The following is a 71,076-nucleotide window of genomic DNA, read 5'->3' on the forward strand; positions in this document are numbered from 1 at the left end:
AATGAATCATCCTAGAATACAGTGTCGGTATGTATATTCCATCTACACTACAAAAATGGACCAATTGGCCGGAACCAAGAGGAAATCTACAGAATCAGAACGCCGAGAATGTGTGTGATATGTACACCGTCGAAGCTGGTGCCGCACTGTGATCTACGAATGACAATGAGTTAAAGAATTCTGCAGCGTTGAATCAGACACAAATGCGGTGGAAACAAAAGCGCCAGAATCGTAGGTCGCAACATCTGTGTACTACTGCAACGGAGCTGAAGGGTTCTTTATGCCAAATGCGCCGTTTCGGGATTGCGAAGCAGGGATTTTGAGAGTGTGGGATGGTGGGGTTAGATTGGCAAGCGGTGGTTCACGCCCGATGAGACATCTGACGTCGTTCTGCTGAGTGGAAACATTGCACTTCGTATGCTGGATAAGCTCCACCTGTCTGACCAGGACCGTTCCGATGCGACAGTTGAGGTCTCGGCCTTGCTCATGCTCGCTCCTGTAGAGCTCTTTCTGCTGTCGATGTCGGTTGCGGTGGGGTTGCCTTGCGCGTAACGGTTCCTTATGAGTCCTAGATCCATGCTTCTGGGGCGCGGGAACCATGAGGCTGATGGTGCGTGGGACTTGGGCACCGCGGACCTGGTGGCAGTGAGTCGATACGAGGCCGGCGTTTCACTACCCATCAACATGGTGCGCAATGCTATCAGGTCCGTTCCTAGGGATGACGCCCGCCGAATGCCCGTCGTCGACGATGGAGGCAATGGCAGCTTTCGCCTACAGATGGGTATCCCTCCTGGAACTCCCGCCGATTCCGCTCTTTCTAGTGCTACAACTCCCCTCGCCGCCTGTTTGAACGTCTGCGAGTCCCGAGATAGAGTTCCTCGCGCACTGCTACGCTCTTCTTCTCGTGAAATTGTCGCTCCTGGAGCTGCTTCTCGGCGAGCATCTGTAGTTCAATGTCCCAGGAAATTCGTGTCATGCTGCTGGGAGCAATGAAATTGGTTTCTTCACTCTTGCATTGTACGTTGCGAAACGTTATTAGAGAACGAGGTTTAAACACAGTCTCCAAAAGTGAAGATCTCTGTCGCAAGTGCTACTACCCTCACAAATGAGACATAATCAAAACTCAGGACTGCGCAGCCTTTGTGCAATTTTTTTCAAAAATACCCAACTCGAAATTGACGGTCGTTAAACTTTACCTTCTTGAGGCGCATCGCTGATGGGTTGTAATTCGATGTCGCTGTCCCCGTTTTCCACAACCTCAGGAACCGAACCCACCGGCTCTCTCGACGCACCTGGCGCATTGTTAGAATTCTCAGTTCCGACTTGATTCCTCAAGCTGGCGCGGCATAAGGGACATGTAGAATGCGAGTCAAACCACATGTCAATACAATCTTGATGAAAAATGTGCTTGCAAGCCGGCAACAAGCGCAAGCCATCCTCAGGTTCAAAGTTCGTCAAGCAGACGGGGCACTCCTGGTCGTCCTTCTCATCCAAATCACTACAATGTACAATCGGCAGCGCATCTATAGTCGCCTTGTCGAGCCCCCTCGTTTTGGAGTTCCAGCTTCGAGATTGCTCCACAGATCTCACAGAGTTCTCCTCCGTCATACATTTGCGAATGAGGACCGAAATGAAGCCGAGAATGAAACAACCTCCGATGAGGACAATGATAATCACGGCCATGGTGAGTTTAAACCTGGAAGAGTTCATAGGATTGTAGGAATAAGTGAATGGTGACGGATTTCTCCCATAATCACTATATTCACCTGGTGTCGCCATTCTTGGAGCGGACATACTCAATTTCTAGTCCGCAGCCAACTAAAGAATCGTTATGAATATTGTCCACTAACGAATTCAAATCCCCTCGGACAGTCGTAAGAGAAACCCTTTCCAGCTCAATTGCACCTCAAAATCGGTGCAAAACAGGTCTTGTGTTCTTTCGGCGTCACCCAATCTCAGCTGCGGAAAACTACCAGTAGCTCTCGAAGACTGTTCGCACCCTGCAAATCGGATCCCGTAACGACTAGAAGAAAAGCTTCCGCTTTCATAATCCTACTCCTCTGGCTAGTCCCTGGAATCGAATGGATAACACAAGTTCTTTCAGGACCCCGTGTATGCCTGCGGGCCTTAAACACCTGATGTCACACCCACACTGAATCAATCTTCCTCGAACTTCTGCATTATAAACCAGAACCGGAGACTTAATTGTCTGTATCTTGTCGATCACTATCGAAGCCTTTTCCTTGTGCAAGGCTCAACACTCAGAAAGTCGCTAAAATCTTCCGGAACTATTCCCCTCCAGCGCTTGCACAGGCAAAGGACCTTTTCACCTAATCATGGATGGCTCTCTGCTCACCGTGCTCACCGTCTGAAATCGTTGTGAGACTCTGCTCCGTTGACGGTCAAACCTTCAGTACCGAATGGGGGCCAACTCCTGACCACCCAGGGACACCCAGCCCCCAGGCGATAATTACAAACGTCGTCCCGTCGCGAAACAAAAGTGACCAGCACAATTTTGGAAACTTGCGAGCTACTCCGTCGACGCGCCAACCAAGTGGTGGGCAGCGAGTTTTAGAAACTCGATCAGCACTGTCTGCCAAATGGGCAGAAACCTTTTTCGTTGGGTATGTGGACGAGAGGAAGCGCCACGTCAATCAGCACCGATTCCCGAATCGAGACGAAACCAAAAAACTATAAACGGTGGCTCATTGGATGGCGGATAGGGAATTCTCGCAAGCTCTTGCGTCCGCAGCTGCGGCAACCAGTTCCTTTCGTCGCAATTTGTTTGCGCCATGTCCACGAGTCGCACGAGGAAGGATCCGATTCGCCTCCTAGTTGCCTCAGCGGCATCCCCTTGCAGCGAGTCGGAGTCGGAAATGGCAAGCGTGGATCTGCACGCTGGATTCGCAACATTAAACCTTGCCGAAAGTAGCCTCCCAGCTTTTGTCGAGCCCTCTAATTTGGGCACCCTCTGTGTGTTGGTTGAAGTGCCGTGGCGCCGCCTGCACGACAAACAATCAGCTACCTGTACCACTCGACAAAATGACAGTCATGCTCATTACCTCACAAAACAAAACAAACTTCATGACTATTTGTGCACTGCTTTCAATCTCGGAAGTTGCTCACAAATCATGAGGGATGTGTACAGGAATTGAGTCAGTCTATCTATAGAAAGAAGCCTACGACATGGTTTTGTTGTGGTGCAGGATTTGACACTGTCAACATGGATTTTAAAAACACCATCTCACTCAACAAAAATGGTTGCATATCTCTTAGAAAATTACGAGCTTGCCATGGTTACCAGAATTTTTTTTTGGGTATAAAATATGCATGCAATGAGCTTCGGTTACGTGACCAATTTTTTCTTTGCTCATTGGATGCTTAGTTCCCTATGAACAAGCTCAATGTCAAACATTGATCTAAATAACTAGCACTCTCATTCAATGACAATCTTAATGAGAATCACAAAACGTTTTAAACCTTAAATGTTCTCCAAGGATAAAAACGAATAACGATGATGATGATGATAATAATAATAATAATAATATCAATCTGATCTTACGTTTGTCATCAAATTTAATTAGATGGTCATGAACTGCCTGATGGGTGCCTGAAGGGGTGAGTTTATAAACCCTAAAGAAGGCTGACGTAATAGTATCGTCCACGTCATTAGGTGACGTGTGTGACAGAATCTAGTGCATGGTCCTAGCTGGCAGAACCCTTGTGGATAAATTGGTGGAAGTTTCTAAATGTGATTCCTCACGTTCTAGAAGGTTTTTGAGCTCACCGTGAACAGTTATTGCTTGGCCAGAGTGCCAATAGAAGAGCCACTTCTGCTCACAAACTTGGTTCAAGAATGATTTCCTAAACCCCTTTTTTCTTATTTATTACAACATTTTAACGCAGTGGCAGTTGAATGCTAAAACTAGATTTGTATGTGATTCTCGTGCTTTGGGTTAGGTTAAAGTTAGGTTAAGATTAAGATTCAGTTACAATTGAACTCAAAGGGAAAAAAGAATCTGAATTTTCGAATTTATATGATTTTACTTTAGTGAAGAAAAACCAAATATTGTCAAACTATTTTTACAATTCTTGCTTTTCCACTTCTTGTTGCATGTTTATTTCTTTCACTAAGTTTTCAAAGCAATTAATATTACACCTAATAACCCAAATAACTGGGTAACAGTAGTATTTTGTGCATATACATATATATATATATATATATCAAATCATGTTTATTTCATGCATGGAAAAGGAATAGATCATCCAGTACTACAGCTACCTTTGGCGACATGTAAAAAGTAAAAGTATCAATGATTACAAGATTCAACCAAAGTCTTGTTGATGGGTTCATATGTGAACTAAGTTCACTTTATTGTAAATTTTATTTCTATGTAAGGTTTTGTATTAAAATTTCATCAAAAAAATGAAGATATATTTCCATTTCTCATCCTGCTTTATAACTATATTCAAACAATAGATTAAAGATTCAATTCGTTTTAACTATAAAAGATTTTAAAAAATCACATATCATATGTTTATTTGTTACTAATTTTAGTTATTTCATCATAATTGAAGGAATCAACTAATTACCATTCATCATTTATAATAACCCAAGGCTTTGACATTAGCCACACCACTTATAATCATTTTTATTTTTATTTAAAAATAAACCTTTAAATATATATATATATATATATATAACTATTTTGTGTTCTTGCTTCAAGTCTTTAGTACACTTCCTTCTTAATTTTCTTCTATTTTCATCTTTGATGGTTGTGATATTTACTAAAAATAAATCACTGAAACTTCAAGAGTTATTTTGTTCTTCTAATCATGTTATGTAACTGATATTTTGTCAATTAATATTCAATCATCAAATTTTTGATATATATTTAGAGTTTATAAAAACTTGAGGTATAATATATAAAGGTACTAAATTATATACTTAGAAAAGAAACCATGATAGTTTAAGATTTCTATTATAATTTAGCTATGAACCAATTAAGTTTTTATGATAGATAATTATATTTTTTTAAAATATTATTAATTAAAATAATATTTGATTCTTTTTTTATACATTCAAAATTAAAAAATACTCTAAAGTTTTTTAAATTATTTGGTATTTGTTATAAGATTTATAATACACAATAGTATAAATATAAATTAATCTTATATAAAGATAAGAAAAAAAATATGAAATTTATATCAATATTTATAATAATAATCTTATAATTTTGAAACAAATTTATTTAGATTATTAAAATTAATTAAAGTACAACTTATGCAATATAATTCAAAATAATACATTATAGAATACATACAAAGTATAGCTTATGCAACATAATTCAAAATAATATATTATAGAATACATACAAAGTTTATTTTTAAAGATATTTAATTTTACCATAAGAATTTTTTTTGATATTATAATTTCTATTGAAGAAAGAAAAAAAAAAATCAATACTTAGCATCATTTTTAATAAAGGGCTAATGATAGATTTGAAGAAAGTCTAGACTATCATAGATTGGAAGATTTCAAGAATAATAATAGATGTGAAATGCTTTTTGGCCTTCCCAATTACTACCAAATCTTCATCAATTTTTTTTTTTCAAATTATAGCCTAACTTTCATATTTGACTTATAAAAACAAACTTGAATAGAGTAAAGAAGTCAAAGTATCATTTGATGCTTTAAAGAAGGAGTTTATTATTGCACCAATCTTATATCATATTGACTTTTCAAAAGCATTTTTCATAAAAATAGATGCATCAGACTTTGCCTTGAATATAATATTGTCTTAAATGGGAGTAGGTGACAAATTCCATCTAGTAGCTTTTCATTTCAATAAATTTTTAACAATGAAGATTAATTATGAAATCCACAACAAAGAGCTTCTTGCAGTTGTGGATTCATTTCAAGAATGGTGTCATTATCTACAAGGCACCTTGAAACCAATCACCATATATACAGATCACAAGAACCTCAAGTACTTCATATTGACACATGTTTTGAATCATCGCCAAGATCATTAGAGTATGTCTTTATTGAGATTTGATTTCAAGATTACTTATTAATCCAAAAACCATAAGGTTTTTTGGATGCCTTTTTTAGACATTCTTATCTTACACCAAAAGAAAGAGATGCATCTTTTGATCAATAAATAATGATTCTCTTGAAGCCAAAGTATTTTCACCTTTAAGCAATAAAATCAACATTGATTTTTGATTCAACCTTTGTCAAGCAAATTCAATCAAATATGTATTTTAATCTTCTTATCCATGATACCAAGAATAATTCCTTTAAATCTCATGATACTTTCAAGTTCAAATTCAAGAACAACTTACTCTATTTTGAGGGATGATTATACATTCGTAAAGGCAAAGCATAATTATGTGTTCTTTGAGCTTATTATGACTTTTAAGCAACTCAAGATTTTAAATACAATAAGACTTTAGAGCTAATATTGAGAGATTTTTAATGGCTTTAAATATAGAAGGTAGTCAAAGACTTTGTACAATCATATGATATTTATTCAAGATCTAAAACTCCTTGCCATCAATCTTATAAACCTCTTTAGCCATTATCTATTCTAGAACAATCACAGTTTTTTGTTCTTATGGATTTTATTATGGATCTTCTAGTCTCAAGTTTGTATGATTCTGTATTTGTGATAATAGGTCATTTTATCAAGATGACACATTTTGTACCATATACAAAATCAATCACAAGTCAAGAAATGGCTAAGTTTTTTTTGACAATATCTATAGCGATCATGGATTGCTCAAAGGTATTATATTGAATAGTAGAATTCATTTTATATCAAGATTTTAGAAAATCCTTTTTAAGATTCTAAAGGTGGATATAAAGCTCTCTTTGGCTTTCTATGTTCAAATTGATGGACAAATGTTGTCATATTGTAACATGACTATATGGTGAAAGATGATAATATGGATCTTATTATAGAAGAGCGAAGTTAAAAGAAAAGGTAGAAAATATGGATAAAAGATAGGAAGGTAGTAAAACTTTTAGTAGTAATGCTGCCCTTTTAGAAAAAATAGCTTCTACTTACTTTGTAGGACCAAAAATAAGGCAAAATAAGATAGATTGAAAAAATAAATGATATAGATATTTTAAGGAGGAAGTTAAGAATAAATTCTAGTAAAAATTACTAAAAAAAACTAGATGCTGATACTTGAAGAAGGCCGGTTATGAATCAGGATCAAAATCAGATCCTGAGGCACAAAACTGAGTCTCGATGATGACTCTAGGACTCTTTGGTAGATTGAAGAGTAGAATTTGATAGAAGATTGGATAGGGTTTCTATGGGCATTGATTTTGGATGATTTGGAGTTGTTATGACATTGTAAGAGCTTTGCAAAGTCAAGGTTTGTTTCGGATGACTTGGATTTTATGAAATAAAATAGGGTTTACGTTTTGGGTGATTTCAAGAGTTTTGTAATAGATCTATGGGTGAAATTTTGTGGGTTTATTTTTATAGTTGTGTTTAATATGTATTGTAAATTTGAGCTTGATCTAACGGTTTAATTGAGGAATATTGAGGTTTAAGTGGATCAAGGTCTCAGAAAGTAGAATTCTAGGTCTAGTAGGAGTTTTTAAGATTTCTTGCAATCTACTAACTAGATTGGAGTGAAACTTATGTGAGAGGATATTAGACTTGATTTTCTATATGAATGAGAATTTTGAAATCAATCGAACAGTGCAATGGAGAGATATTAGCTCTGGAAGATTGACATGAAGATTGGAGAAAGAGGCCAGCCAATACCCGAGCACATTTTTGAGGTTATCATCAATTTGATAACTCCGATCCTTTTCAAAAATTTTATGCTTATTTTAACTTATTTTTTTAGAAGTGTGAAAAATTTTAGTTAAGATCAACGGTTTATTCATTAGTTATTGAGGTTTAAATCTGTTGTAGGAATTACTAAGGTTTGGTTTAGGGTTCGGTTTAGGATTTAGGATTTGGAATAGGGTTTGATTTAGGATTTAGGGTTTATTTAGGATTTAGTTTAAGATTTAGAATTTTGATTAGGATTTGGTTTAGGATTTAGGATTTGGATTATGGTTTGGTTTAGATTTTTATTTATGGTTTAGGATTTGATTAAGATTTGATTTAGGATTTAAGATTTAGTTAGGATTTGATTTAAGGTTTGTTTAGTTTTTGATTTATGGTTTAGGATTTTATTAGAATTTAATATTCAATTAGTTTTGGCTTAAAATTTGAATGAAGTTCAATAGGATTTTAACTAGTATTAAATTAAGATTGAATTGAGATGTAATTGAGTGATATTTGTGATCCTTCTAATATTTCTTTAAGAATTCTTATTATTTATTTGAATTTTCTTTTAGATTTTCTTTGAATTTGATTAAGCTTGCTTACCATTATTATGGTCTAATTAGAACATTGTTAGTATTCTATTAGAATTAAGATTTTGTTACTGCAATTTCCATTCTTCCTTCCATAGCCAGGTGCCCGGAACATTTTGAAGCAAGACTTATGTCACGGACACAAAATATAGACTTGAAATCTAACAAGAAGTTCAAGAAGAAGTGACAGAACTAGATTAAACAGATGAGTACAAGAACAACACCAGAAAGAGGAGCTAGAACTCCAAGAGATGTGTTGTCGAGACTGAAGAACTCTTCAGCCTCGATCCCTATATATACTCCTACTTAGGAAGCTTCTCGAGCTACTTCTATTAACTAGGAAGCTTCTAGAAGGTTCCAGAGGCTTCCTTTCTAGAAGGTTCTAGAAACTTCTCTCTAAAAAGTTCTAAGGAATATGTCCCTAATATCACCCCCTCCTTTAGCTTCGAGGTCTCTGAGAAGCAATGTTGTTGATCAGTACCAACGCAAGAAAATGAAGATCTGTCGCATAACTTCTGCTATGAACTCCAACTGTTGTTCACGAGGCAAGTGGTTCAAGCATGAACTTCCGTGTCCTCATTGTGAAATTATCCTGCAAACACGCCTTCTGGTTGAACATCGTAAGCAGGCTCGATCTCAAATACAATCACCAGTGATCGGTTACTCGGTATCCTCCGTTGTCGTCGTGGTACATGGAGTTCTTCATCTCGGGGTCGCCTTCGTAAGCTACTCGGTTGCAATACTCTGACTGGCATAGTATCTATCTCTTGGCTATCCATATCTAAAGACCAAACTACGATCTATCTTGAAGAAAATAACTACATCAACTATGAATTTTGCTGGTACTCTCCCCTTTTCTTATATTGTTGGGAGAACAAGCTTCAGAAAGAAGCTATCATCGAATTGATTTAGGTTTATCGGGATGTCGTTGATGAAACTCCTGTACCTTTTGTGGCGCATTCGTAAGATTTTTAGCTGGCTCCCACGTTCGCTCATTAATGTCATAGCCGCACCAATGAACAAGATATTCTAACTTCCCCCACCTTCGCCGTGAATCCAATACCTTTTTAACCTCGTATTCTTCGTGGTTCTCGATTTCAATACTAGGTGGCGGATATTGCACTCTTATAGGAAAAGATGACTCTCGATAAGGTTCAAACAGAGAAACATGAAAGACTGGATGTCCCTTCATAGAAGCCGGTAACTCCAGCCGGTATGCCACTGGATTAATTTGCTTCTGGATGATAAATGGTCCCAATCTTCGATAGTCCAACTTATCACATGGTCGCTTGGTCTTGATATTTCGTCGAAGAAGCCTGGCTTTGTCTCCAACTTTGAAAGTAGGTGCTGGATTCCGAAATCTATCTGCAGACGTCTTATAGGATTCTTGAGCGGATTGTAATTGAAGCTTCAACATTGTTTGAAGCTTTGATAGTTGCTTTGCAAATCCTTCAGTTGCTGGATTGTTATTTGTTGACGAACTCAATAAATCAAGCTTCGGATGATACCCATAGTTGGAAAAGAATGGTGTGTATTGAGTCGATGCATGGAGGGTGTTGTTATATGCAAACTCGGCTAGCGGCAGATATGTGGTCCAATCGTCTTGCTGATAGTTGATGCTGCATCGTAAGTATTGTTCCAAGACTTGGTTCACCCGTTCCGTTTGGCCATCAGTTTGAGGATGAAAAGCTGAAGAAAGCTTGATATCCACCTTCAATATCCCAAAGAGAGATCTCCAAAACTTTGACACGAACTGGGTACCTCGATCTGATATGATATCATTTCGTAGTCCATGATATCGATACACATTATCAAGAAAGAGTCTTGCTGTGACTTCACTGGACGATGTCTTCTTACAAAGAACAAAGTGTGCCATCTTCGTAAGCCGATCTACCACGACAAAGATGCTGTCAAATGAGTTTGATGATGGCAAGTCCGTGATGAAGTCTATAGAAATTGAAGACCATGGTCGACGTGGAATTGGCAATGGCTGTAGAAGTCCATAAGGGCGATGCCGAGGATTCTTGGATCTTGAACAGATGTCACAAGAGAGGACAAAATCTTTGACATCCTTCCACATTTGGGGCCACCAAAAATCTCGGGAAATAAGCTCCAAGGTCTTATTGAATCCAAAATGTCCCGCAGTTGGAAAATCATGGCGAGATTGAAGAACTCAGAGTCGTGCTGATCCTTTTGGAATGTACAATTGCTCTTCAAAGTATAAAAGATCTCCTTCCACCTTGAACTTGTCGTCATTGGTACGTTGCTTGATATCAATGGCTATTGAATCTTTAATGGTCATAGCACGTACCTGGTTTAGGAAGTCAGCATCAAATGATACAATAGTAGCACAAAGTTGAAATCTCTCTGGCTTCAATAACGTTGTACATTGTTGATCAAACGCTGCTTCTCCAACCTTTGGTGCAAGATACAATCTCCTTGATAAAGCATCGGATAGTCCTTGTTGCCTTCCAGGTCGATAAGTGATAACAAAATCAAATCTAGATAGCGACATATTCCACCGAGCTTGACGCTGATTTAAAACTCGAGCCGTCATGAAATACTCCAAATTCTTGTGATTCGTATATACGGTTACTGGATGTGCAGCTCCTTCAAGAAAGTGACGCCATTCTTCGAAAGAATCCACTATAGCAAGAAGTTCCTTATTGTGGATCTCATAATTGATTTCAGCAGTAGAGAACTTTCGAGAATAGAATGCAACTGTATGGAGCTTCTTATCTTCACTCATTTTTGAAAGCACAACTCCCAAAGTAAAATCTGAAGCATCAGTTTCTAAATAGAAGGCCTTTGTAAAGTCTGGATGTACCAAAATTGGAGCTGTAGTAAATGCTGTCTTCAAATCTTGAAACGCCTTCTCCGCCAAAGGTCCCCATTCCAACTTATCCTTGCATGTTAATCGAGTGAGAGGAACAGCAACTTGAGAATAATTCTTGATGAAGATCCGATAAAAGTTAGCAAAACCAAGAAAGCATTGTACGTCTCTAACCGTCTTCGGAACCTCCCAAGACATGATTGCTTCTACTTTCTTGGGGTCCATCTTCAAACCTTCTATAGTCGCAATAAACATCAAAAATTTCATCTCCGTCTGGTGAAATAAACACTTTTCTAATTTGGCATATAGTCCTTGCTTGCGTAGTTTCTCCAAGACCAAACGAACATGCTCCTCATGCTCTTCCTCGTTTTTAGAGAATATTAGAATATCGTCCAAGTAGATGACAACAAAATCGTCAAGGTGTTCTCGAAAGATGTCATTCATCATATGTTGGAAAACCGCTGGAGCATTGGTAAGACCAAAAGGTATGACATTATATTCGAAATGACCATACCTTGTACGGAATGCTGTCTTCCACTCATCTCCTTCCTTGATTCGTACGAGATTATAAACTCCCCTTAGATCAATTTCTGTAAAGATCTTCGCACGTCCAAGTTGTTCTAAGAGACTAGAAATCAAGGGTAATGGATAACGATTTTTCTTTGTTACCTTGTTGAGGCCTCGATAGTCCACACACATCCGTAATGATCCATCTTTCTTCTTCACAAATAAGACGGGTGCTCCAGCTGATGATTTTGAATGACGAATGAAGTTCTTGGCTAGATTTTCGTCGATGTACTTTCGTAACTCTGCCAACTCCGTTTGCAATAGATTGTAGATTGGGCCAAGAGGTGGTTGTGCTCCTTCTTGCAAGTCTATGGCACAATCATATGGTCGGTGTTCCGGTAGTATGTCGGCGTTCTTCTTTTGAAACACGTCTTCAAAATCTTCATATTGCTCCGGTATACTTGCTGTTGAGATCTTCTCCTCGGTAGTTGGAGCCGCATAAATGACAAATGGAGTACCTTCCTTAGATGATCTTATAAACGCTCTTGCTCCAATGAATAAGGATTTTTTTTTTCGAGGTTTTTTACTAGGTTTTTTCTTGGGTGGTTTTGTGGGAAAAGTCATCTTCCGCAACCTCCAATCTATCAATGGATTATGTTTTTCCAACCAAGAAAGACCAAGAATAATAGGATTTGATGGGGTTCTAATAATATTAAAAATAATATGACTACTATGGTCTTTAAACGTTACTTCTATAGGTTTTGATTCATGGGTGATGCTACCAGACAATAAAGGTCGCCCATCTATGACCTCAACATGAACAGGTTTTGATTTTTGTACTAAAGGGATCTTATGACGCTTTGCAAATTCTTCGTCTAAAAAACAAGCAGATGCTCCTGAGTCTAGTAGTGCTAAGGTTCTCAATTTTTGAAGGCCGATAAACAGAGGGATTGTAAAACAAAGTGCAGGTTGGGCAGAAAGAAAGGAACCTGATTGTTGTTGGGATATTTCATTGTCCAGCCGCACGGTTCCTACTGTGGCTGGGCATCCTCGTTTTTCTGAAAAAATACTCCCCTAGTCTTGACTATGCCTCGATTTTGCTTTTTGGGGCAGTTTCCGACTTTGTGGCCTTCTCCACCGCAATACAAGCATAAATTTTCCTCCATACGTCGCTTTTTTTCTTCTATAGTAAGAGATTTGATACGTACCGCATCAATTTGCATGTCTTCCACCTCTGAATGCAAATTTACACTACTTGTCGACATAGTTGGAGCATGGCGAATTGTATGTTGTCTTGAGCGTTGGTCTTGGCGACGTTGGAATAGGCGATTATCGCACTTTACAGCTTGACTAATGGCTTCATTGAGTGTTCGTGGATCAGGAAGAGTTAAAAGCAAATCCTTCACATCATCTCTTAAACCCCAATAGAATTGACTCATCAACTCTTCTTCATCCCAATTGATGTCGCATACTAATTGCCTGAAATTCGAAGCATAGACTGATGTAGAACGCATCCCTTGTCGTAGCGACCGGATCTTTGTTGTAGCCCATCGAACCTTATCGTGTTCACCAAATGCTTCCACAAATGCTTTCAAAAAGGTTTCGAAGTTGTTTAATATGGATGATCGTTTCTCAAACAAAGAAGCAAATCATGATAGAACTTGTCCCGTAAGTAAGGTTCCAACAAGCCCAACACGTGACTCCTCCATTGGATATCGTTCGGGCTGTAAAATTGTTATCAACCTGATTTGATTGACGAATCCTCGAAACTTGGAACGTGTTCCATCAAACTTATCTGGAAGGCTAACTCGAGGCTCCTTATGTTGTAGAACTAGTGGTTCTTGTCGAACCTGAGGTAAAGTTGTTTCTCCAAGTGCCGAAATTTGAGGCTGGTGTAGTTTAGATTGTGCTATCCCAGATACTCCATCATTATGAAGCCTTGCCACCACTCCTTCAATCTCTGCAGTTCTTTGTGATAATGTAGCAAGGGCATTCATAATAGCATCTAACTTAGACTCCGAACTTTCTGTCATACTATTGTCTTGACCTCCTGCCATTCTAAAAGAAGGACAAAAATGACCCTATAAGAGGCAATATTGGTTTATAGGAGGGTAATCCACAACCTATAAAATGCCTTAAGAATTTCAAGAAGAGGTGTAATCCACTCTCTCCAAGAAGAATAAGACTCCAATATTGTAACAGAAGAAGTATCAGTTTAGAGGAGGGTAATCCGCAACCTCTAAAAAATGCTAGTATACCTTCAAGTAGAGGGATAATCCACACTCTACTAAGAAAGAACTAGCTCTGATATTTCAAGTTAGTGTAGTCTCGACAAACTGTCACGGACACAAAATACAGACTTGAAATCTAACAAGAAGTTCAAGAAGAAGTGGCAGAACTAGATTAAACAGATGAGTACAAGAACAATACCAAAAAGAGGAGCTAGAACTCCAAGAGATGTGTTGTCGAGACTGAAGAACTCTTCAGCCTCGATCCCTATATATACTCCTACTTAGGAAGCTTCTCGAGCTACTTCTATTAACTAAGAAGCTTCTAGAAGGTTCCAGAGGCTTCTTTTCTAAAAGGTTCTATAAACTTCTCGAGCTACTTCTATTAACTAGGAAGCTTCTAGAAAGTTCCAGGGGATTCCTTTCTAGAAGCTTCTAGAAACTTCTCTTCTAGAAGGTTCCAAAGACTTCCTTTCTAAAAGCTTCTAGAAACTTCTCTCTAAAAGGTTCCAGATGCTTCTCTTCTAGAAGGTTCCAGAGGCTTGTTTTCTAGAAGGTTCTAGAAACTTCTCTCTAAAAAGTTCTAAGGAATATGTCCCTAACAACTTCATGTATCACGACAATAGAATGGGTGATTCAAGTTCTTGAGCAGTATTTCAAGTGTATCATTAATAATGATCAAGATCATTGGACAACTCTTTTGCTATTGGCAAAGTTTGTGTACAATAATTTGATACATTCTTCTTATCAACAAAAACCTTTTTTTTTTCCAATTATGGTTATTATCCATAACTTAATACTTTTGACATTTTAAAAGTTGATAATCATATGGAGAAGATTTGACAAATTATTTATTAAAGTTACATGTAACAATAAAGGTACAGTTAAAGAGAGCTCAAGAATGACAAAAAATTAATGTGCATGCCTATTATAAGAAACAATTACAATTTAATATGGATGAAGAAGTATGGCTACTTTGTCGCAATATCAAGAGTATTCACCTTTGTGACAAGTTGGACTATTATAAGCTTGGACCTTTTTTTTATTTTTGATCAAATCAATCTTATTGCTTATTGATTACATCTATTAGGGTCTATGAAGATCCATCCCATCTTTCATGTATCTCTTTTTTAACCATATAAAATAATGAATATCTTAGAAAGAAGACAAATGCCACCTCCTCCTATAAAAGTGGATTATAATCAAGAGTTTGAAATAGAAGAAGTTTTAGATTTAAGGTGACATCAAAATAGGTTGGAATATCTTGTTCATTGGTACGGATATGATATTAATAAATGTACATAGGAGCCAACAAAGAATCTTAAAAATTGAACAAAGAAAGTTGAGGCTTTTTACTAATGACATCCATCAAAACCAAGAAATAAAATTGCAAGATCTATAAAAGATGATGATCGCTCCTTGTAGAATTTGTTCTTAGAAGGAAGGATAATATCATGGACATACATACTTATTCTAATATTTACCTATATAATTAAGTAGAAGTAAATAAAAATAGATTTATTTCATAATACTTTCTAGAATAGCTTTCTTGAAGTTTCATAGATGTTGCTTTGACTTTACATGTATTTGTAGTTGATTGATAAGTTAGAAACTTGGTCAATAAGTTAACCACATATTAGTAGCTTGGAAAATAAGTTAACAATGTGGCACACATATAGAAAACTTGCCTTGTAAGTTAAGATATGTGTCTTACAAAGTCAACACGTTTTGGAGGTCCAATAAGTTAATACTATGTAGCTCCTAGTTAAGAATATATATAAATGCAAGAATGAAGCCTTTTCTTATTACATCTTTAAAGGATCTTATCATAAAACATACTTCTACTAGATATTAAATTGATGCCATGTCCAACTTAACTTAACACTAATTTGGGAGCTTACATCTTTTTTAATGTACTTATATTGGATTTTGTTGGTGAATCTATATTCTTCTTTCTCTTACAAAGCTTATATTGAAGCTTGTAATTGTGTTGTCATTGTTGGATTTGAGTTTGTTGGCACCATTGCTATCTTCCTATCTTATATACTTAGTTTTGTAGATATAAGTTTCAAACATTGAATTTAGTATTTGGATTGAATCTAACAATAACCATATCCCTCAATTTACAAAGTCAATATTGTATTGCTAATTTTGAATTCCTATCATTGTCAAAATTATTGAAATTTATAAACTAAAAGATGTACTTATTCAAGGTTGGAAGTTATAAAAGTATATAATTTATTGTGATGTTTCCTATAGACATTAGAAATAGTAAGTAGGTTATTAGAATTACTTTGGCATAGTAGTTGGATCACATATCAATGACTGGTTAGACAAAGCTCAAATTAAGCTTAAATTGATCTAGTTCATAGTAGATGTATCTAAAACATTACATTCAGTATGATAGATGGATATAAAAAACAAAGCTTGAGATCAGTCTTAGAGACAAAAAGAATAAGAATCTATAGCAAATAGGCTATATTGTAGCACATTCTAGCTCTCTACATCAGTAATAAGTCCTCTACAACTTGCGAAAAAAATATTTGCTTGTAATATATAGAGCATTGAAGTGGACAATAATAAGAGTAAAGAAGCGATTTGGTTCTTTGATTATTGGTCATTGGCACAAGTAGTGGTGCAAAATATACAAATGTATTTGAACAATATATATTTTTTTAGTTATTTTTTATGTCATTTTTTATTGTAATTATTAATTTTTTGATTAAAATCAATGATTATTGTTGAAATTATTTAAATTCTGTACTTAAAATAATACTTACTTAGCAACTTATTAAAAGAATTCATAAAAAATAAGAATTGAGGTTATATGATTGTTGTTAGAATTAAGTTATAATTAACTTAAATATTTTTAAACATGTGAGACTTCTTATTATTTGTAAATTATAAGTATTATAATTTTTTGATGTATAATTTATAATTATTATAAATAAAAATAAATTTTATTAATTTTTTTATTAATTTTATTTTGTGTTGATATTTTTTTAATTTTTTGAAGATACTTTTTGAAAGAAAATCTATTCAATTTATTTTTTCTTATATTAAATAGAAAAAAATATAATTAATTTAATATAGTCTATGTTTTATATTTAAAACTTTTTTATAATTTTTTCACAAACAAAGGGATAATATTAAAGTATTTGTATATATATATATATATATAGAGAGAGAGAGAGAGAGAGAGAGAGAGAGAGGTATTATAAATTAAACCTTGATAAGGAATCTATAAATTTTACATTGATTCTCATATTATAATAAAAATTGTAAATCAATATGATAACAACATTATTCATTACAAATCATTGTCTTTTAATATATTCTTTATAATATAATGGATGTGATTTTTTAATATATAGAAAATATCATAAATTTATATATATTTTGAAATATAAATGTAATAATAATAATAATAATATTAAAAATACATTTGCTTTGTTTACTACTACAATGAACTTCAAGATTAATTGGTTATTAAATATAGAGATAGTAGAAGTTTTGTCAACAACTATATTACTTCATGTGACAATTTCTATACCAAATCATCAAAGAAATAAAGTTATGTCCACCAAAAACAAAAAATTATTCTATTTGAAAAACTACATAGTTTTAGAATTTAGGTTTTAGTAATTATCAACCAAGTACAACTTTCAATTCAACTTTAAGTGAAAACATATTAAATTTTATCATCTCAAGTCACACTAATTAAAACACTGTCTACTTGACTTATAATTTATGAGTTTTTATAATTATTTGAACTTAAAGATTTAATATTAGACAATGTAAATGTATTTCTAGTAAAATTTTGTTATATGTACAAAACAAACATAATACAATATTTGTAGCAATCAACAAAGTTCAAACCTTACAACAAAACAATTATTTTATGTGTACATTTGTGTAAACAAAGTAAAAAATTATGATTAATTTTTGTGCAAAAAAAAAAAAAAAAAAAAAAAAAAACTTCTTTTGATAGAAGCTTAAAAATATCTTTCACCATCTTTGGTTTTTACTTTTTAATATATTTGCTGTAATGGTAGAATGAATCTAAACTTAATCATTTAATTTAATAATTCTTATTTATTTTTACACCAATACAATAAAAATTACCTTGAATACTCATTAAAAAACCAATATCTCTGAAATTAAAGAAATCTTCTAGAATATATACCTTAAACTATTAAGAAAAAAAATCTATTTAATACCAGCCACTCACTCTGTAGTCTCTGGGTGGAACCAGACCATCAAATCTAAAAATATATACAATATATATATATATATATATATATATATTTGCCCACAAGTTAGACCATGAAATTATAAATAAATGTACTAGTAAATATAAATGTTAAAAAATTATAAAAGAAAAAGAAAAAGTTGTTCCCACTGCTCTTGCTTTCAATTCAAGATCAAACCATGATCACGCCTCCTTTGCACTCTCAGATCACATAATTTGTGAAGCAACTGCAACCTATTTTTGCACAAATAACTGCTGAACCCAATTTGTGGAAGCTGCAGCTCATCCTCCTCTCCCTCCTGCTTAAAAATCAGTATGATTCCATGCTTTAAAGCATCGTGTACTTCAAGTTGCAGATTGTGCGTTAGGTTCATCCACTTGAAGCCTTGTGGGAGTTGCAGCTTCTGTATGGTGAGAGCATGTGTGGCTCAGGACTGGTCCTTGTAGAGGTCATGCTTGCATTGCGGGAGGGTGTAGATCAGGATGGAATGTGCACTGGGTTAGCGCATTTTGCATGAATTTGGGGAATAGGGGCATGGTGCTTTCGTCATCTGTCATAATTTTCCCTGTGATTTTGTAAGTAGTAACCGAGAAGTACTGTACCCCCAGTTCCTGAAAGTACCACTTGAATTTTTGCACAGCTCAGAATCTAAGCGTTGTCTGTGGCAGGCTCTTATCAATCTTGTCATTCACTTTGTACAATTTTTATCTCGAGGTGGGTCATTGTACATTTCTTTTTCTTGAGTTAAGCAAGTTGCCATGGTAATAACCCTAAATTGATCTTGACATCAGACCATGATTAAAGGTTGCTGTAAATCTGAGATTCCTGTCTCACTGTTCTTCACATTATTAGGTGCTGCAAGTAGTTTTTATGGGTATGTGCCAAATTGTTTGTATCTGAAATCATTCATGTGGAAATTAAGCTGTTTATTGCAATCTCGAATAGCCCATTCAAACCTCGGAATTGTTCAGTGGAGGTGAAGGGCAAACAAGCCAAGGACGGAATGATTATCGTCATGCATGGAGAATACTTTTCTTAAGTTGAGCAGGTGAAGCGTCTATGATTCCTACAGAATTTGAAATACCTTCTGAACACAATTTCAACTTTCTGCGTTAATTGTGATTTGTTTTTAAGAATATCAACATGTATCGAAAAGATTTGCTGCTGAAATACGTTCTTGTGCATAAAATCTGGTTGCCATCAAAATAACTGATTTCTAACTAATATTCTTTCAGGGGTTAACATAGAGAGCTAAGGGCTATGTTGCAACATTGGCTACTACATTTTCCTGAGGGATGAGCTCATCTGGGTGTGTTGTTAGTTGTGCTCATTTCTGGGACAAGCACACGAGGTGGCTACACAAGCGTTCCTGTGTCAACCCCAGAGGGTGCGGAGGACTTCAGATTTGTGTGGATCTGCTAATCATCGTTGCATGTGAAGCGAGTACAATTTGCTGCGACAGTCGCTGCAGGAAACTTCAAAGCAGGGTATTTCTTATCTGATCAACACCATTGTTTGTGAGCTGCTGGATCGCAGTAGTTTAAAGTATTGACTCTGAAATGCGAAGCTTCGTTAAAAATTTGGGATGAATCTTTTCCTAGATTATTTCTGTAACTAATAATTGCAGGTTCAAATATCACAAATGAGATTCACGTTTAATGATAAGACCTTTATTAGCAGTAGCGTATAATCCAAAACTTAACAAACGTGTGATCCATTTTATTCTTTTCGCACCCCATCATACAATGGAGTAATATGGTAAATATCACTGACACGTCCGAGGTCTTGCATTGAAGACGCTTGGTGCTGTACGGAGTACTGTAGCTCTTGGATATCTTTTCATAAATGAATTTCCTGATCTCGCTACGCTAATGGCACACTTTACATGTCCCCAAATTCTGCTTTATGAAATGTATCCACCCTCTAAAGTCCGTCTGCTGAGAGAAAGTATTACATGTCTATCTACACTGCTGCTAAAGAAGGTATTCACACATCTGCAGCTTATTGACCTTGTGGTAAAGGAAACAGTATCATTTCCGTTTCAAGTACCTTAAGAATATGCCACTACTACTTCTAACACCCCACTTTCCTATTTTCTTATATTTTTTGTGTGCAGTTTCAAAGATACGTAAAAGAATAAGCGATATACAACCGCGAAAACGATCATTGGCACAACGCAAGCCCACATTCGAACCTTCCCCATCGATAGGCTTGAAAGGACCATATGCGAGTCCATGTTGTTGTACCAAATCACTCCTTTCTGCGACGCGAACTCATTGTGCATAATTGCTTCATATGGATACTTGAATATCGACAGGTAGTGGAACCAGATCCAGTACTTTGGAATAGCAGACCTGTGCAACAATACAAGAAGAGGAATGTCAAGTCTTTGAACACGTCGCTCTTTTTGGTTGTGAAATTCTTAGATTGCTTGCACGGTTGGAAAGTTCACCTCAAAATGTACAATCCGGAGAAAAGGTAGAAGAAGGCGCAGATACTTGACACAGTGGGTTGTCCAATGGACATGTCTGGAACTAGACTCGCTACAAACACCACCAAAGCATCGGCCACGTTGAAGGTGAGGAAAAGATTCAGGATATATAAGAGGATTGCGTCCCTTTTCATCACCATGCCCACCAAGAAGTAGGAAATGCCTGTATAGATCAACGCCAAGAGAGCCAAAAATGGTAGCATCACGATGGGCTTGGCTAAGACATAACTTGACGTTCTGTACGCCCCTCGAGATGTCTCACGGATGAAGACCTGCTTCTCCTTCAGAAACACGGGCAATGAATCGATGGCAGTGAAGATGATGTACGCCAGTGTGAAGCTTACGAATCCTTGGCGTTGCATGATTCCCCTGTAGTCCTTCTTCGCGTGAAGGAAGAGAGTTCCTAATATGGCGCCACATAGTACCTTAACAATCAACAGATGTTCGCATGAGCTCCTGGATCAGGATTGTAGCATTCCCTTCGTCACAAGGCTCGCATGTATCCTTCTCAAGAATTGTCTGCAATTAGCATTCGACTGGCTAGAGGGTGCAAATGAAGAGCAGAAAATTGAGATGGGAAGAGCAGTGCACACATACTGCAAGCACCAAACGAATGATGAAGATAGCCGGGGTGCGAAGAACGGACAGCAGCTCTCGGTGCATGAGGATGCCAATCTCCGGGAGGAAAGAATTTGCAAACATGGGTTGTGGGTCCTTCTCTGCAACCACGGGTGCCACTGTTTGAAAGTTGAAGTGCTCTCCGTTCTTCAAAGCATGTGCCTTTCGCTGAAAAAACATTCAGAACACAGCCAACTGTAAACCTCCAGTAAGATCTACGATGAAACCCTTACTAATCGAATACTTAGCGTAGTTAGAACGTTTCAGATCCGAGGATTGCAATTTACTGATTGTGAGTGAGAAGGCTGCGCTGTCGCGAAAATCTAGTTTAATTAGCAGAGACAACGATACAATCAATGCTCAAAACACAACACTTACTTGGTATTCTACAAGACGTTGGAGACCATCTGGATAATCTTGTGCCTCTTCAATGACATCTAACGCGTATTCGACCACATTCACCTGCAAGTCGCACAGCAATCAAGTTACTTGTACATCAATTGAATTGATTCTGAACAAATGAATGCTGCAATCCATTTGAAAGAGTTGGGCCACGAGTTAAAGAGTTCCTCACATGTACTCGCATGCCGGGCTCGATACAGTTGAAGTATGTGGTCATCCCTGAGACTGGCCCGCTGTAGACCACATTACCCTTGGCCATCACCAAAAACTTGTTGATCGTTTGGAGAATGCGGTGACTAGGCTGGTGGATGGTCAATATCACGGTTCGATTACGCACCAGCGCCATTTGAGACAAAATTTGCATGACTTGAAGAGCGGAGGAGCTGTCTAGGCCTGATGTGGGCTCATCCAGGAATAACACTGCCGGGTCATGGACTAAGTCCACTCCAATGGAGACTCGGCGTCTCTCCCCGCCTGACAAACCTCTGACCTGACATGAACCCCGAAGTTGTAATTCCAAAATCTTAGACAGAATTGCCCCAAACCTACAGCTATGTTTTCCTGCAACACTTGTTAGCACTCGACGAATTCAGTCGTGCAGAAGTACACATCTACAAGCTACTGATGTGAATGAGAAGCTTTTAGAGATGGTAAAGAACATGGATAAGATGTTTCTGGCACCTTCTGGTCTCCAACATTTGTGTCCGCACACGCAGTGAGTCCAAGCATCTCAATTAGGGCTTTCACGCGCTCCCGTTTATCCTTAAATTTCATGGATCCTGGAAGCCTGAGCCGCGCGCTGAACATGAGAGTCTCTCGTGTTGTTAAGTACGGATGCAAAGCATCGTCCTGTGAGAATCGAACACAAGTGTTCAGTATTTAAGGCAGAAAACTTTTTCTTTTCAATCAGCGTTTGAGATTTTCCAAATCTCTACGAGATGTCGATACCCACAAGAATTGGATGTGTGCGAGCCATACCTGCATAGCGTATCCAGAGATGCGCTTGAATGCCGAAGTCATGGGCATCCCATTGACAAGAATCTGTCCTTGAAGGCTGTGGCGGTCAATGCGCCCTGCCAGAGCGTCGAGAAAGGTAGTCTTGGAGGAACCAGAGGGTCCGGCAATGGCCAGCACTTCACTAGGACTTGCTTTAGCTGATACTCTATTGAGCAGGATCCTCTCTCCAGTTACTCCTTTTCCCGTTTTCGTCACAACCTACACAAATTGCCGTCCATATAAGACCAGAAAAACAGCTTCATACTGGAGCGTGAGTTTATTCCTGATTGCTGTTGTCCTTCCTTCTTTCCTGCCTGTCTTCCTTCCTTCCTTCCCTCCCGCAACAGATTGGTGTAGAGGAAATGGAGGCGTACCTTGTAGGTGAGATCGTGAATGGAGAGCTCGTACAAGGCATTCCGATCCGGCGTTGGTGCATGTGCAAGTGGAGATGTGATGAAATTGTAAATCGGGGAAGCTGGGGCCCTACTCGGTGTGGTAAATCCTGCAGCTTCTGTACCACCTCCTCGCGTTCTCCCAGAGGTGCTCATCTCGAAGCTGGAAGCCATCTCTAATCCCCGAAATCTCAACCACCTACAACCTCCGACAAGGGCAGCACACAATTAAGCCTGTTGCTCGCGACCGTCATGTAGATGTAACATCCAAGGAAAGAACTGAATGTCTATGTTCACCCCCCTGTTCACAGTGTTGACAAAGAGAGAGGAGATTGCTACACTGGGGAGGGATTAAACTGCACCTAGCATCGTGACCTTGGATCCAACTTCGTGTCAACAGTGTTCTTGCAGTGGTGCACTGCTGCAGCTCAACTTCCCAGCATATCCTAGCAACCCCGGTGACTTTGGACACCCTTTCTTTGCCAGGATGTACAAGAACCGGACCTGTTCATGCGAGAAAGGATCGTGTATACCGGTGCCCACGAACACGAGGCTGTTTGTGGGTGCGATCAACCGCCAACGTTGCAGATTTGGTTGCACGATCACATCTAAGAGACGGGGAGAATTTTCTTTATATATATATATATATATATATATATATATATTGTAAGAAATAATCTTAGAGAAGCGCGTCGTGGCCACCTACTAACTTATTCAACTTTTTCCTCTTGAATTCAACCGGCATGAAGGCTGACCCACAGAGGTCGAGTTACTCCGCCTGCATGGTCGATGGAGAATTGGACGACACCGTACCATCGGAATGCATGCAACGCTCTGCAAAGGCTACAAATACGACAATGCTCAATCAACCGAAGAAATCGGAAAAGCTAGTGGTTGTGACTAATGACCCCACTCCAGACACAAACACACCCACATAACTGCAGCTTTCCTCACTAGGTCTCGCCTTTTTGCAGGGGCATCGTTCAAGAGTTGACCGCAGGGATCAGATATCTTCTGCCACGAGCCACTCTCGAGTGACGCAATCAAGGCTACTCCGATGCCCCGTTTTCAAACCGATCTCGTAACTAGATTAACTCACTTGTTTGATTCCTTCACACACCCCAACCATCGATGCTAGTGTCAACAATCTCACTTATCAAGCTCTTTTCAAGTCCCGTTTGCGACGGTATCGAGCTCTGCAAAGTCTAGAATAAAGTGCAAACACGCTACAAACAAACCTCAACGACAAGGAGCCAAGTTATCACCATGAGCTTTTGACAAACACAGAACGTGCATATTTTACCTCCCCGGCAAGCTTGTGAAACCTCCGAGCAAGAATCAGCTCTCCTGTAGCTCTGTCCATGAATTGTTGTTGTTGTTGTTGTTATGATTGTTCTTATATCTTTCGGCTCTTGCTGTTTTGTTTTTGCTTTTACTGGTGTGAATTGAGTGAAGCATGGCACAGTACTCCAACCACATACGGGCCAGTCTTTCAACGTCAAGACTAATCGGACACAGAATGCCTTAATCTTCATGTGGTTAGTTAGCTCAAAGACCTCTGGAGTCCAAACGGTCCACATTAGGCACTTTGTGGCAGGTGCTGACCTGAAGATGAGGTCATATTTCACTGATTTTTTGATGTTTTAAGGATAGATTTTTGTAAAGATACAAACAAATATGTTTGTGTGTGTGTGTGAGGCTTGTAATGTTGATGGAGTTGTATTAAGTTGTATTAAGTGTTACTGAAGAGGTTTGTGTTTTGTCTCTTGTCTTGTTTTATGATGTGGGTGTGAATGTGCAACAAAACTGTGGACCATCAATGAGGCCAATCAGTACACGTTTTTAACAAAAAGCCTAATGTTTGATCAGGATTGCCAAGGACGTAGCCCATTCGTTTACCTGAACTTCTGTCAATTGTAGTCGGTTTTCCAGTGTTCAGGTTTTTTATAACATAAAAAATATTCGAGCTTTCTATAGGATTCTTGGTCTAGTATACTTAAATTTACAGCTCATGGTCTTTTGTATGCAAAAAAAAAAGGTGACTAAAACCAAAAACATTCTCATCATTATTGAGCATGAGCAAAAGAAAAGTCTACTTTTTTTCTTGAATTTTTATGTTCCTATTTGTAGCGTTGTGTCCGGTTTCTTTATAGAATTTTAATCAGTCTTATTTCTACCAAAGCTTGTTCTCATAGTTATGAGCTGGGCAAATGATAGCACAGCACAAAAAGGTACAGTTACTTTAAGTGGATAATGCCACATTTCTGTAAAACCCACCTAGAAAAGAATGTAAACTGTGTGTATGTTGTAATCAAATACTCCTCATGAAGAAAAAGAAATAAAAGAAAAAAGGGAAGGAACTAGTATGCAACAAACCAGACAATTGTTTTAATATCATAAACCTACTCAGATTTCAGAAATTTAAAGGTTTTTCATGGATTACATTCTTGGATTTTTATGAAAAATAAATATATTACTGCGTTGTTTTCATGGGTGGCATGAAACCCTTAGTGGAAGTTAATGCGTAGTACCATGGGGTGGGTTTAATAAATAAGAGGCAAGGGAAGCTCTCAGACTCTGATGGGCCATCAATGCATGAAGTAGTTCGGTGTGAACATGCTAACAACTCCATGTGTCCTCATGTTCCAGGTTCTGACTCCCCAACAATGAGTCCCAATAAATATAGTAGTATTGTGCATGTAAGTATACGCATTTTTTTTATTTAATTATACTTATTTAATTATGGTATTCTCCCTGTTGAGGTTTAAATGGACGTAACTATAATACCCAGATCTTAGAGAATCAATCTAAAACAATATTATTAATCATTGGCATTCTTATTGAAGAATCTTTCGATGACCATGATTCTTTACAAATATTTTATTTTGGTTTATTTTTAGAAAATTGAGAGTTTCCAACTACTAGTGAACTTTTTTATTCTTTTATTTTAATCAGATGATTCCAGGATACCTGAGCCTGATATTTGCGGTAGTGTATTGAATTTATGGGTTGGTATGAGGAATTGTACCATTTGAGGAAAATGCATTTGTCAGTCCTCTGTAGAATTGTGCTTTTTTGAAGTCAAGGACATACAAATGAGTACTTTGCAGTATTGTTTTTTTTTTAAATTTTCCCTTTGAGTCAATATTGAGGAATTATGGAGGAGTTGGGTGAATGGTGGATTTGTCATCGGAACCTGCACGGCTTGCAATTTGTCCTTTTTCCACTGAAACTAAAGGATCCGTTTTGATGAATGAATCAATGAGTAAAGACCATGTTTGTTACAACAGCATGAAAGTTGGATAAAATAAGGAAAAAAATCACTAGATTGGTAGACTTTGTTCAAATGTATTACGCCATGAACATTCTGTTCTTAAGCTACTACCCTTGAGTGGATATAGAGAGACTGATCAATGAATAAAATTACAAACGTAGTTGTGAACAAGTAAATTTAGAGGTACTCTATTGTATGATTAGATTGAACACTTGAGTGACATTGATCAAGTGAAAATGATATTTATTTCCTTGTTACAGTGGTACAATATGACTATGCAATAGTACTAAGATGCTGTATGGATTACATGACTTATATTTAATATGTTTGTATTAACAACAATCAAAAAGTGTTTTTAGAAAATAGTGTATAAGTTTAAAAAGTATAACTTCACGAAATTACATTGATAAGATTCAATATACTTTGAAGTCCAAGTATTGTTGAAATTCTAAGTAATGCAATGCTTTGAGAGCTTGTGATATTGTAAGAAGATGTGATATTGTAAGAAGCTTGTGGTAGAGTCAATTCTAAATAAATTATTGTCCTTAACAAATGATAACAAATCATCATTTTGTAATTATATGTGAAAGAAAAAAAAATTAAGAATATGAAATTTTCAATTTTTACTTTCTTGGGATTAAGAAAATTTTGAATGCCATGAACTAGTACTGTATTTTCTCAACTCTATCCTAGCCTAGTCTTGTATAAGTTACTCCCTGCAATGAAGTAATTCATTTGTGCCAAAAAAAAAAAAAAAAAAAAAAAAACAAGTACTGTATTTGCAATGTTAAGGTGCAGAAGTAACTTAAGGAGGCTCACAACAAACCTTGACGTGTTTACAAAAGACTGCCAAATGTTATTTAATGCAAGAATTAAACATCTACATACTTTTAACAATTGTCAGATTTGTGAAGAAGTTATATTTGATTACAAATACCAAGACAGTGGTAATAACTGCTAACAACTAAAGATATCTGGATTCAACACCATACGAAAACTTTTAAAGCAACCCAAAGTTTTTAGAAATAGTTGAGATGTTTTTTTTTTTTTTTTTTTTTTTTTTTCCTTCTTTCCTTTTTTCCTTTTTTTTTCCTCCGTTGTTTCATAAGATTCTTTATTCTTTATTCTTATTCTTATTTTTTATTTTAAATATATTTTCTTCTGAGATTATTGGCACGAACTGTGGAGTTGAGCATTCGTTTCATTACAAACAAAAGTCACCAGTCCCACTTTACTGTGACACCAAACCCATCTTCAGTGTTTTTATAATAATAATAATAATTTAATAGATACTTTGATGCGTTGTGTTGGTGGTATCAGGAAGCTGCCGAGGCTCCAGAATGACACCTGGGTCGTCCTGCCAAGGGGCAGCAAATCTGCTGCTTCGCTTAAGTGTGAATAATTTATGCCTCTTCGTCGTTGAGATGCACACTTGAACCTCGAGTGATCAGCCGTTTGGTGCGTTAGAATTGTGAAGTCTAATCATCACAGCTGGACATGATTCAATGCACCCCCACCCAGTGACTGTAAATTTATCCATGACGACGAGAACGCCCCTTCAATGGCTCTGGCCGCTTGATCATATCTTCTGCTGTTGAAGGCTCAGGTGAGACCTGCAGACAGCTTGCTCAGCACTGAGATTGACATGAGTCGCTACACCTCACTTGAGAAGGTGAGAGCCTTTGAGTAAGTAAATGAGGGTGTGCACAGTAGAAGGCTAGAGTTGGATCGTGCTCAGGTAAGCCTAAGCTTAAGTGATGGAAGTCTACTTGTCATATCTCACTCTTTCTTACTCTGTGAGTGAGTGAGTGAGTGAGTGTGAGGGTGTGTGTGTGTGTGTGCGTAAGTGATGCTTTTTAGTACAGTGATGGAGTCAAGATCATTGTCACATGAGCTCATGATTCTCCTCTTGGCTTTTCTAGTAGTTGCTGCGCTTGTGATCGAGCTCCACTGACAGGTCTAATACACGGCCAGCCTCGCACTTGCTTTTCCAGTCAGCCATCCGACTGTGATATCCTCTGTGAGTTGTAGTCGCACAGTTTTCGCAGAGTTCGCAACCCAGACAAGGACGCCTTTTGCAGCCAGGGGTCTTGCAATGCATTGGAGTGAGAAACAGGGAGAACTGTTGTTGTGGGTGTCATTGTTGAGGTGTTTCATGGTGTGACTATGCCTTGAGTGATATGCGAATTCAACAGTGAGCTTGAGATGGGAGACATGTACGAGATTTCGAATGAAGTCACCAGACAACGGCCCGTTTTGCTTGGCCTTCGCAGCTTTCCTCCAGCGGGCATGGCCGGGTCTCCCTCTCCTGCTTACCAGGCCCGCCTCAGTCTCTTAAACTCCGCTGTTGTGTTCCCTCCTACTCCAGCTAGGGCTGTTCTCTATGACATATCTGTGCACAACCTAAGTTATAAGGTGAGAGTGCTCGCTTCTCCGACTTTCCCTTCATGAAGAAGAGGAACTTCAGTTGTTTTCCAGCTTCTTAGTTCACTGCAGTCTCTATGTTTGCTGAAGTTTTAATCAGGAACGTGGAGATTGGACGTCATTATTGGTATGGTTGTTCATGTAGGTAATTTCAAAGGACAACAACGAGAGAATATTGCTGAACAATGTCTCCGCTCGTGCGAACCATAGTGAAGTGCTGGCAATTGCGGGGCCTTCTGGGTCATCGAAAACCACCTTTCTTGACGCTCTGGCAGGGCAGATTCAGCGTAAGAGTTTGAAGGGTCAAATTCTAGTTAATGGCAGGACGATGGATTCAAACTTCAGACGCGTGTCAGCGTATGTCACTCAGGTATGTGTTCGACAAGAGGACAACTCTAAGGTAGCGCGCAGTTACAGTCGATCAGCCTTTTGTCATGTACGAGATATGGGAATGTTCGCTTGTTGAAAAAAAGTTGCAATTCCACTACAGGATGATGCGTTGTATCCAACCTTGACCACGCGGGAGACGCTCATGTTCAGTGCGCGGTTGCGACTTCCAAGCAGCATGACGATAGAAGAGAAACGCAAACGTACAGAATTTCTAATTGAGATGCTTGGTCTCAAAGAATGTGCTGACACGTACGTCGGTGATGAGAAGGTAAATACACATACAGTATTAAACTACGAATCTCAGCTTAAATGGCCTATACCAAAAAAAAAAAAACTTTCAGTACTGGGAGGCAGTCAGAAAATTCACATCAATCTCGACTCTTGGCTTTATTTCGGCTGAGAGTCGATCTACATTGATGAATCGTACTCTGGCTATCTATACCAGAAAATCATGATAATTTAATCTGTTGATCGTGACAGATGAGGGGTGTTTCGGGTGGAGAGAGACGCCGAGTCTCTATTGGAGTTGATCTCGTACACGACCCAGCAGTTTTGTTTCTTGATGAACCCACGTCAGGCCTAGACAGCACATCTGCTCTTCATGTTATGCAAATTTTGTCTCAAATGGCGATAAAACGCAACCGCACTGTAATCGTGACTATCCATCAGCCCAGTTACCGAATCCTCGATACAATCAATAACTTCTTAGTGATGTCCAGAGGGAACGTTATCTACCACGGCGACGTCCCACAGATGGAGGTTTACTTCAACAACCTCGGGTACACTATGCCAGAAAATGTGAGCAACCTCACTTCGTTAACCGCTTGCAAACCTCAACCTAGCGGTCACGATGTTAGCTATGTCGGGTACTAACACCTATGACGAACAGTCGCTTATTTCAACATTCACTCATTACTGGCTTTACATTATTTTATAGATGAGCGTGGTGGAGTATGCTTTGGACATCATCGAGAAATGTCAAGACACACATGAAGGTCTTGCTTCCCTGGTTGATTGTCAGGTAACCCTCGTGTCTGGGTCAAGTTACTCATGGTGTCCAATCATTTGTTTTGAGCTTTCGCCATTCCAGCATTGATTTTCTTACAGTTCCATCTGTTTCTGATCTATTAAGGTGAAGTACCAACAGTCAAAAGAGGCCCTGATGCCACTGCCACTTGGAAGCCCAACCAATGTTCCCCAAGCAATCGACACTTCCACCCCCGCTTTTGCTACTTCAATCCTCTCAGAAATGTGGGTCCTGGGAGTCAGGTTTTTTCTCACGACGTTCCGCTCGAGGCTACTATTTTGGACACGAGTCAGCCTTTCGGTGAGTCTTACCACCACTTCATTCCAATTTCAGTCAAGCAATTTTGAGCTCTACCTTAATCAGGGTTTAGCCTCAGATTGAGCTCTGGTTGCATTCAACACCCCCAAACCTTGACATTCGGTGTATCATTCAATGTGTAGATTGTGGCGGCCTTGATAATGGGGAGCCTCTTCTTCAACTCTGGCTATGACTACACGGGCATCCTCCAACGCACAGGGTTCTTCAACTTCATGCTTGTCACTCTTATCTTCAGTTCCAACGAAGGCCTACCCATCTTCCTGAGAGAGCGTCACATCTACATCCGTGAATCCTCACGTGGCGCATACAGGACGTTCTCATTTGTGCTAGCCCAAGCAATTGTCATGCTGCCCTTCCAGTTGCTGATAGCTGTAATCTTCTCGTCGATTTCTTACTTTATGGTCGGGCTTGTCGCAAAAGCAAGCGCATTCTTCACCTTCGTCCTCATTTCCTTCCTCTCCCTCAGCGTGGCCAACTCCTTTGTCACTTTTGTTGCTAGCGTGATGCCGGACGAGAGCGGTGGGCAGACTATTGTCCTGGCCGTATCTGCAATGTACTACTTGTTCTCGGGCTTCTTCGTGCCAAGGTGAGTTACTAAATCAACCCGATCTCCCATGTACAACCATTTTTCCAGGAAATTTTGCTGGCTAATTTGGAATATCAATCAATGCAATAACCTCAAGGACATCTCTTAACACAGATCTGGCATCCCGATGTACTGGATATGGTTCCACTACCTCTCCACATTCAAATACCCTTTCGAACTGCTTCTTGCAAATGAATACGGCCATCTACGGGAGGTGATGTGGTTCTTCGGAGTGGACTCAAAGACGGTGCTGAACTATTTCGACACTGGCAAAGTGCTAGGCCGTCAGTGGATCAACTATACGGTCATGGTGTCCTTCATTGTAGGCTACCGAGTGCTCTTCTACTTCTCCCTGAGGTTCTTCACCAAAAACCTCCGAAAGTAGCCAACCAATCTAGCAGCAGAGGGTGGCACTTGTAATTGGCAAACCATCACATTACCCAAGCATAAACCATCAACTTTATCTCCGCATTCACTGTAATTAATTGATTCCAGTTTGTGATTAGGCATCCACCCATCTCCAATTGTTTTGTATGGCAATCGTGATCTGTTTTTTTGCTGTTGACACGCCCATCGATCCACTGATGAATAATCAGATAACAATGTTGACAGAAGCGTAGTGGTGTCGAAGCACTGCTCAAAGGCCTGAGAGCTCCAGAGCTCATCAATGCTGACATAGACTCTGTGTTTCGGTGTTCGATTGAGGTTGAGCCACTGGAAGCAGATTGCCTGGCATGAGAGGTAGCGATGGTGAGCATTTAATTCGCGTGATGCCGTTGCGTTGCAGGAACTGGGGCACTTTGCAAAAGCCTGCGAAAGTCTGCAAGGCTCTGAGTTCATGAGTTGCCCACAAAACGGCTTCTGATTCAACACAAACTGGACACCAAATGTGCAGATGATGTAATGAATTCTCACGTATGATGTATAGATGATGATAATGGTTCGAATTACTAGTTTTTCAAATATTCTAGATAAGTATGATCACTACAACTTTTATCTTGTATCAACATGTTTTTCATTTGTTTTTTATAAAATTCAATTCAATTGTATGTATGTGTGTAAAGGTTTTTGAGAAGTGCAATAAGAATTTGTTGCAGTGAGTGGTGTTGAAGTAAACAGAGTATCTGAAGAGCAACTGTCCTTGCTTTGGGGCTGGGTCAAGAGCTAGACAAAAATTGTTTAGAAATAAATATATATATATATATATATATATATATATTACTTATCTATCCAATTTACATTTCATGTATATAGTATTAAAAAAGCTTTCATCAAGATCTTTTTGATATGATAATATCTTCCAATCTTCTTTACAATCTCTCTATGTCTCTCTCATTTGTGAGTTGATTATATTGTTATTGTATAGTATTGTCTTATATATTTCTATTCACCTTCTCTCTCTTCTAGCTCTAGTAATGTAATAACATTATACATATTTTTTTTTATTTTTTATTTTTTATTTTTTTATGTAAGTTATTATCTTGTATAATTAAAAAAATTAATCTCTTGCTAAATCTTGATCTATTTCTAAAGATAAATTAATAGTTTTATTTACTCTAAAATTTCTAATATCCTCTCTTTTCACTTTATTTTTTTTATTTACAAAGTTGATATGACAATCTTAAATAGAATTGATGTAGCTACAACCATGCCAAATTTGTTGCAAAAATAATAGACAACATTTTTCTAAAGTAATTCTTCTTAAATAGTACTCCTAGCACTTGTTATCTATTTTTAAATATTATTTTTATAAAATATATGACTGATATATTTAGAAAAATATTAATTTTATCCACTTCAACCAAAGACAGTTTTTGTCTTTACTAAAACATCTATCAATTTTTTTTAAAGATTTGGCATCCTCAAAATCTTCTCTTCTTATTATATCTCTCTTATCAATCATTTTTCATAATTCAACAAATTCTCTTCAATATAATCACCAATCTTGTCTACTCTTCTTCCAAGCTGCTCTATTATAACTCTCTCTAAGAATTCTATTATCTACCCCTCTCACTCCTTGCAAAATTTCCACATCTTTCAAGATTGATGAGAGAGTGCACATCACTAAGCAATGCTTAAGCAATAGAGACAAGTGAATCAATTTAAGTTTGAAGTAGATTAATATTATATTCCCTTAGATTTAATTACATATAAATAAATAAAAATTAGACTTAAAGATTTATTAAATGAGTTTTAAATTATTCAAAAAGTATTTTAATTAATAATATGCTCAAATAATATCTTTTATTAAATTTTAAAAAAAATATGTCAAATATGACATTATTAATTGAAGCTACTATTAGTTATTTATTTTAAAAAATATAATGATAGTTGAATTAAGATACATCTAACAAAAATATTATATTTAATAGTAAAAATATAATATATTATATATATAAATTTAAATAAAATATAATATAAAAAATATAAATCTAAAAACTATTAAATTACTCAATAATTCATTTGTCATTATTTGGTTTTGAAATCAAATTTCAATATGTATACATTATCAATTTATAAAGTAAAACCTCTATAAAATTGATTATAAATTAAATAGATAGACAAATAAATAAATGGATAAATAAACCTTTGACCAAAATCATATGTAATATAAATTGCATTGAACTGATTCCTTAAACATTTCAAAGAAAGAATTAGTCTTATTTCTTAATCTTGAAAGTGTTAGTTCTTGTTATACAAATGACAAGTTTTTGCTGCAGTACTAAGTTTGAACTCTTTTTTACATCTACTTACAAAACCACCAAAAGAACAAACGCATTGGTATGCAACTCTTGAAATTCAATCTTTCGATATTCACATCTCATTGTTTTGAGTGAAATCAAAGTCTACATCCAAATACTTGTGCAACAACATTTCTAAAGGACAGTGTATTCGAAGCAGATGAAAATTGACTTATTAATGGTATCTTTGCTTGATCGATGCTTACGAGATCTACCTCAAAACGACACAAATAAACATTTCAAAAACACAGTATAAATCTTGAATTGACCACTTCGTTGGTTGCAGGATTTCACCGCATTGCAGAGGCAGTGAGATGCTCCATCGTTGCTCATCTATGTCTTGCGAGCCAGCTGCTCGAACAGAAGCCAACATGAAGAAAGTGAGCTTTGACGGTGATGCGATGTGAATCCTAGAACTGCCGCTCGAAGAAGAAGAAGAAGAAGTAACTTGGGAATGTTGGATATCGCTGGATTTGATTGCTAATGCCCACGCGACTGGCAGAGAGCTATTCTCATCATCTCAGTTTTGACCACTGCATCGTAGATCCCTCGAATATCCGTTAATGCTGTGCGGTGAACAAGTGCAGGCGGCAGTCCAATCCGGCAACACATGCCGTTGTCGTTGTTGTTGCTGCGGAGTAGGAGAGGTCCGGGTCGCTAATTCGTCGACCTGATCTCGTTCCATTTTGCTCCCGCTACTCAAAGGCCCTCAGCCAATGCTTTCAAGCCGACGTGGGGCCTCCAAACCAGTGTTGCTTTCCTTCATTGAGAACAGCCCACATTGAGAATGAAAATCTGTGATGCGTAGCGTCGGGCGAGCTTTCTTGTGATATTGATGTTAAGAGCTTTGCGTATTCTGCAAACGGCGACGCTCTGCAGGACAGAATTCGTTGGAATGAGTCGTGAAAGAGAGTACGTGTGAAGTTTGCAGTAAAAAGGCCGCCCTTCGTATGCATGTCGATCAGTTAGAGTCAACTGCCTAGTCTTCATCGACCAACATCGCAGTTCGTGCATGCACCATCGAATAAGTTCTTTCTGAATTGGGGAGTAGATGTTCGGAGACTGAAGGACGCAGATTCGACAGTTACCATGTTCGAGACGGCACACCCATGTCCAACACATGGACAACTAAGCCAGATCTCCACAAAGGATTGCGATTCTTCAGCAACCTCAGTGAAACCAGTGTCACCGAAACCTGGTTTCAGAAACATGCTTTGGGATCTGTCAGTTACTAGAGCAGCAGAATCACATGAGATTTCAGAACTGGATGATGAGCATTCTGAAACTGCAGAGCCCATAAGAGAAATAAAACTAGTGAGTGAATGATTTTCTATTCTATTATTATTATTTAGGGCTGGATACGATAAATTCAAATAAAAAAATGTAGATTTTGAAGATAAAAGTAGGATTTTGTCGAATGTTGAGATATTTAATTGTTCATGAGTTCATTTTTGTGCTGTATTCTTACAGTATAAAATCTATCATTTTTTATTTCAAAATATAAAAATAAACCAAATTTCTTCAATTTTTTAAAAATCTAGTTTGTGTTGGCTTTTATTTTTTTAATGAAAACTAATTTGAATTTTTATTAATCTAATTAATCTATTGTGTTATACATTGCTAAAATTATTTATAGAAAAATAAATTCTGTAAAAAAATTTAGTAGATATTAAATTATGTGTAGATAATAATAAAGAATTGCATTCTAGTATTTCATTTAGTGTTTGCAACATTTTTCATGTTCTTTCAGAAATAAAAAGTTTGATTAAAGATTTGGATTAAAAATAATCAGGTGCTATAGTTAGAACGTAATACTTGGATAAGAATTAAAATTTTGATTCAACATTGTTATGCAATAAATTATTCATTAATAAAATAAACTTGCTGCATAGAATATGAGAGAAATTATTAGATTGTATGGCTTGTATTAGATTTTCATCACCAGTAGGTAGCTAACAATAAAATATATTCTACGTATATTATTTTATTAATGATTTTATTTCATTGTTAGATATACTTGTTTGTAAATAAATGAGGTGTTCAACATTATATATATATATATATATATATATATATCATAACATGAAATAAATAAATTAATAAGTGACAACTCATGTCATTAAAAGAATGTGTATGTTTTATTATTTTGAATCTCAATCGACTTTAGAATTTTCTTCCAGAATTGAACTTCTAGAACTTCTACATCTCATATAATATTTTCTCATACTTTTTTAGTATTTTGTACTGTGTTGCAAGTCTAACATAAATAAATAAATAAATAAATAAATAAATAAGTGGGTACTCATCCATCAAGAACCGCCGCTTACATTGAATTTATTGTGGAATCTAAATAAATAAATATTAAATGTATTATTTGAAAGGTTACAAGGTTGCATAAACCAATCAAATGCAAGAGTGCCATGTCATCACTTTGGACACATGTCTTTGGTATTTGGCCTGAATGCCCCCAAAAGCTTCGAGAGTGCCATGTCATCCGTTTATCCTCAATCTTTGTGACACGTGGCATGCCAAGTAGTGGCTGCCTCACAAAGGTTAATCCTACGTGGGTTTCTCTCATTGGCGTCCCAAATTTGCTCTTACCCCCCCCAACTGGACCCCATAATCATCCACGAGTTGTGCTTTCTGACTGAGTTCATTCATCCAATGAGGATGAGGATGAGGAGGAGGAAACACGTGGTGGATAGTTTGTTATTTTATTTTTTATTTTATTTTTTGTTTTTCTCTTCTACCAGAAAATGTAGCACATGTAAAAAGGGAAGTATTGAGGAGAAATCATGCTCATCTTTTACCAATCCACAAGAATATGCTCTTTCCTCTCTTTTCAAGTTTCAATCTTATACCCAAATAAAAAATAAATAAGATAAGAATAAAGAAAATTGATGTCACTTTGAAGTACTATTATTGTTGATGAGACTTTGAGATTTGGTTCCTATGTGTGTGTGTGTGTGAGAGAGAGAGTAAAACAAAGAAAAAATGAGAAAATAAAAAAAAGAGAACTTAATGTGAAGTAAAGAAAATGCTAGTCTCTATGTTTGGTATTATTCGGATTTAAATAATTGTGAACAAATATAATGTGTGGAAGGTAAACACAATTTATTTATTGTTGAGGCTTTTTATTGATCATACATGTCGTTTGTATATAATTGTATTAACATTAATAAATGGAGAAGAGGATATCTTTAATGCCATGTTGATTTTTATCACATAAATGAAGTATTTCTCTCTCTCTCTCTCTCTCTCTCTCTCTCTATATATATATATATATATATATTTGTTTGTTTTGGTTTATATATTTTTTCTATCAATTGCACCTACAAAAGCTTTTGATTTATTGTGAAATCAATTTGGAAGTTTGGAAATTAGGGTTGACAAGTTGAATTCTTCCATACTCTTTGTACACATATTATTCAATTGTGGCACATCGTATAGCATACTCCAAAGTTGCATCTTTTGGAGTGTTTTATTTAAATTATACATACATACAATACAAATTTACATACATACAAACACAAACGAAATGTATAAAAAAAAGAAGAAAAAAAGGTTGTTAAAACTTTGTCAAAGTTTGTAATGTGTTGCTTTAACTGCAAACTAATCTCAACCACATCCCTTGCAGCCAATAACACGACCTCATTCACAAATTAGCAAACATGACAAACCATAACAATACTATATTAAGTTCAACGAAATGGAATAGAAAACCTCACCGTATATTTCAACACACGCGCTTTGAAATCGTCTTATCATTCCAACCCCCAAAACCCATTTTTATCTTAATCTGGAATTCTTCAAGAATTAAAAAAAAAAAAAAAAAAAAAAATCAAGAGAAAATGCTCGCAGCATGGATGAAATTAAACGAACGACTTACATCCATATAGACGGATGAAAACGACAAAAGAGGTCTCCGCCGCGACGCATGCACAAGAGCAAGTGCAAGCACAAGAGCAAGCGCAAGCAGAAGCACAAGAGCGACACGCGGAGCAGCGAGGGAGGGGAGGGAGTGTGATTTTTGCGCTCTGTTTTAATCGGCATCGCGAGAGGAGGAGGAGGCGGGTAAAATTGGGTTGAAGGCGTTGAAGGAAATCAAGCAGCGACGGGGCCGGTGACTTTGGTTCGGCGACGGGGTGATGGTGCCACCTCTGCCTTGAGTGCGCAGACGACGAAGAGGAGGAGGCTTTTGTGTCGCCCATTGGCCATGGTGACCCAGTTTTTCCTGAGCAGTGAAGATTCGGGGAGCATGATCCTCCACAGATGACATATCCCTTCTAGATGCCCTCAAAATTCCCTTCTCACCCAGTTTCTGGATTGCCAGCTATCTCATCCTCGCCGTGCGCCTGTGCCTCGACAGCATTCCTCCAAGTTTCAAACTCTCTCCCCCTTCCAGTTGGTGCATAGCAGGTTTAAGCTGGTGACTGTTACCCAATACTCTCTCCTCCTCCTCCTCCTCCTTTCTCCCCCCAAGGCCTGCCAGAACCGCCAGCCTTGGAGCGTGCAGCTGACCGGAGGTTGTGTTTTTCGTGAATTGAACTGCATGTGCCCGGGGTTTGTGCTTGGCGATGGTTGACGGGGTTCGATTGCCAGCGGGTGCGTGATTAGGAACCGCAGAGGGAGAGGGAGAGGGAGAGGGAGACGAGAGGAAGGATGGTGTCTTTGCCTTGTGTTGTAGAATCTTGAGTTTGATCTATATTTTTCGTCGATGTTGAAGTGAGCATTCACGGAAGACGGAGAGCGCGAAGTTGGAGAGTGAGTTTTGGGGTAGAGATGTAGTTTTTGGCTGCGAAGGTAGTGTTGTTGTTCAAAATTGGCAACGTAGAGATTGCAAGTTTGGGTGACGGAGTTTGAGTGTGAGAGACAGAGGGTTGCATTGCAATTCATGAACTTTCATTGCAAAGGTGTATTAGGTGGTTATGTCTTACTTTTCTTTTAGTTTCTTTTTATTGTTTTTTTTTTATGATATATATATTTTAAAGTACTGCTCCAGTTAGCCTCCGTTTACTCGTTTGTTTAAGAGAAGCTCACAGTTCCTTCAATGAGAACTCTTTTCTTTTGAAAAAGGTTGGGAATACTGAGATTCTTGATGACTGCGAGTACTCTTTGACAATCTAAGGCCTTGGTCATTGGCTATGCCGGAATTCGATTAATTCTCTCGGTCGCCTGAGGTTCTTGAATGTGAGGGTTCCTACAATTAGTTCTCAGGATTGCTGGCAACTTCTGGAGCATAATCAGCATGAGAATTGGGAGAGTTTGTGCAACATTTGCTTTAGAGCTAATACTTGGCGATGCACATTGTTAGGGTTGATCTCCGTCTAGTTTCTTGTGAACAATGTGATCTTATGGTTTGCTTGTTGCGTTAGAACGAATGTCATTGGGATTTTTCATGCAAATTGTGAGGTCATTCTCCCAACGCATCTCGAATCCGATGACTAAATTTGTTCTCATTAGGAACAGTTTGGCTCCAGTAATTGTAAATTAGTTGCTTTTGTCTGCATGTGATATTATCGCTCAAAAAGGTTTGTTTGAACGTCGTTATAGCCATTCCGGAGTACTCATCGAACGAGGCTCGTGTAACTTGGAGTCACAATTCGGTCTCTAGATGGCTCTTAGAAATCTGAACTTTACTTCTTCTATGAAATGGCGTCCATGGTGTTTTTTAAGACTGGAAATTAATAATTTTAGGTTTTGCTTTGAATACAGATGATCCAAGGTGCCTTTGCGAGTAGATCATCGGGCACGGCAGAGTGTGGTGCGAATTGATTTGACGTAGCATTCTGGCACAGGCATTGACCACTATGGAGGTCTCATCAATGGGGATCCTTGCCCGAGAGCCATTACCACCATGCATGAGTGTGTTGTGTGGAGAGACCCTTGGTGGTGTTGCATCGAGATTGCGTGGTGGTGGCCATAGCATTCATCGCAAGGGTCAGGTGAAATCGCAAGGCATTAGAGGTGAGCATGTCGCCTGGGACGAAAGCTCGAGTAAAAATACATGGGGACTTCAAACACGAGTGCCCAATGAACCTCAGATGGTACCCCAAACTGGCAGCCGCCACATGCTTCACGCCCTTTCAACTGCCTCAGTGGTAAGGCCGGTCGAAGAAGCTCGAAGCCTTGATACGTGGAGGCTGGATGAAGAACTCAGGGAGCTCAAGAGTCTTAGGAAAAGCCTGCAATGTGCAGCGAGCTTCGAGGAGAAGATGAGCATTGTAGATCGGAATAGGCGAGTTCGGGCATTGTTCGGCGGATATGGACGATCAGGAATTTATGTTAACCCTGTAGTAGACTTAGCTATGCGGGTGTTAAATGGTAAAGACCTTTTCCTTTTGAAGTGTATGGTAGCGTCTGGGCAGGATCACGTACTGGATATCCCGCCAGACTTATTGGCTGCATTTTTTGATAGCCATGAGGCGGGCCATTCTCATGTTTCGCCAGTTTCGCACGAACAGCCATCAGGTAACCCGGTGAAGAGCGCTTTCTCGATGTTGGCTAATTTCATCAAGAGCTGGGACAAGTCTTCTGATGTTCCAGTTTTCATTTCACCCGGAGACTTGATACCCTTCATGACTGAATCGAAGCATTCTACGGACATGGAGCATGATAAGGCATTATCTGGTGGAAGTACTGCCGCCGTTGCAAGGTTCACAGAATCTATGAATTATTTGGTTCGCATTCTGGAGCGGATGGAGAAATTCTACGACAGCATCGGTGGTATTATTGGGTAACCTCTCTTCCTCCCGTGCATAAAACTCTCTCATAACTAGACCTGTAAGCCTTGAAGGCTTTGGGTTTCTGCCTGTTGCTCCAAAGTTTGCTGATCTCTTCCTTATCGTCACGATATGTATTGCAGCTAGTAGGTGCCAGTGGGTTCCAATTTATGTTGTCAAATGCCTCAAGCTAGTGTAGAGTTGTTATTTTCTGCAGATTTCTATCAGTCGAATAAATTTGCAGTGGGTGAATATTGAATTTTCAGTGTATTTGTTTTTAGATGTTGATGGTTTTGAGCCTAGTGATGTTCCTAGTTTTATCAGCAACGAAAGTGTTGGTCTGGAGTTGAATTGTACATATTTCACATGAAGGTTTCCAATTTTCAATCATTATCGAGAACATAACGTAATTGATTATATGTTACAATATCACAGATATCAAGTAGCGGCTCTTGAGCTTATAAAAGCCTCAGAACTAGAGGCGGATAAGTCGAATCCTCAGTGGACCAGGCGTGGAGCAGTAGGCGCAGGGCAGCTGAAGAAGAGGTTCTCTGTTCCTCATGGGCCTGACCTTGCCAAAGATCACAAGTATGCCAATCAAGCTGCAAGCTGGGGTCTTGAGGTACATCTCAATCTTAATTTCATGAGCTCGCGGCTTGTATTAGAAAATCAGTTTCGGACGTTTTATTTTTTTCTTTTGTTTGTAAGGAACATCTCTGATTTGTCTGGAATTTAGCTTTGATTAAATTTTGAACTCCTTTTACACAGGGACTCCCAGACATGGCTGAAATCTACCCCCTTGGTGGAGCGGGCGATCGCCTTGGATTGGTCGATGAAGTGACAGGGGAGTGCTTGCCTGTTGCCATGCTGCCTTATTGTGGACGCACGTTATTGGAGGGGCTGATTCGGGATCTGCAGGTATTTTTCTCTTCGGCAATGATAGCTTGCTTTTTTGAGAGTTATAACAAATTTGAATAGTCGGAATTTTTTTCTTATTTACATATCATGCATCGTATTGCTATCGCCGTTTGGATACTGCAGTCAACAAGAGCGTTAAGTATTTCAATGGCAATAAGTGGGCTAAGGACGGATTTGTAATTTTGTAAAGCTCTGAATCTATTGTTTTGAAACGTCATCAGGGCAGAGAATATTTACATTACAAGGTCCATGGAGTTCAAAGTATCACACCAATAGCCATTATGACAAGCTCTGCCAAGAAGAACAATGAACGTGTGCATGCATTGTGTGAGAACCTTGGATGGTTTGGACGGGGCAAACAAAATTTTCGATTGTTTGAACAGGTCAGTAAATCATAATTCAAAGCCTGATTTATCCGTGAAAGTGAGTTGTACATGATAACGCCTTGTTTCTAAGATGCTTACGTTTTCGTTGGAGCCACCTATACGTCGCGTCATACGTACAATTTTGTCCTTGTCTTTTACTATCTGACGTAAGTGGTCCTTTTTGTTCAGCCATTGGTACCGACAGTAGCAGCAGCTGATGCGCGTTGGATGGTCAGTGACCCTCTTACGGCAGTGCTCAAACCAGGAGGGCATGGTGTTATTTGGAAGTTGGCCAGTGATGAGGGTGTGTTCCAGTGGTTATCAGGACTTGGTCGGAAAGCAGCAATTGTTCGGCAAATTAGGTACGAGCTCTGACTCATAGTGATGAAAAGCAGTAGGTTGCATACTTGAAAGGATGACTATGGTTCCAAACTATCAGGCACAACGACATTTGATCTGCATTTTGCCTGCTATCTCAGTATTGCAATGGAGCCTCACGATAGATATATTCTAGAGGCTCCCAGGTTCCTTGACAAACAATGTTTGCCCGATTTTCTGAGCCTTACCATAGGAATGACTTTACCTCGTGGTTATCATTTGAATAATTTGCAATAGTTTTGCGTTTGGGCCGGTTAGCTTTCCCTTCTCTCTTGAAAAGAACGTTGCCAATAGTATACTAGGAGGTTGCATTCTGTATGGGTTGTGTTCTTAATGAGCTCTTCTATGGTGTGGCAGCAATCCTATGGCAGGCGTGGACACAACCTTATTAGCCTTGTCTGGTATCGGGCTAAAACATAACAAGGTGACTTTTGATCTGGCAGCCTTGTGCTAATCTAAGTACTCTCATACGTCATGTTAATTGTTTTTACATTACTGCAAATGAGATTGACTGTCTCTTTTCTTGCACTTTCTCTAGTACTTTATTCTGTTTGTTTATTTTCTAAACTACTTGTCAGGTGCGTCAAAATATTTTCAAGTCTCAACTTGAGATTCCCAGACCTATCCGGTCTCCGTATCTCAACTTATGTAAAAAAAAACTACTGTTTCAAACAGGAAAGTAATGTTGAAGTTCTAATTCTCCTCTCTTTTTTTGACATAGAAATTCGGATTCGCATCCTGCCGTCGAAATGTTGGGGCTGCGGAAGGCGTTAATGTTCTTACAGAACAGAGGAACGGGGATGGTTCATGGGAATACGCAATTACATGTATAGAATATACGGAGTTCAGCAAACTCGGGATTGCTGACGTGCCAGTTTCTTCTGGCAGGTTGAGCGTTGCTATCGCCTTCTCATAGATTCGGTGTTGTATGTAATGATGAATTCCGTAGGGCTATGTTATAAGTGTTTGTATTGAGGTGGAATATGGAAGAATAGGTTGAGATTGACAGCGTTTTTGAATGTGGAATCTTTATTTTTGTATTTCTCTAGAACAGCCAAGGTCATCTGTTCTCGTTTACTGAAAACGGTGTTTGGGTGGAAGCGCAGCTTGGAGGCACAGTATCCTGCCAATACCAATGTATTGTACGTAGATCTGGCAGCAGTGGAGCGTATTGCATCCAGTCGAACTGCAGCTTCTCTGCCCGGAATAATTATGAACTTGAAGAAGCCTACCGTCTTTTATGATCAACATGGCTTGAAACACAGGTCTACTTTCTGTACAGAACTCTCTAGTCATCATCAACAAGATAGATACATGTGTACTGACGCTTCGAACTGTAACATGTATTCTGACTAATCTGTCTACTCTTGTTTTGAGCAGTGTCCAGGGTGGTAGGATCGAGTGCACTATGCAGAATATTGCGGACTCGCTTGTAAATCGACGATCTTCTATCATTTCACCTGAAGAACACGGTCCACATCAGCACCATCTCTTTAGTTTCAAATGTTTAGTGCCGCCCTTATAAAATTATGTTGCTCAGACCCTGAATAAGTTGCGGAATTGAGTGTTTGACAGTTTAACATTATTGAGTATAAGCAATGACTGGAGACAATCATTAATTGCACTACAGTGCGGCATATGATTTCTGACAAGAAATTTTGAATTTGGACAGATGAATTGGATACTTACGTGATCTACAATGAGAGGCGAAAGGTGACCTCCTCTGCAAAGCGGCGAAGGAAACCTAATGATGCCTCATTGCACCAGGTTGGTTGCGAGTCGGATACTTCCCTTCTAACACATTTTCATCTTGAATTGAAATGGTTTGATGTTTCCCCTGATTTTGAACATTCTCGTTCGTTAGAACGAGAATTACCAGTCCGTTATTTGTTACCTCGTCCTAAATGCGCAAATTGAGCAGTTTAGGAACTGTTCTAATTCTTGCTTCACTTTCTTACTATTGTTTGGGTTTCTATTTAGATGACTCATTAAAGTGTTTTGTGTTTTGTAATTCAGACTCCAGATGGGTCATTTTTGGATGTGACAAGGAATGCATATGATTTGTTGAGATCGTGTGGGGTTGTCATGCCTGAGGTGAACGATCCTTCATTTAGATTCAGTAGATGTGGGGTTGATGTTTCTTTAATTGCTATTGGACTGCTGTATTGCTCCATCGTAATTTTATGTCTATTTGATGTTTGCAGAGATGTTACTAAGTATGTTTTGTTGGGTAAACAGATGTCAGGAAATCACTGCTACGTAGACACTGGGCCTCCATTCATCGCCTTGCTCCATCCAGCGTTGGGTCCTGTATGGGACGTCACTCGCCAGAAGGTATGTGCATGTGTGTTGATGCATTAATTGTTTACTGATTCGATTATCGAAATCGGAGGAGAATGCTGTTTGTAGAATAATCAGGACGCATCTCTTAAAGTGAATTGAAGCGGACATCAGACTTCAGTCTATGAGCAGTCTAGCAGTATCGGCCCGTTTATAGCAGCTGCTTGCTAGCATTTGACGAAAGTTTATTTGAAGAATTCTATGATAACGTTATCAGTTCAGAGGAATGGGCAGTGTGGCCAAATTGATCTTAGGCCTGCGCTGCCACATCTAATCCAACTAAGGGACATCAGCACTTTAGTTGAGTATTGAAGCTCCACTTATTGATCATTGTCTGCAGATAAAAGGTGGCTCAATTGCAGAGAGATCAGAGTTGCAGCTTGAGATCGCTGAATTCAGTTGGCGCGATGTGGAGGTCAGTCTTTTTTTTTATGTTCTCTTGTGGCTACTTGGTTGGACTTAAACACGGGTGGAATTCTTCTCAAAATTATTTGGTACGAATACAAATGTGGAAATAAGTTGCACACAACGAACTTGAAAGCACTGTCATAACTCGGTCATTTTCTCATGTTGTGACATGCTCGGATGCTGCGTGGTGTTCTGTGATGTTCATATACTCTTGAAAGTGCAATGCTCCTTACCCTTACCTGTCTTATGAATGTTGTGCTTATCTTTTTCTTGACAGTTGAGCGGCAGTCTCCTGGTCCAAGCCACCAATGCCATGGGTTCGGTTCAAGAGGGCATTGTACAGTACGGCATTGGGTGAGATTGTTGATACCTTGAAGACTCTTACGATGTTATTTTATTTTGGATTATCTTCTGTTTCGTTCCCCTTGGCCTCTATGTGAATAATGTCGTTTTTCTTTTGAACTTTTGTAATGACTTTAACGTTAAAATGTGGTCCTTGAATATTTGCTTCAGGTGTGGTCGCTGTCGGTTGCATGGTGTGCACATCCGAAACAAGGGTGTTGATTGGGATGGTAAGAGCAACGTTTACTGGCAGCATCAAGTGCACAGACATGAGGCTTTAGAGATTATCCTGCATGGCAATGCGGAATTTGAAGCCTTTGATGTTGTGCTGGAGGTGAGATGATTATTTCTATTGTCTTTTATTTATTAGAGACTAATGCAAAGCCTTTACTTTATCTCCTACAATAGCTCTGTGTATTAAGATAAAAACATGTATCAGCTCGTTGAAGTGCCTTTCTTCATTCGATGTGCAGGGTTCTCACAGGTTTGAGGTGCCAGATGGTCACTGTATGCGGGTGACTTCAGGGGCATCAGGTTCATTTCTAACTTTTTCTCTTCAATTTGTAGCTTATATATTGTACATTCCTTTGGTTTGGCTGTTTGTAATTGAAGAATTGACTTAAATTGTTTATGTGCTGGTAGTTATTGATTTTCTTCGTTTTGAGTCCGAGTTGAAGTGCTTTTGCTCTTACGTTGCATGTAATGTCAAATATAATTCCGTTTACAAGGTTTATACTTCTTTGGACTAGGCTATATTTCTCCAGTTGTTTTTTCTTAGGTTGTTGTAGCCTGTCTTTCTTTGCCTCAATCGTTTGGTCATGATGCAGGACTCTCGTATATGACGACACCCCTAGCAGGCGAGGCGGCAAATACAGGCACCTGGTTCTGGCAATATGAAGTGGATATTGTTGGACAGTTCGTCTTAAACATGGTAGAAAGTTGAGTTGGGTGCACCTATTTTCAAACAAATGTCTGCAATTCCGTTGAGTTGGTCATGGGACAGTTCTTTTGTGAATACTCACCAGTCGTCAGGCCTTATTTTTAGTCAATCACTGCATGGTGTGTAGTATACAAATCTTAGATCATATTGTTTATTTTATCTAGTGGGCATTGCACTATTTCACATAGGCAGAGGGCATTCAATCGATGCCCACTGACTAAGGGACTCTCCTCGAGTCCATAATGTAGAATGGCTAGTTGTAGAGATTGACATTTGGTACCTTCAGTCTCTCACTGAAGTGTAAAAAATTGGACCCAGAATTGTGGCCGATTGATGAGAATTTTGACTTGTTTTAAATCGTGTCCTTGGGTATCTGGCTCAAGTCTTGGTTATCAGCATCTTGTTGATATATGCGAAGTATGTGCCGATGTTTGGATTGTATCTTTCCTCTTCTGATGAGTTGACAAGAGTTCTGTTACGTAGCATCCATATCCTAGCCTCATTTCTATCTTCCACTTCCCAACCTGTTTCCATGGGGATTTAAAATCATGACTTATCCAAAACCCCCTCTCATTTGGAAGTTTTAATGTTCAGATATGATGACATATCTACCACTGATTAAGCACATGATCATGGCATAATCCTGGAATGAGAACTGCAATTATACCCCTCAAATGCACACCACGAGAGTTCTATCAGTGGAGGAAAGTCTATGTGACTGGGTATTAATGCCTTGCAGAAAGAAATTATACAACGTTTCCTAATATGTGGGGATACTTAGTGGCTACATAACAAAGCAACATGTATTAGTGAAGAAGTTATAGCCTATTTAAGTGTGAATTTGAATAGTGTGTATCATACTGTTTAAAATAACGTATTATTATTGTGTATTTTCAATTAGTGTGACACATACTAAAAATTGGGCACTCATGTCCTAGATGCACTTTACAATTAGTAGAATATGCACTAATTATGGATATTGGTGTAGCTTTGTAGAAATTTGATTTTTAATCTTAATCCATTAGAATTGATCAATAATGTTTTTAATATGAAAAACATTTAATTCATTGTTTTGGCTTTTAATTGTGAATTGTTACTTTTCAATATAGTTTTACTCAAAGCTGTCCATAACAATTTATTATAGAAAAATAAAAATAAAAATAAAAATAAAAAATATATTACATGTAGTACATTTTATAATTTCTTAGAAAACATTCTTAATATCATAGAAATAAAAGTGATCTTAGAATAATGTCCAAGACTTATGAAATTGTGGTAGAGTATAATACAAGTAAAAATAGCTTGCACTTATCTACATACATGTCACTGAAAGTTAATTTAATAAAGTAAAATGAAATACAACTCCAAAAAAAATTAATAAAATAGAAACAACAGATATTTTGAATTATACTGTAATTTTAAATATTTTAAAGAACATGACATGCTCTCAATATATTGAAACAAAAATATCTATTAATTTGTCACATACATAATATATGAATAAATGATAAATGTTTATGTTTTCTAAGAAAACTTACATTTTAATCTATTTAGACCTATAATTTTACCAAAAAATAGTTGAAAGGGAATATTATTAATAAGACAATTTATTTTTGAATAAAAAATAAGCATGAAGGAAAAAACATTGTTTTGATCCTTTGCTTCTAGAAATACAAATTTATTTTCATTGAAACATGTAAAAAATATTATAAAAATTTAAGATTTTATGTAATTATTTCTTTGGAAAACTTCAAAATAAAAAGGCAAAAATTTATATTTTAAATAAATAATATCAACTTAGATCTATACTTTAAAAGTAAAGAAAAGAAAAAATCATATTGCTATTACGTCTTAAAAATATTTTTTTTCCTTTTTATTTTCATTTATTTATTTCTAATTTTACATTAACACAGTGAAAAGATAATCATAATTGCTAATAAAAAAATAAATTTATATTTAAAAAAACATGTATATTTTCGGATTTTTTTTAAAGCATTCGATAGAATATTTTTATGGCTAAAGGAATATGGCTTTGTATTTTATAAAAGGCCTTAAAAGAAAAAAAATCCCCCAGAAAAGAAAATATAATTTTTTTACAATATCAGTTTCGTGAGGGAATATAAAGACAAGGGATAAAAAACCCTAAACCCTAAACCAGACAATACATATATACAAGAGTCAATTGCATAGTGAGGTAGCAATTTAAAACAAAAATTTAATTCTATTACAAACATTAAAACTACAAAATGCACAAAAATCAAAATTTAATCAATATATTAGTATTTCGTATAAAGAAGATATATATATTTTTTGCACAAGTAGCTATTAATATGAAGTATTGTAAAAGCTACCTAAAATGTATAATCTACATTAAAGGACATACGTATTTATGTAAATCAAGTTAAACTGTTATTTGGATATATCAATGTATACATAATTCTGAAAAATGAATCAAACAACCTCATTAATTTTCATTCTAATTTATTTGAAGACTTAAAAAATCTTTGTCATTTGAAACCAAAGTAATGTGCATGTAAAAGTTTTAAATACACATTATTATTACTTTTGAAAATCTCATTTGCAAAGGGATTCTTTGTAGAGCAACACTAGACAAATACATTGATTTGAATGTACTTAACATTATGAATTAAATATATTCCCCTAATCAACCTAAATCTTTCTTGGCTCAAGAAATATATATGGCTGACAAATCATATATTTATCTAACACATTCAAGAGTTGTATTGTCCAAAAAAAACCCAAAAAATCTTTAAATAACATTCATTATCAAAACAAAATACACAACACACATGACACCATTTTTTCTTCTAAAACTATCCATAAATTATTATTTTTATTATTATTATTACTATTATTTGTGCAACATAATTCCTATAAATCTTTGTAGGTTACATTCTTTAGACAATGGGATATATATATATATATATATATGTATGTATATGGATTTTCCAAAAAATGTAACTAAATTAAAAATTTACTCGTATTATTATTGGGGGAATGTTAAATAAATCCAAGTTTTTATGAAATCAACCCACCCATCCAAACCATTATGAAAAAAAGAGAAAATGATATCTAGATTCATTTCTCCACTATTGGATATGTAACCAATAAAAACCACCCACATTTATCATGATTACCATATTATTTATCAAGAGTGAATCTATTTAGTAAAAGCATGGATTTATTTAACATTTCCCTATTATTGTTATTATTATTATCACGATCATGAAAGGGGTGTCCCTGCCTTGGAAGATGCGAAGTCCTTAGTTTGAACCCAAGCCTTACAGCGAGCTCAGATAAATGTTGTGGTGATGGTGGCGGGGGGGATAGATAGTGGAGAGATTGTGAAGGGGATTAATTCCCCTGGCTGCTCTTCACCGCCAACTTTGGCACCTCTTCTCCCCTCCCCCCCAATATTTAGCGGCTCTTCTCCACCACCCTCCAGAAGATCCTCTATTATCTAAGTAAGGCTCGTCGTCCCCCACCTTCGATTTGTGTCTTGCTCGCATTCTCTTCCTTGCACGTTCTTGCTCACCCGATTCACGCTACACTTCTCAGTTATATGGGTTATTTTTTTTTTAAAGAATTTCATGCCTAGTGTCGATACTCTCTCAGTGATGCGGCTGATTTCTATCGGGATAATTGGGTTTCGTGGGTTGTGGGTCTCGAGTTTTGGGTTCTAGCTTTTTGTCCAGCTGCGTCTCTCCGAGCTCTTCATCTGCGAGAGTATTCGAGCTGTGATGCTTTTTTGTTGAAATAGATCCGGTGCAGCTAGAATGGTCAGGTGTCGATTTGTTCATTTTTAAGAGCACGGACATCGAGTTGGCGTTTGGTCTGCAGCCAGCAGCTACTTCCGTCTGTCACTGTTTTTTTCCGGATTCTTTTTAAAAGAATGCCGCACTGGCGAATGCTCTGCCTTGAAGCCTGCCCTATCAGGTTTCTTCTTTTGCCGTTTGTAAATTTCAGTTGCCATTCTTGCATGCTAGTCTGGTGCCGAGACGCGTTATGTTGTGGTGCCCAATGTGGGTATGACTTGTGCTTTTGTAGATTTGGGTTAAATTCGTTTCATGAGTACTTTTTGTCACTAGTAGGGTGTGAAGGGATGGATTGTATGGTGCATCAATGCCTATTAGGGTTGGCCTCTTATACTTTTGAAGTTCGTCTTCTCTTGTTCATGTACTAGTCTTGGTTAACCGAGTTCTATTCTGAAATGAACTGCATTAAACCTAGATTGAATTATAAAGCCTTCTATATATGCGATGAACTCACTTTTATTTCTCGCCTGTTGATTTGAAGATTTTTTGAACTTTAATAGATCTGATTGTGGGCGTTCTGATAGTGAGGTTCAGCTTTGCCCTTGTTCACTTAGAAGAGCGGATGAGATGAGTTCAGTGTTGTCAATAGGAAACATTATTTGTATTCAGCTGATTTTCCCGTACTAGAATAGAATTGCACAATGTGAGAGAGCAAAAAAGAAGAAGAAACTATTTTGTTTCTCATTTTTGCTCATATCTGCTTCGCTTTTGCACTTCTTATTTCAAACTAGCTCAGAACAGGCCGCCACATAAGTGAGTTGGTTAAAATGCCACTGACACTCTCAATTGCAAATTCTCAGGCGCTTGATATTGCCTCCATCGACATTATCATTGCTAAGGGGTTCATCATCACTGTTCCCATTACCGTCGCCATCGCGCTTTCGCGTACCTCCTCGTTTTCGTCTACGGTCATCCTTTGCGGCCTTTTCCTCCACATTTAACTTCACCTCAACTCCTACTTATTGTTCCTCACTCTCTCGCTCTCATCCATCGTCTCGCTTATTCGCTTCATCTACCTCTCAGATTTACAGCTTTACTCCCTCTTCTGCCATGCAGTCCGTACGCATCTCTTCCCCCGGTGATATTGCTGTGAGTACTCTCTCTCTCTCTCTCTCTCTCTCTCTCCCCCTCTGCTTTGCCAAAGCTATTCTCCCAGCCTTTTCAATGCCCCTTTGTGTTACCAATGTTGACGAGTACTTCCTTGGTTACAGGATGCGTTGATGGAAGCTCTTCTTTCCTTTGGTGCTGCGTCCTGCAGCATTGAAGATTCCAATTTGGGTGCACCTCAAGAGCAAGAGGTCTCTCAACTTCCCACCTTCCCTTATCTTTGAATAGCGTTCCTTTGCTATTCAGAATTGACAGTAGCTTTCTCCTTATCAAGCACAGTTATTCTGTCCACTTTCGGCAGTCCGAATGTTCTTTATGCGATTATGAGGTAAACGCAACCCGTAATTCTGTTGTTGGTTGTGTGGTTTTGTATTTCTGCAGATATATTCGGAGGGACCAATTCCTTGGCAATCAGGCAAGCGGCAGCTATGGAAAGATGTAAGCAGTCTTCCCATGGCTGCGTATTTCTCATCCAATATTCTTCCAACATAGATTTTTAAAACGCTTGATCTCCAACCTCAATTTCCGAATTCACTATCCGGATTTTCCTCTATTAGCTGTGGGAATTTCGATATAGGTGGAATTTGATTCCCACCACTACTTTTTTTCTCTTTTAAGTTCCTTGTCCATGTTTGTTTACATGATTCATTTAATGAATAGAGAGAATGAGATTATTTGTGGTGAATTGCAGAGCACCATCACCGCTCTCTTCGCAGCAGGTGAGGATGTAAGCGAAGCCTTGGCCATGGCAGCCAATTCTGTTGGACTCAAAGAGATGCCACGTTATGTTGTAGAAGTGCTTGAAGACTGTGACTGGGTCCTGGAAGTGGAGGTACTATCTTTCAGGCGCTGTTTGTTTGTGTTGCTGTGTGTGTGTGCTTTAACCTTTGCTTCTCTACTTATTACCAAGTTGGTCTTTACTCATGATCTATATTCGTAGAGGAGTCTGTTTGTTTATGCCGTTATTTGAAATTGGTGAATGAAGCTGATTTTGAAATTTCCTGACTGCTGCATATGGCCAAGTTTTGTGACAATTATATATTTAAGAAGCATCCGCATCCTGTGCCATGAGTTGTTTTTTGAATGCAGAGTCAGTTTAAGCCAGTTGAGGTTTCAGAAGGCCTCTGGATTGTCCCCAAGTGGAGCCAACCCCCTGTATGTACACCATCTTGTATGTCTCATGACTTTCCTTGACAATCTTTAGAGTTATAGCTGATGGTTGAGCTCACAACTGTAAAGTGGTACACCAGACATCCCCATCCTTGCTAGAGCTTACGACCATGTGCTTATGGACTGAGTTATAGAAATCAAATTTGTTGCAGTTCTTACAATGTGATATTTCTGTTGCAAACTCGTAGCCGTGATGTGCTGCCAGTACGTTTCGACCAGACTAATCTTAGTTGACACAAATTGACTTTTTCTCTAAGCCTCGCCCTTCTTTCCTTGGCGCAGGATGCCAAGGCCCTGAATGTAATAATAGATCCAGGGCTCGCCTTTGGTACTGGAGAACACCCAACCACCCGGCTTTGTTTAAGATGGCTGCATTCTGTAGTCAGGCCTGGTGATAAGATAATCGATTATGGGACGGGCTCGGGGATTCTTTCTATTGCTGCTCTTAAGGTGAATCCTCAATATATATATATATATATATATATATATATTTCTCCTATATATATATATATATATTTCTCCTATATTCATTTACTGCATGATCTGCTGTTTCCAAGTTATCTCTTTCCCCTTTATGCAGGTGCGTAGTATCATCATGTGTTCTTAGAGTAACCATCAGGTACAACTTGTAGATAGCAACCTCATGCTTTTATTTAAATACACTCATTAAATACATTTCCAAATGGTTTTTACATTTATTCCTTTATCTTAACAAATTGTGTCCATGTACAGATGGGATCTGTTCATGCAGTTGGTGTAGATATTGACCCAGTAGCCATCTCGTCGGCAGAATATAACGCTTCCTTGAACAATCTTAAGCCCAATACGTTGCAAGTGTATGTCGCTCCTGCTGATGGAGACGACCCTGTACCTAAGGAGTTTACAGACTTTGACGTTGTTGTAGCCAACATACTATTGAATCCATTGGTGGAGCTTGCGGGACGAATTACAGGGTACTGCAAAACAGGAGGTCTTGTGGGCGTTTCCGGAATCCTAGTGGAGCAGGTTGCATTCCCACACTAACTCATTCTGTTCTGGGTTTTGTTTTCATGTGATGAAGTATCATGGAGATTGTTGATTGAAGTGTGTCTCTCACAGCGATGTTTTTCCTGACATCTTTCTGGTTGAGAATGCAGGTACCCAAAGTAAAGGAAGCTTATTCTCTATATTTGGACGATATATCTGTGTCGTATGATAACGGCTGGGCTTGTGTTAGTGGGAGAAAGAAAGGAATCGTAGAGACATCAGCAAGGCCAAGTCAGTCTCTGGAGTCTCAAACTTGAACACCCCAGCAGTCGCATCATTCTAGCATTCAACTGCGAGTTGACTCTTACCTCGTTTAGGAATCGCAGGCTATCAAGGTTCCTAGTTGGCATCATAATGACCAAGCACTTGAAGATCCGTTTTTTATGTAGAGTTATTACTTGTACCTCGCTTACGGTTCAACTTTTCTATTGAAGCTCCTGCACAAAATTGAACAACGCATATAACTTCTTCATGTGCAACCCGTAGTGGTTCTACTTCTCACTGCAAATCCAAATGTTAACATCTGTTGGTGTTTCCTAAACCTTCAATGAATGAGCCGCCATTTTTTCAACGTTTGTATTGTGTCACAAGTTGGCAGTCATCACATTTTTGGGTCGTTACTCTAACTCATTATAGTTTTAGGGGAGCGACCGTTAAGTTGTGTTTACACGTCTAGAAATTGATCCAGCCTTTCCATTGGATCAAAGCTTTTCTGCTTTTCTATGCAGGGACGTTCCCGAATCACCGGTAACGTCATATTCCCGCTGGAATCAGACTTACCGTTTGCACTCAGATGTGCTCATTTACTCAGTATGCTCTCACACTATAGCTCCATAAAATTCAAGATCTCCTAAACTGGTTTGTTTGGATTTACAGATATAAATTAGTTAGGATTAATATCATGCACTCATTCACATCCCCTCTATATTGTGAGGCTGCCAAGGTTAGTACCGTGGTTAGCCTAGATCACATAGAGAGTAAATTCTGTTCAACATGGTATCAAAGCAAAACATTTCATTCCTGCTTTGTTTTTGACTGAATTAGCTCGTCTAGAGACCAAATTTTAGAATCCCTTACATTTATTATCTCTTCATCAATTGATATAGCAAATCATGGAGCTTGCTAAATTCTTTACTAAAGTTGACAAACTTGATGGTAAAAGCAACTAAGTCACATGGAGAATTTGGATCAAAGTTCTCTTTTTGTGACATGATGTTTGGGACAAATTCATGTTTAAGCCACCTACTGCCATTACTACACATGTTATCATTATTGCCTCTAATAATGGCATTACTATCAATGAACGAGTCAAGAATCCAAGAGATCCTAAAAATGATATTTTTCTACCATTAATTGTCCACAAATGGATGAAGAAAATAATCAAAGTGATCTCAATTTTATTAAAGTTAAGGACTCAAAAGAAATAAATAAACTAGTGAGTTTTTTTTTAAAGAGAGATGACAAAAATAAAATAAGTAAACATATATATTAAAAAAGATATTAGAATTGCTATTGCCAATAGATAAGAAAAGTAAAGACTCTTAAAACTAAACTAGAAGCAAGAAAAGAGTTGACAAGAATGAAGATGGCTTCACACTTACTTCCATATATATTATTTAATTATGAGATACATAACAACATTCTACAAGAATTTTGACAAGTGTCCAACTTATAAGACACATGTCTAATTTTCATGACAAGCTTCCTATATGTGTGCCACATGTTCAACTTATATTACAAGTGGCCAACATGAGCAATACATTGCCAACTTATTGGCGAAGTATTCAACCTATTAATCATCTATAGATATAAAGGCATAGCCACATCTATAAAGCTTTTAAGAAGCTTCTTCATAAGTTATTATTAATTTTATCTATTTTTACCTACTTCTACCTAATCATATTATTTAAATAATTATTAGAGTAAATATATATGTCCGTGATAAATCTTCATGGTGTCAAGGACATGAACTAAAAGATGATGCATAAACCAATGAAATCTATGTCAAAGAAAGAATAACAAAAAAAAAAAAGGAAGTACGTATACTAAAAAGAAACTAGAATGGCTTATTGCCAAAAGACAAGAAAACTTGAGACTCTTGAAACTAGACTAGTGTCCCATACTAAAGCAAGAAGACCGCCTTGTTGAGGCCTTTATAACTTCCTTCAAATAAAATATTTGGAATACTGTTAGGAGTTGTTCTTACTTCTAATAAAATTATCAAATATCAGGAGTCTCTTCCAAGGTCGTGATACCAAACATGTTGTATTTCGCCATCTATTTGAGGAAAAATATGTCGTTCTTGAGGATCTTCATCTCGATTACATCATCTTGAAGGTTGTGACAATAGCAATGTCTTGTCTGGCAGGTCAGCAAATGAAGGCTTTTCAGTTGAATCTACTAATTGTTGGTTCTCCATCTCCTTAGTATCATAACTACAAAGAAGCTACAAACAAGGATTGAAAGTAAAATGTTATCTTGCCTAGATCTTGTTTCTTTTATAGAGAAGGTTTTTTTTCTTATTTTTGATGGATGTCATCGATGAAAAGCCTCCACTGCCTTCTCTGCATTTGTAAGATTCTTTACTGGCTCCCATGTGCGTTTACTAATATCATATCCATGCCAATGGATAAGATATTCTAATTTATTTTGGCGCCGCCTTAAAACTACGACTTCTTCCACTTTGAACTCTTTATTATTGTCTATTTCTATAGGAAGAGGTAGAACTTGTCTTTTTTTTGGTATGTCCACTATCTTGTATGGTTCAAGAAGAGACACATGAAATACTTGATGGATTTTCATTGACTCCAGTAGGTGTAAACGATATGCAATTGGATTGATTTGTATAAAAATATGAAATAGTCCAAGTCTACAATAGTCTAACTTGTCACAAAGATGAGTGGTCTTAATATTGCGATGAAGTAACCATACCTTGTCACCCATGTGGAATGGTGGTTGTTCCTTTCGTTAAACATCTATATTGATCTTTTGTTGTTCTTGAGCTTCTTTTAATTGTGCTTTCATTGTTGCATGTAGCTTTGACAAATGATTTGCCAAATCTTTTACCACAAGATTATCTGCTTTTAAAAAGTCAAAAGTATCAAGTCGTGGATGATAACCATAATTGAGAAAGAAAGGTGTTTATTTTGTAGAAAAATGTACCGTGTTATTATAAGTAAACTCTGCCAATGGCAAAAGAATTCTCCAATCATCTTATTGGTAGTTGATGGTACATCTTAAATACTGTTCCAAAACTTGATTAACACACTCCGTTTGTCCATCATTTTGAAGATGAAATGTCGAAGATAGTTTTAAATCTTCTTTTAGAATCTTGAAAAGAGTTTGCCAAAATCTTCATATAAACTGAATTCTCTTATTGGATATAATATCCTTGAGTAATACATGATAGCAATAGATGTTGTCAAGAAAGAGTTTAGTTATTTCTTTACTTAAGATAAATTTTATATATGGTAAAAAATATGCCATCTTGGTAAAATGATCTACTATCACGAATATAGAGTCATAAGAACCTGAGATTCAAAGATCTGTGATAAAATCCATAGAAACAGAAGACCATGGTTGTATTGGAATAAGTAATGGTTGAAGAAGTCCATAAGGTAGATGACGAGGAGTTTTTGATCTTGAATAAATGTCGCATAACTAAACAAAGTCTTTTACACCTGTCTACATTTGTAGCCACCAAAAATCTCTGGATATAAGCTCCAAAGTCTTATTATATCCAAAATGTCTTGCTATTGGAAAGTTATGACGTGCTTGAAGAACATGTAAACATGCTTCTCCTTTTAGAACATACAATCGATCTTTGAAATAGAATGGATTGTTTTTGAATTCAAACTTAGAAGTATCTTAGGAATTAGAAGAAAGATTCTTGATATTGTGAACAAGAGGATTAGAAGACATACTTGATTGGATTTGTTTCATAAGGATCAAATCAATAGTCAATATTGATTTCATTACTAGAAGATGAAAATTCTTTGACTTCAAGTGAATTATTCTTTACTGATCAAAAGATGCACCTTCTTCTTTTGGTGCAAGATAAGAATGTCTAGAAAAGATGTCTGACAAACCTTGTTGTTTTCTGGATTGATATGTAATCTTGAAATCAAATCTTGATAAAGACATGCTTCAATAAGCTTAGCAATGATTTAAAAGACATGTTGACATGAAGTACTTGAGATTCTTGTAATCCACATATATGGTGACTAGATTAGAAGTACCTTTTAAATAATGATGCCATTCTTGAAATGAATCCATGATTGGAAGAAGTTCTTTGTCGTGGATTTCATAATTAATCTTGGCTGTTGAAAATTTTGTGGAATGAAAAGATATTGGGTGAAGTTTATCATCTGTTTCTATTTGTGATAATACGGCATCCAAAGTAAAATGTGATGCATCTATTTTCATAAAAAAATACCTTATAAAAGTTGATGCAATACAAGTTTGGTGCAAAAATAAAGATTGACTTCAAAGTTTCAAAAGATACTTCAGTTTTTTTGCTCCACTTGAGTTTGTCTTTGCAAGTTAAACGAATAAGTGGAGCTGCAACTTAAGAGAAGTCTTTGATAAAGATCCGATAATAGTTGGTAAAGTTCAAAAATCATTAGACATTTCTTACCATTTTTGAAATCTTCCAATCCATAATCGTTTGAACTTTCTTAGGATCCATCATAAGTCCATCATTTGAAATGATGTATCCTAAGAAGTTGACTTGAGTAGTATGGAATACATCACTTATTGAGGACTCAACAAGATCACCATCAAAAATAGGTACCCTCTACCTTTGATATCAAGACTTCTCAATCAATTGAATCAAGCTAAGATCTACACAAAAATAGATCTATGGGGAGTATACAATCTAGTACGTTTTAAAGAAGGAGATAAATAGAAGATTGCATTTCAAACTAGGTATGGATATTTTGAATACAAAGTCATGCCTTTTGAACTTACAAATGCATCGACAACTTTTCAACATCTAATGAATGATATTTTTCGAGAGTTTTTAGACAATTTTATTATCTGTTATCACTGCAATGATCTATCTTTCTTCTTCACAAATAAGATTGAAGCTCCTACTAGTGATTTGGAATAACATATGAAATTCTTGGCTAGATTCTCTTCAATATATTCCTTGAATTCAGCCAATTCATTTTGTAATAAACTATAGATTGGTCCAAATGGCAGTTGTGCCCCTTCTTAAAGGTCAATTGAGTAGTCATAGGGATGATGTTTTGGAAGAGTATCTGTATTCTTCTTCTCAATTACATCTTGAAATTCTTGATATTGGTTGGAAATGCCACTTGAAGTCTCTACATCATTAGAAACATGTGTGGCATAAATAACACAAGGTGATCTTTCTTTTACAGCATGCAAGAAAGCTTTTGCACCTACAAACCTAGGTTTAATTGTACTAGACTTATGACTTTCTACTGGATTAATTTCACTCTTAATTATGCTTTTAGAAAAGTCAAGGTTATGAGAAATCTAATCTATATAAGGATTATACTTTTCTAACCATGATACACCTAAAATAATTGGATTAGACGGAGATCTAATTATATTAAAGATTATGCAACTATTATGACCATTTTTTGCTACATCTATAAGAAGTGTTTCATGAGTAACATCTCCAAAAGACAACGGACGACCATCTATGACTTATGTATGAACAAGTTTGGTTTTTTGTACTAACGATATTTTATGACTTTTAACAAATTCTACGTATAAAAAATAAGTTGAGACTCTTGAATGTATCAAGGCGGAGGCTTTATAATTATTAGGTCCTAAATGCACATCTATTATAAAATAAGGAGAAGATTTTGAAGAGAGGATAGGATCTTCATTAAAAATTGTATAAGATTCTAGCCGCATGATTCTTATTATAGCTACACAAATTCGTTTTCTAACACATTTTTTTCTTTGATAGGTGTACTCCTCATTTTATGATTTTATCACTTCTTTAGATAATATTGAGTAGTATGTTTAGCTTCTCCACAATATAAGTACAATCCTTCTTGATGGCGACAAGTCTTTTCTATCTCGGTAAGAGGTTTAAAACATACCGCATCAATTTGTATATCTTCTACTTTTGAATGTATGTATTGAGGAGATGTTGCTGTTGCCATTGAATTATAATAACGTTGAGATCCATTTGTGTGACTCTTAGATTAAAATTTAAAAAATCAATTGTCGTATTTCATAGCAAAATCAATTGCTTGATTCAATGTTTGAAGCTCAGGTAAGTTGAACATCAATTTTTTTACTTCATATTGTAATCTATAAAGAAATTGGCTAATAAGTGCAACATCATCCCACTTGATATTAGTTGCAAGTTGCCAAAACTGTGAAATATATAACATTACAAATCGATTGCCTTATAGCAAAATATAGATCTTATTGGTTGCAACACAAGTTACATCATGTTTTCCACACATGGATCGGAATCCTACCAAAAATGCCTCCAAATTATCTAATATTAGATTTTATCATTCAAAAAAAGATAAAAACGATGATATTGCTAAACCTGAAAGAAATGTATGAATGAATCTAACTTGTGATCTTGAAGTTGGATAGCTTTGAAGTTGAAGTTCAATTACAAGTTGTACTTGATTGATAAATCTTTGAAATTTGAATCTTATACTATCAAACTTCTCAAGCAAAACAACTCTTGGTTCTCTAACACTTAAAGGATGTTCCATTGTAGGTGGAGGGACACAATTTGGTACAAATATTGAAGCAGCTCTAATCATCTCTATATCCTCATTTCCTACCATTCTTATTGATGTATCGCAAGTATCAACTCTCTTAATTGTTCTTGCATTTGTGCCATTGCATTCTTCATTTCAACAAGCTCTGCCATAATGATATTGAAAAAAATATCTAATACCACTCAAGAAAAATAGAAGAAAGGACTTGAAAACAAAGAAAATATTAAAAACAATATCAGTTTAGAAGAGAGTAATCAGTAACTTCTAATATGCTTATGTTTTATCATGAAAAAGGGATAATCTACTCTTAATCAAGATAAGACAAAGCTTTGATATTGTAAGTGTACTCTTGTCAATCTGTCAAGGACATGAACTAAAAGATGATGCATAAACCAATGAAATTTGTGTCAAAGAAAGATTAACAAAATAGAAATAAGGAAGTATGTATATTAAAAAGAAATTGGAATGGCTTATTGCCAAAAGACAAGAAAACTTGAGACTCTTGAAACTAGACTAGAAACAAGAAAAGAGTTGACAAAGGTGAAGAAAGCTTCTTTTTTGTCTCTATATATACTATCTAACTAGGGGCTACATTATCGTATTGTAATTTCTTATAATATGTAAAAATTAGTTAGGACATATAATATGTTCATAAGTATTGATATATGTTTGAATGGTTAATAGATTAATTTAAAGAGAGTGGATATAAAAAGCTTTATTTTGAATTTTAATTATTTTGATTATAATATTTAAAAAACTTATAGGACCTAAATGTTTAGTATGAAGCTTTGAGAGGAGATTAGAGCTTAAAGATAAAAATCTTAACTAGTAGGAGGCTTATTGGGAGGAATGAAAGCAAGGCATGGTTGGATGAAGGCAAAGAATAGGAATCTTCATTCCTATTGGTTGAAGGCCATGCCCAATGGGCTTCAAGGAGGCTGCCTGAGGCCTTATTAGGAGTTATGGTTTCTATTTGGAGTTCATTTGAGCTTTGGAGGCTAGGATTATCAAGTTTAGGATTTTAGATATGGATTGGATACAAATTTTATGTGATTTGGAGTTTTTATGAAGGAATTATTGGCACTCAAAGTTAAGATGTTAATTTCATATCTATTGTCACTTTTTGGGGAATAACATACATTTAAAGAAAGCAACGAAAATTCGGTGATTAGGGTTAGAAAGAGCACTTTCTCAACTATACTTTTTATATATTTTTTGATGAATTTGGAATTTGGATAAAGAATTTATAGAGGGTTGAAGTCAGCACATCTAAATTAGAAGAAGTAAGTAAGTGATTTTATTCATAGTAATGGTTTGAGCCATATCTTGAGTTTTTGGACGAATTTTTGACTAAAACCTTATGAAAAAGATAGATTATTATATTAAGAAGCTATAAATATAATTTTTATGGCATTTGAGTATTTATTATGTGAGATATGAAGAAAATTATATACAAATGTATAAAAATTAGAATTTGAAGGTACTGTTAGGACTTTGGTGATATCTTAAGATCCGCGATGAATTTTCAATTGAAATTTGTTGCAGTAGTTAGAAGTATATCAATATTTTATATAAAATTTGAATGTGTTTGGACAATTTGATTAGAAGATATGAGTTTTTTAAGTTTAGAAATAATACTCCATAAGGATATTTAAGAATTTAGAGGTTTTATCATATTTTGGATGCTTTTGGGAACTTAAGACTTATATATTTGGTGTATTGGTATCTAAAGGTGTTATATGTATATATATATAAACTTGGTCTTTTTTATCTCAAGACTTGATTGAGTAATTAGTGGTAGCCAAGAGCCTAGTACTTTCTTAAAATAAACTCTCTCTACCCCGACAACATGGAGATGTTCTATAGGACCTTCAATATGTATTGACTTTGCAAGATACATGCCTTAACTTACAAGACAAGATTTTCTATGTATGGGCCATATAATTAGCTTGGTCTTCAAACTAACAACTCGTGTGGTACATGGCCAACTTGTTGACTACTTTTCTAACTCAAAAAATCAATTATAGACACCTATAAAGTCAAAGTAGTGTCTATGAAGTTTCTATAGAAGATATTATAAAATTAACTTATTTTTATCTACTTCTACTTGCTTCTACCTATTTATATAAGTAATTATTAGCTTACATGTATATGTTCGTGATACATGGCTATTGTTTGATATAAATTCTAGCCAATCACAAAAGATTTTTATATTAATTCAATGAAGTGCTAGACCTACCTCATGCACTAATATAGTGGAGTTGCTCCAATAAAAACTAATACTTGAATACTAACTTCAAAATATCAACACGTCAAAAATGACAATAATAGAAGATTACTTCAAATGAATTGAAGATATCACTAACAAGTTAATTATTATGAATTTTGAATTAGAATCCATAAAATTAATGCATATTGTCTTGTAAGGGCGCTTTAATAATTAAGGACCATTCATCTTACAATTTAATGTTGAACTTACTTAAACTCATCTACTCATCTACATAACACTTGAGAGATATATGTAAATCAAAGAATTTTGGAAGAAAGGCTGTCAAAACAAAGTCAACAAAGAGGTCATACACCATAGATATTGCAATCATGGCCTTTATTCAAATAACAATAATAACTAGGATATAATGCTTGTGGTGGACATAAGTAGTGAATTTCCAAAGATTACCAATTTAATTATTGAAGAATATGATGTAGAAAAAGATTGCTATGTGTGAACTATTATTTTAAATAAATTATAAAAAAATAAAAAAATCTTAAATAAATTATAATTGAATTTCAATAAAATTTTAAAAAAATACTAGAAAAATCCTAATCAAATCCTAAAAAAATATAAGACAAATCTTAATCAAATCCTAGAAAAATCCTAGATAAATTCTAGATAAATCATAATAAATCTTAATCTTAAATAAATTCTTAACAAATTTATGGTAGATTGAAACCTTATTAACTAATAATCAAACCATTGATTTCAACTCAAATTTTATATAATTCTTGACAACTAAGATAAAAACAAGCTCAAATATTTTTAAGAAGATTAAATTTACCAAATAAAAGATAAGTCTTAAAATCTATTCAAGTATTGGCCGGCTTGCTTGTTTAATCTTAATGCCAATCTTTCGAAACAAAAATATCTTAATTCCACTATTAAATACCTCTAAAAATTTATTTATATGTTGAAAATCAAGTCTACTATCTATATTTATAAATTTCACCTCAATCCAACTACCAGATTGCTAATGATCTTAGAAACCTTCATTGATCCTCAAAACCCCCATTTTTGAGACTCCAACCTACTTAAATTTGAATAACCTTTAATCTAATCATTCAATCATGCTCAAATTTATAATATGCAATAAAAAAATTATAATCACAAATCCACAAATTTTTACCTGTAGAACTACTACCAAACTTCCAAAATAAGGTAGATTAGAAAAATAAAGAATATATGCACATATAAAAAAGAGTTAGGAGTCAATTTTAGCAAAAATTAACTTAAGAAAATAAGAATTGATACCTAAAAAAGTTTGGTTGCCAACTAGGATCAAAATTAGACCTCGAGGCATAATAAGTAATAAGTAGAAGTTTATTTTGTAAAAAGGCTACATTTACACTTTTAGTTTTAATATCTTTTGACTATTATTTATATTTTTAAGATAATTTGCTACAATAGTTTGAAATAAGATCTTCTAAAGTATAATATTTTTTTCATTCTTTCACTTATTAGTATTATATTATGATAATGCCTTGATGAACACATTGTCATATCCTAGATCAATGTTAGAGCAATGCATCATCTCCAAGAAGTGAACTTCTAGATAAGCTTATTTTATTAAAATATACTACTAATAATCTTTATGATATGAAGAGTATCATAAAATCTTTAATGAATACTTTGAAGTAAATATCATAAAACATGATGTTGTACCTTAATACATTAACTTTGCTATGTTCAACTATATGACTAAAAAAAGAAATTTTAGATAGTTTTAAATTAATTATATGCAATAATTATGTGACCACTATAAATAAGATATCATCTATTTTTAAAAAAAGAACTATCACTATTGATAATAAAACTTTGACTAATATTTTGTATGTATTGGATTTAAAGAAAATTATGATCTTTGTCGAAAAAATAACTAATGTTAGATTTAATTCAACATTTTTATATAATTCATGCATAATTTATAATCAACTAACATCATCACATTTGTTATATGTATTATATAAGAATCAAATAATAGCTTGTGTAGATTTTATAGCCAAACATTAGATCTTAGAATTGAGACATGTCTTTTTTGGAATGCACTATATTCTTTAATATTTTCTATGGTACTTGTATTGGATAAAACTATTACATCACTTAAAATCACAAGCATCTCCATTGACACTATTGTAACTTCATCAATTATGGCTTTGACAATTATTGGTAATACTTTTGTATCTATTATTAAACTATATATAAGTACATTTAAGAAAAAAATACATTATTGTAATGATTGTATTGGAGCAGCTTGTCCTACTATAACTTAATGGATTCCAAAATATGTATTCAATACCAATGGTATTATTAATATTGGATAGTATATTAATATATGTGCATCAAAGTTGAAGCTTTCTATTACTTCCAATGTAACTAAGTTATCTTCTACCACTTACATATGTGAAATATCCACCTCTTCATCTTTATTAAAAAAATATCATATCATCTTCTACTTGTTACAAATTCTAAAAAAAAGTGTGGACAAGTGCATAGACACATCTTACTTTACATTAATTATACTCTCAATTTTCGATAAAGCACTTGAAGTTGGCTTGGTACTAGTATGAAAAATATAAAACTTATAATCCTCCTCTTTTGATATTGCATTTACACCAACCTTATTAGATATATCATTCACATCTACAATTACAAGATATTTTGCATGTGCTTATGTAACTTCTTTATTAATGGATCTCACAACTAAAATTCATGAAATAAGAAATACCTCTAAGAACCTCAATGATATTTAGCATAAGAGCATCAATTTTCTAAATGATTAATTAGCCTATTCATGATTGCACAAAACTTAGTCATTGAAATTCTATCACTTTAATTTATAAAATATAATTTTTTTTCTTATATTTTGGAAAAAAATCATAAGAAGACGATTCCAAAAGAAGTTCAATCTACCACTAGCCAATCACTTAAATTCTTCTATATTAATCTTTATAGATTGCTAACATTAACTTTTGAAGAAAAATATATCCTTACATTTATTAATATCTTTACTTGATTCAAGTGGATTAAAAGCAAGACATTTTAGTACTTTTAATTTTTTAAACAAATGATTAAACATAGTTTAAGCTTAGAATCTTCTTCTTACAAATTGATTACGGGGACAAATATCTCTCGACTCATTTTTTGGAATTTTGATTTATTTCCAATATAAGACAAAAATATACATCTCTATTGACTCTCTATCAAAATATTATTACCAAATAAGAAAAGTATACTATTTAAAAGGCCATCCACATCATCTTCTTTGATAGAATTTTTTTTTTTTTTTTTTTCATGGCATGAAACCATTTGAACTATAGCATATGGCCTTAATTATAGATCTACATTAAAATTAGACCCCAAGTCACAAAACTGCCTCTTTATAGCAAATCTAGGATTTAATTTTTGATTGAAAAGCAAGTTTAGAGAAAATAATTACTAGAATTTTGTTGAACATTAATTATGAGTGATTTGAATTATTATAGAATTTCTGAAAACTTTTCAAAGTAAGAAGTATTTTAAGTAGTTTGGATTTTTTAAAAATAAAAGAAAGTTAATATTTTAAAGAATTATTTAAGAATTTTAACATATTGATAAATGAAAATTCAAGGACTTGTGCATCTACTATCAAGGACATGAACTCTAAAGAAAGATAATCTCAATACACTCTTGTGTCACTCGAAAATACTTCGAAATCAGTCAAAGGTGATAATATATTGAACTAGAATGGCTATTGCCAAAGACTAGAAAACATGATGACTCTTGAAACTAGACTAAAAATAAGAAAGGAGTTGACAAGAGTGAAGAAGGCTTCACTCTTGTCTCTATATATACTATCTAACTAGGGGCTACGTGGTGACGTTCTATAGGACCTTTAATATATATTGACTTTATAGGACACTTGCCTTGACTTACAAGGTAAGTTTTTCTACATATGGGCCACATAGTTAGCTTGGTCTTCAAGCTAACAACATGTGTGGCACATGGCCAACTTGTTGAGCACGTTTCTAATCCAAAAAGACAATTAAAGACACCTATGAAGTCAAAATAGTGTCTATAAAGCTTCTAGGAAGCTTTCATATTAAATACTATAAAATTAACTTATTTTTATCTAATTTTATCTACTTCTACTTATTTATATATGTAATTACTAGCTTATATGAGTATGTTCGTGACATTATCCTCGCTTCTAGGGACGAGTTCCACGAAGAGCGATTATCATATGTTGAGAAAATTTATGATGTGACGAATTGTATTTGTCACATACCGTGATCTTTGTTCTCTTCGAAGATGATTGATAGGGCCTCTCAACCATTAGTAGTGTCCCATATCAGGGCGGGAAGACCATCCAATTATTTGGTCGTTGTTGAGGCCTTCATAACTTCCTTTGAATAAAATATTTGGAATACCATCAGGAGTTGTTCCTACTTCTAGTAAAATCATCAAACATCGAAAGTCCCTTCCAAGGTCATGATACCAAATGCATTGTATCTCGCCATCTATTCGAAGAAAAACATGTCGTTCTTGAAGATCTTCATCTCGATTGCGTCATCTTAAAGGTTGTGATAATTGTAATATCTCGTTCGGTAGGTCCACAAATGAAGGCTCTTAAGTCGAATCCGCTAGTTGTTAGTTCTCTATCTCCTTAGCGTCACAACTACAAAGAAGTTACAAATAAGGATTGAAAGTAGAATGTTATCTTGTCTAGATCTTGTTTCTTTTATAAAGAAGATTTTTTATCTTGGTTTTGATGGATGTCGTCGATGAAAAGCCTCCATCACCTTTGCTGTATTTATAAGATTCTTTACTAGCTCCCATGTGCATTCACTAATATCATATCCGTACCAATGGATAAGATATTATAATTTATTTCGATGCCGCCTTGAATCTAAGACTTCTTCCACTTCAAACTCTTCATTATTGTCCATTTCAATAGGAGGAAGTGGAGCTTGTCTTTTTCTTGATATGTCCACTATCTTGTATGGTTCAAAAAGAGACACGTAGAATATTAGATGGATTTTTATTGACTCTGGTAGATATAAACGATATGCAACTAGATTGATTTGTACAGAAATAGAAAATGGTCCAAGCCTTCGATAGTCTAATTTGTCACAAAGATGAGTGGTCTTGATATTGCGACGAAGTAACCATACCTTATTGCCCATGTGGAATGGTGGTTGTTCTTTTTAATAGACATCTGCATTTATCTTTTGTCATTCTTGAGCTTCTTTTAATTGCGCCTTCATTATTGCATGTAACTCTAACAACCAATTTGCCATATTTTCTACTGCAAGGTTATCAACTTTTGAGAAATCAAACATATCAAGTCATAGATGATAACCATAATTGGTAAAGAAAGGTGTTTGTTGCGTAGAAGAATGCACCATATTATTATAAGAAAATTCTGCCAATGGCAAAAGAGTTGTCCAATCATCTTGTTGATAGTTGATGGTACATCTTAAGTATTGCTCCAAGATTTGGTTTATGCACTCTATCTATCCATCAGTTTGAGGATGAAAAGCCAAAGATAGTTTTATATCCACTTGTAAAATCTTAAAAAGGGTTCTCCAAAATCTTGATACAAACTGAGTTCCCCTATCCAATATAATATCCTTTGATAATCCATGATAGCAATAGATATTATCAATAAAAAGTTTAGTTGTTTCTTCACCCGTGATGGATTTTGTACATGGCGCAAAATATGCCATCTTGGTGAAGCGATCTACTATCACAAATATAGAGTCATAAGAACCTGAGCTTAAAAGATCTATGATGAAGTCCATAGAAACAGAAGACCATGATTGTTCTGGAATGGATAATAGCTGAAGAAGTCCAAAAGGTCGATGACGAGGAGTTTTTGATCTTGAGCAAACATTACATGATTGTACAAAATCTTTGAGTGCCTTCTACATTTGAGGCCACCAAAAATCCCTAGATATTAGCTCCAAAGTCTTATTGTATTCAAAATGTCCTGCTGCTGGAAAGTTGTGACAGGCTTGAAGAACACGTAAACTTACTTCTCTTTTTGGAACATATAGGCGTCCTTCGAAATAGAGTAGGTTGTTCTTGAATTCAAATTTTGAGGGATCATGAGATTTAGAAGAATTATTCTTGATATTGTAAATAAGAGGGTCTGAAGATATACTTAACTAAACTTGCTTGAGAAAAGTTAAATCAATAGTCAATGTTGATTTTATTGCTCGAAGATGAAATTGCTCCGGCTTCAAGAGAACCATTCTTTGTTGCTCAAAAGTTGCATCTCCTTCTTTTGATGTAAGATAAGAATGTCTAAATAAGGTATTAGATAAACCTTCTTATTTTTCTGATTGATAAGTCATGATGAACTTGAATCTTGATAAAGACATGTTCCAATGAGCTTGACGATGATTTAATACGCATATTGACATGAAATACTTGAGGTTCTTATGATCCGTGTACACGGTGATTGGACTTGAGGTGCCTTCTAGTTAATGACGCTATTCTTGAAATGAATCCATAATTACAAAAAGCTCTTTATCGTGGATTTTATAATTAATCTCGACTGTTGAAAAATTCCTAGAATGGAAAGCTATTGAATGGAACTTGTCATTTGCTCCCATTTGTAACAAAATAGCACCCAAAGCAAAGTTTGATGCATCTGTTTTCATAAAAAATATCTTGGAGAAGTCGACGCAATACAAGATTGGTACAAAAGTAAATTCCTTATTTAAAGCATTAAACGCTACTTTAGCTTCTTTACTCCACTCAAATTTGTCTTTACAAGTCAAACGCATAAATGGAGCTGCAACTTGAGAAAAGTTCTTGATGAAGATTTGACAGTAATTTGCAAAGCCCAAAAAGCATTGCTTATCTCGTACTATTCTTGGAATCTTTCAATCGATGATAATCTGGACCTTCTTGGGATCCATCATCAGGCCTTCGTTGGAAATGATGTATCTTAAAAGTCAACTCGAATAGTGTGGAATATACACTTTTTCAACTTAGCATATAATCTTGCATCTCTTAGTTTTTGTAACACACGACAAACATAGAGTTCATATTCTTTTGTGTTCTTAGAATAGATTAGAATGTTGTCTAAATAACAAACGACAAAATCATCTAAAAACTCACAAAAAACATCATTCATAAGATGTTGAAAAGCAGCTGGTGCGTTTGTGAGTCCAAAAGGCATGACATTATATTCAAAATGTCCATATCTAGTTCAAAAAGCAGTCTTCTATTCATCTCCTTCTTTGATGCGGACCAAGTTGTATGTTCTTCGTAGATCTATTTTTGTGTAGATCTTTGCTTGATTGAATTGATCAAGAAATCCTGAAATCAAAAGTAAAGGATATCTATTTTTGATGGTGATCTTATTAAGGCCCCGATAGTCTACGCACATCTATAGAGATCCATCTTTTTTCTTCACAAATAAGATCGACGCTCTTGTTAGAGATTTTGAATGGCGTATGAAGTTTTTAGCCAAGTTCTTGTCAATATACTCCTTTAGTGCAGCCAACTCGTTTTGTGATAAGCTAAAGATTGGTCCAAGTTGCAATTGAGCTCCTTCTTATAGATCAATTGAAAAATTATAAGGTCAATATTCTGAAAGAATATCTACATTCTTCTTCTCAAAAATATCTTGGAATTCTTGATATTGACTAGGAATATCACTTGACGTCTTTTCACTATCTGAAATGGGCATGGTATATATAGCAAAAGATGACCCTTCTTTGGCTGCATATATGAAAGCTCTTGCCCCTACTAGTAAGGGCTTAGATGCACTAGACTTATGTATTTTCTCTTAATTAATAGAATTTCGAAATAAACTATTAGAAAAGTTAAGGTTACGAGAAATTCAATCTATCTGAGGGTTGTACTTTTCTAACCATAATAGTCCTAAAATGACTAGATTCAAAAGAGATCATATCACATTAAATATTACTACACTATTATGATCTTTAATTACTACATCTAAAGGAACATTCTCATAGGTAACATCACTAGAAGACAACGAACAACCATCTATGACTTCCACATGTATGGGTTTGATTTTCTTGATTAATGATATTTCTTATTTTTTGATAAAGTCTTCGTTTATAAAATAAGTTGAGGCTCCTAAATCTAATAATGCAAAGACTTTATGATTTTTGGGTCCTAAACACACATCTATTATAAAACAAGGTGAGGGATCTGAGGAGAGAATAGGACCTTGACTAGGTGTTGCACATGATTCCAACTGCATGGTCCCTATTATAGCTAGAGGAACTCGTTTTTCGATACATTGTTTTCTTTTGCAATCATACTTTTTATTTTGTGATTGCGTTGCTTCCTTGAACAATGTTGAGCAGTGTGTTTAGCTTCTCCGTAATATAGACATAAGCCCTCTTGACATCGTCAAATATTTTTCTACTCCGTGAGGAGTTTAAAACATACCGTATCAATTTGCATTGGCTCTGGCCATGATGGAAAGGTTTCTAAAAACTTAGAAGGTGTTGCCATGACTTGACTTGTTCCTCTTCAGCCATAACTTTATTCTTGACGTCTTTTAAATAAACGATTATCACATACAATAGCTTGAGCAATGAATTGTTTTAAAAAATCTATTTTTGGCATTATCAATAACAAATCTTTGACATTATCCTTTAATCCATAGTGAAATTGATTGATAAGGGCTTT

The 71,076-nt window shown here is 36.1% G+C and overlaps 5 protein-coding genes and 1 long non-coding RNA gene across 21 annotated transcripts in view; 4 read left to right on the forward strand and 2 right to left on the reverse strand.

The window, feature by feature from the left end:
• LOC112275314 (uncharacterized) overlaps positions 1-3,221 on the reverse strand; it is a 3,261-nt gene extending 40 nt beyond the window's left edge. Inside the window, exons 1-2 of the mRNA XM_024505570.3 lie at positions 1,197-3,221; positions 1-943 (exon numbers count right to left, since the gene is read on the reverse strand). The exon at positions 1-943 is cut by the window's left edge and continues 40 nt beyond it. Of these exons, the coding sequence (XP_024361338.1) occupies positions 342-943; positions 1,197-1,794 (1,200 nt within the window). The 5' untranslated portion in view covers positions 1,795-3,221 and the 3' untranslated portion in view covers positions 1-341. The remainder of the gene's footprint in view (positions 944-1,196) is intronic.
• A 15,149-nt stretch (positions 3,222-18,370) lies between these two features.
• LOC149986645 (uncharacterized) lies at positions 18,371-20,566 on the forward strand. 10 transcript variants are annotated; one of them, XR_016499993.1, is made up of 5 exons: positions 18,371-18,620; positions 18,879-18,924; positions 19,182-19,258; positions 19,446-19,697; positions 20,327-20,566. It is a non-coding gene; the product is annotated as an uncharacterized LOC149986645 (long non-coding RNA). The 10 variants fall into 10 exon arrangements; XR_016499989.1 differs by having other exon boundaries at positions 18,381-18,620; positions 18,851-18,924; positions 19,156-19,258; positions 19,532-19,697; XR_016499987.1 differs by having other exon boundaries at positions 18,381-18,620; positions 19,156-19,258; positions 19,532-19,697.
• Positions 19,909-24,501, reverse strand: LOC112275337 (ABC transporter G family member 6). 2 transcript variants are annotated; one of them, XM_024505629.3, is made up of 9 exons: positions 24,413-24,501; positions 23,092-23,308; positions 22,700-22,936; positions 22,403-22,570; positions 21,894-22,211; positions 21,698-21,781; positions 21,299-21,487; positions 20,663-21,126; positions 19,909-20,564 (listed from the first exon to the last, which is right to left on the reverse strand). In XM_024505629.3, exons 2-9 carry the CDS (start codon positions 23,281-23,283, stop codon positions 20,300-20,302), a joined length of 1,917 nt encoding a protein of 638 aa, XP_024361397.1. In that variant the 5' UTR covers positions 23,284-23,308; positions 24,413-24,501; the 3' UTR covers positions 19,909-20,299. The 2 variants fall into 2 exon arrangements, with proteins under 2 accessions (XP_024361397.1, XP_024361396.1); XM_024505628.3 differs by lacking the exon at positions 24,413-24,501 and adding an exon at positions 23,472-24,309.
• Positions 24,502-28,009: 3,508 nt separating this feature from the next.
• Positions 28,010-31,639, forward strand: LOC112274721 (ABC transporter G family member 10). Of its 2 annotated transcripts, XM_024504427.3 has the most exons (9): positions 28,010-28,121; positions 28,306-28,798; positions 28,953-29,177; positions 29,298-29,465; positions 29,678-29,995; positions 30,135-30,218; positions 30,330-30,524; positions 30,665-31,128; positions 31,243-31,639. In XM_024504427.3, the coding sequence occupies exons 2-9, from the start codon at positions 28,589-28,591 to the stop codon at positions 31,511-31,513; spliced, it is 1,935 nt and encodes a 644-aa protein (XP_024360195.1). In that variant the 5' UTR covers positions 28,010-28,121; positions 28,306-28,588; the 3' UTR covers positions 31,514-31,639. The 2 variants fall into 2 exon arrangements, with proteins under 2 accessions (XP_024360195.1, XP_090102334.1); XM_090246208.1 differs by having other exon boundaries at positions 28,013-28,798.
• Positions 31,640-37,872: 6,233 nt separating this feature from the next.
• Positions 37,873-46,639, forward strand: LOC112275077 (UTP--glucose-1-phosphate uridylyltransferase 3, chloroplastic). Of its 5 annotated transcripts, none has more exons than XM_024505063.3 (18): positions 37,873-38,298; positions 39,585-40,605; positions 41,027-41,213; positions 41,360-41,509; positions 41,731-41,892; positions 42,064-42,236; positions 42,610-42,676; positions 42,974-43,140; positions 43,359-43,517; positions 43,633-43,724; positions 43,925-44,019; positions 44,269-44,346; positions 44,491-44,586; positions 44,933-45,007; positions 45,278-45,354; positions 45,514-45,676; positions 45,816-45,876; positions 46,170-46,639. In XM_024505063.3, exons 2-18 carry the CDS (start codon positions 39,680-39,682, stop codon positions 46,283-46,285), a joined length of 2,844 nt encoding a protein of 947 aa, XP_024360831.1. In that variant the 5' UTR covers positions 37,873-38,298; positions 39,585-39,679; the 3' UTR covers positions 46,286-46,639. The 5 variants fall into 5 exon arrangements, with proteins under 5 accessions (XP_024360831.1, XP_024360827.1, XP_024360830.1 ...); XM_024505059.3 differs by having other exon boundaries at positions 37,883-38,395; XM_024505062.3 differs by having other exon boundaries at positions 37,937-38,288.
• A 3,107-nt stretch (positions 46,640-49,746) lies between these two features.
• LOC112275393 (uncharacterized) lies at positions 49,747-53,992 on the forward strand. Its single transcript, XM_024505755.2, has 9 exons — positions 49,747-50,239; positions 50,919-51,207; positions 51,330-51,416; positions 51,607-51,663; positions 51,917-52,057; positions 52,315-52,380; positions 52,678-52,845; positions 53,128-53,400; positions 53,532-53,992. The coding sequence occupies exons 1-9, from the start codon at positions 50,196-50,198 to the stop codon at positions 53,676-53,678; spliced, it is 1,272 nt and encodes a 423-aa protein (XP_024361523.1). The 5' UTR covers positions 49,747-50,195; the 3' UTR covers positions 53,679-53,992.
• The last annotated feature ends 17,084 nt before the right edge of the window (positions 53,993-71,076 follow it).

This window comes from Physcomitrium patens, chromosome 22 (assembly GCF_059467195.1).
Source record: "Physcomitrium patens ecotype Gransden chromosome 22, ASM5946719v1, whole genome shotgun sequence".
Classification (NCBI taxonomy): Eukaryota; Viridiplantae; Streptophyta; class Bryopsida; order Funariales; family Funariaceae; genus Physcomitrium; species Physcomitrium patens.

What these genes read in the sequence shown, in the direction of transcription:
- LOC112275337 (XM_024505629.3), bottom strand. Translation starts at nt 23,283, where the DNA reads ATGGCTTCCAGCTTCGAGATGAGCACCTCTGGGAGAACGCGAGGAGGT. An exon ending in TCATTCGTTTGGTGCTTGCA is followed by an intron (nt 21,127 to 21,298) that starts GTATGTGTGCAC and finishes TTGATTGTTAAG; the next exon opens with GTACTATGTGGCGCCATATT. An exon ending in TCCGGATTGTACATTTTGAG is followed by an intron (nt 20,565 to 20,662) that starts GTGAACTTTCCA and finishes ATTGTTGCACAG; the next exon opens with GTCTGCTATTCCAAAGTACT.
- LOC112275393 (XM_024505755.2), top strand. Translation starts at nt 50,196, where the DNA reads ATGCCGCACTGGCGAATGCTCTGCCTTGAAGCCTGCCCTATCAG. An exon ending in CTTCCCCCGGTGATATTGCT is followed by an intron (nt 51,208 to 51,329) that starts GTGAGTACTCTC and finishes CCTTGGTTACAG; the next exon opens with GATGCGTTGATGGAAGCTCT. An exon ending in ACTGGGTCCTGGAAGTGGAG is followed by an intron (nt 52,058 to 52,314) that starts GTACTATCTTTC and finishes TTTTGAATGCAG; the next exon opens with AGTCAGTTTAAGCCAGTTGA.
- LOC112275077 (XM_024505063.3), top strand. Translation starts at nt 39,680, where the DNA reads ATGGAGGTCTCATCAATGGGGATCCTTGCCCGAGAGCCATTACCACCA. An exon ending in GCAATTGTTCGGCAAATTAG is followed by an intron (nt 42,237 to 42,609) that starts GTACGAGCTCTG and finishes ATGGTGTGGCAG; the next exon opens with CAATCCTATGGCAGGCGTGG. An exon ending in GTGGGGTTGTCATGCCTGAG is followed by an intron (nt 44,347 to 44,490) that starts GTGAACGATCCT and finishes TTGGGTAAACAG; the next exon opens with ATGTCAGGAAATCACTGCTA.
- LOC112274721 (XM_024504427.3), top strand. Translation starts at nt 28,589, where the DNA reads ATGGGAGACATGTACGAGATTTCGAATGAAGTCACCAGACAACGGCCC. An exon ending in GGTACACTATGCCAGAAAAT is followed by an intron (nt 29,996 to 30,134) that starts GTGAGCAACCTC and finishes ATTATTTTATAG; the next exon opens with ATGAGCGTGGTGGAGTATGC. An exon ending in TCGGGCTTCTTCGTGCCAAG is followed by an intron (nt 31,129 to 31,242) that starts GTGAGTTACTAA and finishes CTCTTAACACAG; the next exon opens with ATCTGGCATCCCGATGTACT.